Here is a 72,089-nt window from a genome sequence, read left to right as displayed (position 1 = left end):
CATATTCCAACAGGAACCTCACCACAACCGACACGAGGCGTCACACTACACTGTGAGTTGTTGTTGACATTTGAATCAACACCTAAGAAGATAAAAGGTTCACAAAGTCACATCTCACATTCACAAAACAAGGCTTAAGATTCACTGAATAAGGTCTGTGATTCACAAATAAAGTCTGAGGATATTATCTGAGCAAGGAAGAGAGCAGAATAGGTCATTCCTAAAGGGTTCACAAAAAGAGCTCTAGGATTCACAAACAGATTCACAAGTTCACTTTTTGGTTCAGATTATTAGTTCAGTTTTTAATCTTACCCAAGTTGTATATATTAGTTATTACACAAATTCTCATTATAGACGGACACTATCCGTCTATACGTATAGACGGATACCATTTTCCCTCACAAAATATCCATTTGCCATAAAGTGGGAAGCACATGGGGGGTGCCTCACCTTGTCCCCCCTACCCATTTTATTAGAGGTCTTTACCCGTCTGTTCGTCTCACCCATCTATAACAAGACCTATTGTAGTTATTAAGTTTCACAAAATAACCTTCTAGTTTCACAAACTAGGGTCTCTGCTTCACACAAAAAGAAATAAATAAATTGCATCAGTAACGTTTAACAACAGAGATTCACAAAATAAGGCCCAAGATTCACTAAATAAAGGCTGAGATTCACCAAATAAAGTCCAAGATTCACTAAATAAAGTATCAGATTATTAGTTCAAATAATTTTAAAAAAATTTGGTGAAGATTATGAGTTCACTTTTTGAATGTTGTTGTTTAGTTAATTCGAAAGCCATGAACCTGCGAAATTTTATGTGATGAAAAATTACAAGATTTTTAAGTTTTCTGAATATTACTTATGTTTTAATTAATTATCACACTATCATCATTTGCTAAGATTCACTGAGTAAGGTCTGAGATTCACAAAATAAGGTCTAAGATTCACAAAATAAGTAAAAGAGCAGAAAAGGTGATTCTAACCACTTATGATGACCAAGTTTCACAAAATAAGCTCTAAGATTCACTAAACTAGGTCTGAGATTCACAAAATAAGGTCTGAGATTCACCAAACAGCAAAATCCACTCAATTCATAAACTCTTACAGTAACAATTCAACCAACTCTTACAGTCACACAATTAGGTCCTAAGATTCACAAATTCAACTCAATTCATAAACTAAACCTTGCAAAAAAACTGAAATACAATATCGATCCATATATTCCATAATAATGAAGCAGAAATTTTGACAAATGCAAATTGAATTAGAAAACATGAGATTTTACAAAAATTACATAAAAACGATATACCTGATTCAATAATACTATTATCATCAGTCATTGTGATATCTACAATCTCCATAGCAATTAGAGCTGCAAAATCGTCAAAAACAATTTAGTAAGTAGTACGAAATCGCGAGAAAAAGGAAATCTCTCAAAATATTGGTCAAATTCGAACGTTCTATTTACAAAATCGTTCAATTTGATCAAATTCGAACCTGATATCATCAATTTATGAGTGAATTGACAAAATTGTATGAATATACTCAATTTTGATCAAAATTATGAAATTACCTGAAAATTAATCGATTTTGCTTATGAAATTACTTGAATCAACGTTGTTGAATGTTGTTTTGATGAAATCCACGAACAATTGATGAACAAATTGATGAGCTTGCTTGCTGAAGAATTTCCGTTGAACGACGAGTTTGCTTGATGAAGAATTTTCAGAAAACGATTTTGTTTGTTATATTTTAGAGAGATAGTGTGTAATTGGGCTATTGTATGATTTAATATTTGAGTGAGAGAAAGTATTTTGGACTAAATGAAAAGATTTTGAATGACCCCTCAATTTTCAGCCCAAAGATTTGTAATTAAATGATGGTGTAGCATTTTATTATACCCAATTAAATGTTCATAGTAATAAGAATTCTAATAAAGGTAAAACTAATCTTTTTGTTATTGTAGGTAAACCAATTGATGAGTAGGATTCTAAGAGTTATATGTCAAAGTACAACATCAATTGATAAAATAAGTATTTTTGTTTTATATATATATATATATATATATATATATATATATATATATATATATATATATATATATATATATATATATATATATATATATATATATATATATATATATATATATATATATATATATATATATATAGGGTCGGGATCCGGTGAGAACCACTAACATAATGAGAACCGTGAGAACCCTTACTAAATCTCCACCAAAACTTGTTTCGAAAGTTTTGATGGATCATTTAGCATTAGTTTAGTTTATTCAAACATATTCTTTAGTATAACTAAACAAAATTTATCGATTTTATTAACAAAATATAAACTTAATATACAAAAATACAATTAGGTATATTAAAACGGCTATAAATGCACGAAAACGAATTCTAGGTGCATGAAAAATATTACATGCATGAAAATGATTACTAGGTGCATGAAAATAACGGGTTCTAGATGCACGAAAACGAGTTTAGGTGCATGAAAATTGTTAGATACTTGAAAATGAGTAATAAGTGCATGAAAATTAATAAAACGTATTTCGCCTCGATTTCCATCAAAATTTTAATACTTTTTGGATCAAGAAATATGTTTTCTAGCCATAAAATTCTATACCGAATCCAAATATGTCATTATTTTTCTTAAAAACATTCCGTAAGGTGAGTTCTCATAGTTCTCATTATATTGTTGGTTCTCATTGGATCCCAAATCTATATATATATATATATATATATATATATATATATATATATATATATATATATATATATATATATATATATATATATATATATATATATATATATATATATATATATATATATATATATATATATATATATATATATATATATATATATATATATATATATATAGATTTGGGATCCTATGAGAACCGCTAACATAATGAGAACCATGAGAACTATTTACAACCGTTGATGAATTCTGATCTAAGAGCTGAGATTAAGCCCGTGTTTTTGACTCAATTGTTAAAAACTCACCTCACAATTCCAGATTTTCAATTTACCTATTTCTCTCTCATCCACTCTCGTTTCACAAGTTTTTCCCCCTTTCTCAAAATTCATTCATCTTCGATTCCACCACGTTGACGATCGCGATTCTGGTGTCGCCACCACTGTTTCTTCTTTAGAAGGTGTGTTTTTAGTTATTTACTATTTGATTTACGAAAAATTAGGGTAGTATACAACAATCTATAAAAATTAAATTAAAAGTTTACCTCGAATCGAAAAAATTCTAAAATTTGATTGATTAATTAAATTTCTCGATTTCTCAAATTTAATTTAATTCGATATCATTGTATTTTTATACTTAAATTTTCTATTGAAACTTGTTATAATTTGTTATTAGAGCTCCATTCTTGAAAAATTAGAATCAATTTATAATTAATTAGGTATTCTTTGTGTAGTTGTGACTTGCAAATTTAAAGTAATGGTGTCGTTTCTTATGTTTTTGTTTTTTGATTTCTTATTTGGGAGTTTTGATGATGAATATTTCTTGCATTTTCATCAACTGAAGCATCATATTTGTCAATCATGCAAATACAGAGTTATTGTATTCTTTCTTAATTTCATCAATTTAGCTAAACAAACGTATATGCTTTTTCTCTACATGAATGCAGGTTGAGAAGCATGATAAAGAACATATACATAAAATTTTTTAATTAGCTACACATCATAATGATCTTGGATGTAAGATGGACGCTATATGCGAGACAACTACTTGAAAACCTCTCCTTATTTGTTGCATTAATCAATTATTGGAATTATTCAATTTTATAATAGTGGTTCTATTTGTGCTATATGAAACCATATTTGTATATGTTTACATATTTGATATACAATGTGTTCTGATCTTTTGAAATTGTTTGGGTGAGGTTATCGTCTAATATTAAATATGCATAGGATAGCCTTATTGATATTATGGTACTGGTATGGCTGAATGCAATTTATTTTACTTTTTTATGAACTTTTAGGGGTGTGATTAAATTGTTTTATGAAATTAAAGATCATATTATGATTTAGGTAATGATGTTTTGAAAGCCGGTTAGCTCAAATGGTAGAGCATTGTGCATTGCACAAGGTATGGGTTCGACTCCCATATCGGTTATGAAATACTAATACTCCCTGCATATAGATGCATAGAAATACACACTACCTGCACAATATTCACCACCAGATACACAAAATAACCAATTTGTACATTAGCCACAATGTCGGTGTCGGAACTTCAGTTGTTGTATTAGTACAATTCAAAATCTAAAATGTGTCTACAATAGGTATTGAAAAATAGTAATGACCCAACTTTATAAGGGTACAAAAAATGATTGCTAGGAATACAAAAGCGACACGTAAACAAAGTGAACAAATAGGTATAAAAAAGATAGTTAGTAGACCATTAGTAAACAATACTGAACCTTTACAGGTTATTCCCAGTCAATTCACTTGACAATCATTGCAAATTGAACCGTACTTGTAAAGCTCTAAATTACCATCAAAATCGTCATCATTTGTCGCCTGAATGCAATTAAGAGCGTTTGAAGTAATACAATTAGAGACTCGATTATCTTGATTGCCTCACGAATTAAGTTTCACATGTATCCAGTCTCAGTCTAACATTTATCGTCATTTATTTCTATTGGAGGCGACATTTCTTTTCGATGTTCTCTTTTGCTTCGGATTCATAAATGGTTTACCAATCCCATAACTTGAAGAAATGAGTTTTTGTCTTATTTACTACTTTTTGTCTGCTAAAACGTTTCAGTCCTCCACACTATAACTATTGAACTGGATTCAACAACCATGAACAATAAAAATAAGTAAACAGACAGAGAAGTGGTGTAAATTGAAACTTGTGCGGCAAAATATACATAAAAAGCAGGAATTGGGTAAGACCACCATATGGTTCAGATACCCTAATACACTTCACAGATGCACTAAATTATAAAGTAGCTCATATACATAATTTCACCTCACTATAACAAAAAAAATATAGCTTAGATACATCAACTCTCGTCACTCGTTCACCTCGCACATGCAACAAAATATGACCATATATGCATCATGCATGCCTTACTTGAAATATGATTAGAATTTACAAGGCCCGGTCTCTGGAAATCTAAAATGTAAAAGAAACACTAGTATTTCATAGTAGCCAATATGGGAGTTGAACCCACATCTTGTGCATTGCACGATGCTCTACCATTTGAGCTAATTGGCTTTCGAAATAAGTAAAATATAAATATTCGTAATATAGAAACGGTAATGACTATCAAAGATATTATAAACTGAAAAATTTTAGGATACCCGTCCTCTAATATTAAACAACTTTCTTTATGCATGAAAAAACAATATATGTGCATTAAACAACCTTGTACATGCATGAAAAATCAATATATGTGCATTAAACAACCTTGTACATGCATGAAATAACAATATGTGTGCATTAAACAACCTTTTACATGCATGAAATAGCAATATATGTGCATTAAAGAACCTTGTACATACATGAAAAAGCAATATATGTGCATTCACTAGTTTTATACCCGTCCTCCTAAAAAAGGGTTCACTCTGCCCCTATCGGTTGTCTTTTGGTCTTGTGGCCGTTCGAATGATAATAAGGGTAAGGGCTAAGGGTTGGATTAGGCGGATCCGCGTCCAACCCTAAATGCTTTTCGGTCCTAAATTTCAGGACACTATTATTACATATAATTAGACTCTTAATATCATGATGTTAAATATTGGTAGACCTCGAAGTTTAGGAGACCCAAATATATACATTTGACACCAATACTAAAGACACAAATATAAAGAAACATCCACATGTATATCCCTTATGATTAATATTGTATAATATTGGAGTCAAAAATTGTAAATTGGACAAATGTACAATCTGATATTCTGATTCACTTGTGACCTAACCAAATATCTAGCATTCTCCATCTAGTTATGAAAATCAGTAGTTATACTGCTCAAAAGTACAAGGCAATCACATATCTGACTCACGAGAACATATTTAGAGTCTACCAACTTTGCCAAAAAAAAACTCTGAACGATCCAAACATAAAACAACACATATCAATCAATATGTTTCCAAGAGCCAGCTGAAGAAGAGTCGGCATCACAAAATCAAAAGATGAGCGCAAAATAAACTGTTTTATTAGACATTTACAAATTAAGAGTCATCATAAGCAAAAGCGCACAACACGACTCAATAAGTAATCGCACCCTGCAAGATTACCACTTCAAATATAGTATGGTGTACTCAATAATACACCTTTTCTTAAATGTCAGAATCATACAAGTTGCAAAAAATTAGTTAACTAAGCATAATATTAGTCTCAGACATCCAAATAAGAACAAAATCAGAATCATTTCTATCCTATGGCAGAAGCGAAAACTTATTTTTCAAAGAATTGTTTTTTTCAGATATACAACTCTTGTTATCTGGGGAGCAAAAGATCTTACAAATCACCCAACGCCTACAAAAAGATATGTTCACAAAACACGTCCAAGCCGTTACAGATACATCTCTTCGTAAGGTAGTCATAGCAGCCCATTTACGAAATACCACACTCATCCACTCTATGAGGGATCATCCATCCGAAATCCAATTAGCAAAAAAAATGCATCAAAGGCGCATTAGCTTCATAACCAATAATATAGCAGACTAGCAGTGCATAGTGAAGCAGCTTCAGAATATTATAAATAGACAAATGTAGCAAGTAGGCGCAATTCATAGTTGCACGCAAAATGAGGGACGCACAACACGTGTTCCATATAACCAGGATAAATGTTTCGACCCACGTATTAAAAACTAAATGTTGACAAGAACAAGCATTTCATAGTCTATTTTGCCATTTACCAAATCAACCATCATTGGAAGCACATTCTGAAAGCAATTTTTGTGATGTGTAAATGAATTATACTATGATAAAATCACCTTGATGAAACAACATAGGGTTGTCTTTGTGTTAGCAAATGCGTTACTTTCACTTATTTTCAACTGATTTGTACAAAGCAATATATGTGCATTATATTAAACAACTTAGTACATTCATGAAAAAGCAATATATGTGCATTCCCTAGTTTTATACCCGTCCCCCTAAAAAGGGTTCACTCTACCCCTCTAGGGTGTCTTTGGATCTTGCGGTCGTTCTAATGATAATAAGGGAAGGGTAAAAGGTTGGATTAGGCGACCTAAACCCTTTTCCGCCATAAAATTTTAGGATACTATTCCCCTAGTTTTAGTCCATCCCCAAAACAATTATATTACTATGTCAATTAATCACATTTCTCAAGTTCCTTAATACTTTCTTTATACGTGCACGAAAATGCGTTATATGTGTATGAAATAACGTTGTATGTGCATGAAATATGTAAACTTCAGGTCCTGTGTCAAAACAATTAAATTGCTAAATTAAGCATAAGAAATATTAAATTATTATTTTTCCTCCTATATATGACTATCCCAACTCGATAAGCGCAACCCCTTCAATAATACTTCATCCTATACACCTTCAACAATAAATTGGGTGCTTTTGCGACATCTTATTTTTCCTCCTGAGCAGCCTTCTTAAGGTTCTCAAGAACGGCGTTCTCAACCGCCTGATAACTAGCACCATTGCCGACAGGTGACTCATCCTTAGTTACTACGGCTCCTATGCTCGAACACACATTTTTTCAATCCAAACTTCTGTAACTCTCAGGCATTTGAATGCAATTGCTCGGTAAAGCGCTTTATACAAGGGTGGATTTACGCCACAATCAGAATTTAACATGTGTATCAAAAGCTATAGTGTAATACTCCATATCTTAAACTTCCCAATCCAAAAGAACTATAATTAGAAAAATAATCATAAGGATGAATGAATATTACCAGTGTATGAAAAAGCTCTTCCAGACCATTGTTGTAGCCTACTTGTGGTTACCGCCTTCTTTGGTTGTACCCTATAAATCGTTTATGACAGCTGCGCTTACCGTCATCAAATTCAACCCAACAAATGGAACATATGGAACCGGTATAATCACATGCTAATATCATTCAACGAAATGACACACTTTTAATCTGTAGAATGATAAATGTTATCAACCAAAGAAATCCATTCCCAATAGAGCCAACCTAATTCACGAAATTAACTTCCCAATTTCATGATTGTAACCAATTGAGGTAATTTCTCAACTTCCCCCAACCCTAATTTACCAACTTCATGATGTAAATTTGCCAATTTCATCAACAAAAAACCCTAATATTACAAGCATAAGTCAATAATTTTAATTATGTACGCCAATTATATGTATATAAACTCGAATAAACAATTCAAATGTAATTTGTTGACAATTTAACAAATTCCCAACAAATAAAGTCGAATTTCTGAAAAATTAATGGAAAAGTTAAACAAACCTCGATTTAATTTACATCATAGATGAAAGATGGTGTGATTTGCGTCTCCATTAATGAACTAAGCAACATAATATTGAAGCTTGTCTTCAATTCGAGGAAGAAGATTGTCGATCGGGGAGGGAAGATAAACTTGGAGAAATAAAGTAATTTGGTTAAATGAGAGTGAGTGTGGGAGTGTGGGATTTGGACGACAAATATTGTCTGATCTCATCCCTTTATTTGTCTAAAATCTAAGGGCTGTGAGAGGTTCTCACAGTTCTCATTATACTAGTGGTTCTCACTGGATCCCGACCCTATATATATATATATATATATATATATATATATATATATATATATATATATATATAGAGAGAGAGATTGGATTTGGTGTTTTTGGTTCTTATGGTGAGTTGTGAGTTGGGTGAATCTCAGCCATTAGTTTAAATTAGAGATGAGTGGCCAAGATTAATCTTAGTTGTCATATAAAAGCATTGTTATTTAGTTTATTTTCTCTTTTTTTCCTTTTTCTCTCTCTCTCTTCTTTCCCTCATTTACTCTCTAACGGTTTCTCTATCTAATTAATTATCCTCATTTACTGCAAACCGTTTATATAATTATAACCACTGCAAAGCGTTCCTCTCTCTTCTATTATTCCTGTGTTATTCTTCTTCAACTGTTCGTCTCCTTCTCTTTTTTCTCCCGTTTTCTCTTCGCCGTTCATCGTCTTCCTTCCTATTGTATGTAATTTCATGTCATTTTCCTCTTTTATTTTGTAATTTTGTTTAATTTCATGCTTTTGTATGCTTTTTTATTCGTTTTTCAGTGTAATTATCGCTAGGTTCACTTAATCGAGTACTTTAATGTCGTTATTATGCTGCATTTTTGAGTTTTTTATAGTTTTGAAGTGATTCGCATGTTCTATGTGTCGCGTTGTGTTGAAAACTTTACTATTAATTGTTTAATGTGTTTTTCTAGGGTTTTTGTGTTTGTTCGTGTTGTCTTCAGTTTTCAGTACTTCTGTTATTCCGATGTTATACTGGTCGTATGGTGTCATTGCAGCGCTACTCTTGCGGTCATTGTAGTGTTTTTGCTGTGTTGAATTTTCTGTTATTCTTTTCCGTTATTCTCTTTGTTATTCTAGTGGTTTTGTTTGTTTGGCTTTGTTTGTTTGTAGGTTTCAAAGCATTACTAATGGACTTAGTTTGTGAGGGATGGGCAATAAATATAGTGAATGAAGATAAATTGTTATTTGCTAGCGAGTTCGCTCTTTGAAAAGAAAAAAATTGGGATGGTTATTGGACGATAAGACTGAAAAGTGCTTTGAAGTTAATGTACGAGTTCGTCGTCGTAATCAATCAATGTCGGCAGTTTTAAATAGCCAGGACCTAATGGAAAGAGTTTTCGATTATGTAGAGACTACTTTGGACAAGAGCAATATGTCTCTTGTTTGTAAGAAATGGTCACAAATGTTCCTATTTCATAAAAGTGCGCCCGGTGTTCACGCCGAATATATGAAAGTTCTAACAACAAGTCACAGTCAAGGTTTTAAGATTTTGTCAAGGGGCTCGACAGTAGTTTCCAAACGATGCAAGTGCTATATGCTTGCAAGTGAGCCATCAAAGGCGGTGTTGCATGCTTGCCAGTATATATACGATCATGACAAGATCCTTGATGCACCTGTATCTGAACAGATCAGTCTAATTCACGAGTACTTTGACGCACTCAGGGACTTTCCTTCTGCTTATGATCTTGCTCACCAATTGTATTATAAGTCAGTCGATGTTGTTGACGTTGATTGACTTTTTATGTTATGCCCCGTATTTTCGGAAGTACATTTTGGTTCTTGTGGGAAAGAATGTATTTTGGGTTTTATGTAATTCAAACCTTCCCCTGGCTGTAATTTAGTACGTTATTTTGTTTTTATGAAGGCTTATGTAGGCGGTATGTAATTTTGAAACTGTCTTTGACTCTTTATTCAAAGAGGCTTTTGTTTTGATTCTCTTTCGTGTTTTTGTTTACACATCCATCATGTTCTTTTTGTGTTTTTTTCTTGTTATTTGTTATACTAATTGTTAGTGTTCTGTTATTCTGTTGTTACGGTACTCTCATTTCGGCGTCATTATTAAAAAAGTCTAGTTTGAATACCTATTTATCATTGAAAGTGATCCTTATCTTTATTTTTCGGATAGTAAAGCGAGAAAATGAAGTTAAGAATCAAATCCACCGCTTCATCAAAGTCTACTCAACCGTCATCATCAAATTCTCCGGGTCCGTCTCCATCCAAATCCCGTGTCACATCTCCATCAAAGAGCACTGCTTCTCAGAGAAGGAGTACTCGTAGTCAAGAAATATGTACAACCGAACCAACCACGAAAAAAATCAAACGAAAGGCCGAGACCCAACTTGTGAAAGTGTCGTCTAGTCCACCCAAGACTAGTAGTAAGTTGGGTGGCAAAGTTAAGCATGAGAAGGGAATTGTGGTAAGTAGCAAGCAACCTCAGTGGCTGGAGTTGCAGGAAATATCCCACTTCGTATGTACCACTTTCGTTATTCTAGTTTTATTTTTTTTGTTATTTAGCTATTAATATGTTACTTTTCGTGTTATTTTTTGATGCTCTCTTGTTATTTTGCTATTATTCTGCTGCTTTGCTTTTGTTTATGTCATCTTAAATGTTTTAATGCATTGTATATTTTTTCCCCCTTTTGTGTGGACAGTGCCGATCCATTTATTAGTCTTTGTCCGCTTTTCTTTTCAAAGTTATTGAAGCCCTCACCAAGGAGCAGAAGGAGGCTGTTAGGGAGATGGGATTCGGGGGTTTACTTGAGTTGAAGCTTTCTTCCCTCCCCCATGTCATGTTCCGGGAGTTTGTATATGCTTTTAGGAGTGGGAAGTATTTTGAAATATCTGAAACGGAGAAGTTCGAGTTGAGTGCAGATGATGTGCACGATGTGTTTGGTTTACCAAATTAAGTGCGAAAGTGGATTTGGTTATTACTGGATTTCCTGGTTCTGCCGATCTTTGAAGGAGAAGCTTTGAAGCGTGCTTGGCGGGAGAAGTATGGTATCGCTAATAACAAAAGTGGGATACCACTTAACAAAGTTCGGAGACCCGCTAGAGTCTCCGGTTGCGGATGATGAGTTTAAGAAGACTTTTGTTCGCTTGCCATGTCGTGTTTCCTTGCTCTGTGTTGGGTTATGTGCTTGATCTTAGACTTCTAAGCGCTGTGGAAGATGTTTCTAGGATCAAGGAACTTAATTGGTGTCGATTTGTCTTCTCGGACTTGGTGACTTCTCAGACGTGAAGCCCTTATCGGGAGGAGAAATATTCGTTGTAGTGTAGTGTTGTTGGCTATCACCTATTTTCACCGTTATTTCTTTAGCGGTGATCGGGTGAATAATGAGCTACCGCTCATTAAACATTGGGATTTTAAGTCTTTCAATGAGAGGTTGCGCGTGAGGCAGGTGCTGGTGCTCTGGGCACTGGGGAGCGTTCAGACGTTGCTTTCCCATTGTCTCGCCCAAACATCGTTGGCTCTAGTAAACGTACTCAACGTCGATGTCTTGTTCTGGATCTACCTGATGATATTCTTACGGATGAGCAAGTACAGTCCGCAGCGGTCGACGTAAGCACTTGTTTGATTGTTTTTAAACGAATCATTCTAAAATGTTATTCTCATTATTGTCCTCAAGCATTAGTTTTCATCTGCTATTATTTTACTATTATTCCACTTTGTTATTCCTCGTTTTCCTCTGTCATTCCACTTTGTTATTCTAATTTTCATTCCAAGTGTTCTTGCACTTCGTTATTCTCTTTGTTATTCTACTACTACTCCTTCGTTATTTATTCTCATTGTTAGTGTCTTTGTTATTCCTTTGTTATTTTATTACTTCACTTTGTCATTCTACTATTAATCCACATGTTATCTATTTTTGTTAGTGTACTATTATTCCTCTGTTATTCTACTATTATTGTATCTTTGTTTTAAGTAAAATTTTGGGATTTTAACTTGACGGGATGTTCATCAACTTATACTTCTTAATGAGAGGGACTCTCAGATTTTATGTCGCCGATACTTGGAACGGGCGGAACTTATAAAGTCGAAGATGATGCGAGAAGACCCAGAGGCTATGGGTCAAGCACTGCCGCTAAGTTGCCCACCAAGTAACCCGACGAGTCTGCTAAAGAAAGCACAAACAAACAGAAAAAGTTGGTTGTGAAGGGTCGAGAATTTGGTTGCCACCCCATCTTTCTTCACGGATCAAGTTATCCGTGAGCTGGACGAACGGGTAAAGCATGTATTGGCTATGCAAGCGGCCAATAAATCGCGATCAACTGTTCCTGAAGAACCAGCTTCCAAAAAAGCTAGACATGAAGATGTCATCATTGAACCCCCATCATTTAACCTGTTTTCTCAATTCTATGAGGAGTGTGTCGGGTGTTTCGGATGTGCGGCCGACTATATCCGAAAAGAAGGGTGTAGCTGAAAAGAAGGGTGTTGAACATAGTCCCGTCATTCAACAAAGTGGAAAGTTGGGGACTCCACAATTGTCACCACTCGGTTTAGATTCTATTACGACGGATATCTGTGCTGACATTCAGTTTCGTTATGGAGAGCCAGCTGATGTCGGTGAGAAAGTAGTTGATGTTGGGGATATTACCATTGACGTGGAGGATGTTAACAATGATGTGGAGGACGTTAACATTCAAGTTGAAGACTATCTTGTTGATAATCCGCCAGAGGAGGTGGCTAATACTGTTGAGTGTCCACCGGTAGAGGTTCAAGCAACTGAAACTCCAAAGGCTGATGCTTGTTTGCCTGAGACGGAGGTGACGGATACCCGTGCTGACATTCCATTGCGTAATGACACTCAGCATTCCACTCAAATTGGCAGTGAAGCATTCGTGACTGCAGAAGAGGAGGTAGCGGATGTGGTGATGTCTTGTCATGCAGACTTGTTGCTTGGGGCTGCGTCTGAGATAGATAAATCTGATAAACAGGATTCCGAGGTTGTGTCGGGAGGCCGGTACTATTGTTGGTGAGGCTGTCCCGGAGGACAATGGCGTTCTTTGGGTTGAATGCTCCTACTATGTGTACAAGTTATTTCCGCACTCTGCGCCGCACATGAGGAGCTACTTTGTTGTCTGTTGTGCCTCGAATTTCGGATGCGGCTATGATTGTGGTCCCTGTGGCTCTGAGCTAGTTGTCTGTCAAAATCAATGATAACGATGGGACATGTTTTCAACCCAATGCTATCCAAGCGGAAAGAGGTTGCAGACTACTGCTTCTTGAATGATCATAACCTTTCGCAAGGGTAAGAGCTTGTTTTTATTGTAAAAATTTTCGGCTTTCTGTTTAATATATTATACTGCTTTTTGTTCTTCAAAAATATATTCATGTGACTCTTATTTTGCCTGTTTATTCGGTTTTGAAGGGATAATCTTGTCACTTGGGGTGTGGACAGATTACGAATCGTGAGGATATGGAATCGATGGTTCCGGAGACAATGATAATGCTTGGTGTTGTGCACGGTGGTCCCTCTTTCTTAATGATACTTGTATAAGAGGAAGCCCAAGTCGACTTTTCTTTGGGATGGGTGCAACGGTTAGTTATTCTATCTTATCTTTTCTTTTACTTTATTTTTCATGTTTGGATCACGTTTCAACTCTTTTCTCCACTTGTTGTTTAGTATCCATTGCGGCAACTTTGTGTGCCGTCGAAAGATGATAAGCCTTCCAGGAGTGATTTATGTGCGGAAGTCAAATTGTCATTCTTGTCTTTGTCAATAACAACAAAAGAGAGTGTGATCTTACTTCTGATATGGTATGTTTTCTGTACTTTGTGTGTTTTCTACTACTATTCTCTCTTTGTTAGCCTACTATTACTCGTCGTTATTCGATGTGTTTCTCGCTTTTTTAAAAAGAACCATATAATTAGTAACAATTTTTTTTTGGCCAAATATTTTCCCGCATTTTCATCCCAATTCTTTTGCATGAGCACTTTAGTTGTTTGTGCATCAATTTCATTTCGAAGAGGGTTGAATATCTTGATAATGTATTTCAAGAGGCGATGTTTGCCGATGATCAACAAGCGTGTGTACGTTTGGTGTATTGTCAAACTGTTGTAAGTCATTTATTGTGTTTTAATTTTCTCTTGGTGTTTAGCCTAGTTTTGTTTAAGTATTGTTAGTAATTATGTTTTCTTTTTCCTTTTTTAAAAAAAAAGGTGAACTTGATGTCTGATTTCCTGGTCCACAAAGGAGTTGCCCGAGGTGGGGAGGTTAAAGATTATAAAATTGTCAACGTCCCTTTTACCCGGCAAACGGCCGAGATTGAAAATTTGGACTGCGGTGTATATACGATGTTGCACATGCTCTTTTACCGTGGAACTGTTTTTGATTGTGACTTGGGTAATTCTGATTCAAGAGCCCCTCTACCGCGCCGAGATCGTTGCCTTGTTGGCGCCCGTCGATATGAACGAGTCCGGGGAGATGTGTTGAAAAGTTTGGAGGAGTTGAACAAGACAAGAAAGGAAACCCTGAGCGTGCTTGAAGAGAGACGGCGTATTGAGGATGCGAAAAAGAGGGCTTCTCAAAGCGGTAAGAAACGTCGTGGTTCGGCAGGGTGAAAAACGTTGGTAAGAAGGTTAAGACGTCGCGACTGTTGTCGAGCCCGTCGCTTCTCCTCTGTCATTGACGACCCTAAATTCTCTAGAAAGACCCCTACCGCCGGCCGTCAAATGGGAAGGGGGTGTGGATAGCCCCGTGAGTCCACAATCGGCTTTGGGTAGTCGTAAAAGGGGTAAGGCGGGACGACGGGGGTCAAGGTTGCTCTATGGATTGCGGGCCGGAGGATAGTAGGTTTGTTGCGGTGTCGGATTTGTTTCGGAAGAACAAAAACAGTTCTCTAAGATGCTGAAGGTGCGGAAGCAAGTGGTGGACTTTGTTCTTCGTGAAGACGCTCGGTTTGATGACGAGTATGTGTCGATTTTCATTTCTTTGATTGTGGTGTTTTGTTCGTTAGTCTTTTCTGTTTCCCACGTTTGTTAGTCCGCGTTAATCTCTTTGTTATTATGCTGTTATTTTTGTCAACCTAGCGAGCCGTCTAATTTCACTGTTAGGGCCCTTTGTTATTCTCGCGTTATTGACTGTTATTATTTATCATCGTTATACCACTAATATTCATTTGTTAGTCCACCGTAATCCCTTTGTCAATCCCGTTTTGTTATTCTCATTGTTATACCGCTATTATTTATTTGTTATTGTTCTGTTATTGAACGTTATTCTCGCTATTATACCTCCGTAATCCCACTTTGTTCTCATCATATGTTATTTTTGTGAATGCGAGTGGAGTCATTAGTGTTGTACAAATGATGACGTCGGCGTGTTTTTGGACAAGGGGGATATTGTTTCCCTTGTAGATGCAGCTGCTATGATGACACCAAGAGTAGTTGATGTTTGGTCGGTTCTTTTGAATTCGTTGGAGTTTGAGGAACGCTCAGAACCAAGCTCAATGTTTTTCGGAGTTCGTCATATGGTATTTTGTTTTTTCCTTTGCTATTTTTGCGTTATTACCTCTGATTGACTCACAAGTATTCATATAAAGTTAACACTTGTGCACTATTTTTGGTTGTTTATGCTTTCTCTTTTTGTAGGATCCTCTTCATTCACTCTTAGAGAACTTTGATTCCTCAAGTCCTCTTGACGGTCCGGGTAAGAAGCTGTTGGCATTCTGGAATGTGTTTTACGATTCCTGCAATGGAAGATGTCGTCTGAACTCCGACCTTGTGTTTGTGCCGATTCTGTACAATGATCACTACTCTTGTTTCTGCATCAACTTTTTGAATGAATCGATTGATATTTTGGACAACATGACTCACGATTCCAAGCAAATAGCCGATTACAGAAGATTGGCCGAGATTGTGGCAAACTATATGCGTGTTTTTATGGAGGGTCATAATGTTCTGAAGGGTGAAGATTGCCGCAATTTCGAAATTGTTGATGTGCCTTTTAAATGGAAAAAGAAGGGCTGCTGAATTCGGAGTCGGGGTGTTTCTTCTTTGTACACGATGGCGGAATATGGTGGAAGCGTGTTTGAGTGCAATCTTTAGAGCAAGATTGCTCGTCGAAGCTTCTGTGTTGAAATGTCGGCTTCCCGATCTTGGCGGATATTAATCTTCATAGGCGAGCGAGTTCTTGACAAAGTGAAGGCTTGTGATCTTGGAAGGTCGAAGACGTTGGGTTTGGCGGCAGCAAGGAACAAGTTGCCGAAGTGCCCCCGAAGTGCAACCCCAATCATCTCTTTGGTAGTGAAGAGTCAGGCATCGTCATGAATGCAGTACCTTTGGATGTTATGTATCCAGGGAAGTGAGACTAAGTTGGTGTAAACTGTGTTGTTAGACTATTAGTGTGCTGTTATTGCACCAATATTATGTATAATTACTAGTTTATTGTGCTGTTATTCCCGTATTACTCTAGTGTTATTCCAGTGTGTACTCTAATTTTAATTGAGTTTTCATATTCCTTGTACTTTTTTCAAACACAATCCATTTTTACTCTAATCCCACTGTTATTCTGCTGTTATTCGGGATAATGAGCGAGTTTGTTGTCTTTGTTATTGCACAATTAGTCTCTGCTTTTTTTAGTCTAATTAAGCTTTCTTATTACCTTTGTTTTCTAGAAACACTATTCATTTCTATTCAAGTGTAAATTTAGTCAAGTGTAAAAGCGTGGTTTAGATCTGCGTTTTTGCAGTGTTATTCTACCATTATTCTCATTGTTATTGCGGTATTACTCCGCATATTAAGCGGCTACTCTGCTTTGTTATTGTACTATTAGTCTACACTTATTCTCATTTGTTATTCCATTAGTTTAATTAAGTTTTATAAATACTATCCAATTTCTACGAAGAATATGCATTTTCTATTCAACTGCCAATGGCTGTTTTTTCTCAGCTACGATTCTATTGTTATTGCACCGTTATTCTTCTGTTATTACACTATTATTCCGCATAACTAGTTTATTAACATTGTTATTACAATCGTTAGTCCAGCATTATTTTGTTAAAACTATTCATTTTTATTCAAGTGTAAATTTAGTCAAGTGTAAAAGCAGTGGTTTAGACTGCTTTTATTACACTGTTATTCTACCATTATTCTGCTGTTATTGCAGTATTACTCCGCGAAATTAGCAGTTATTATGCTGTTACTGCACTATTACTCTGGCAAAGACTTCTGTTATTCCAACATTACTTAGAAATAGTTTTAAATAGCACTTAAAGATAGTACTTACATAATAAACATTAACGTTCTAAAATATTAAAGCCATTATTTTTAAAGCAATAAATATTTTAAACATATTTAAAAGCAGCAGCCCTGGACCATCATCGTTAGGTTTTTATATCTTTATTCTATTCTCGACGCTGCTGCGCCGGTCCTTGGACAAAGTGCTCTCAACTTCCACCGACTCATCCTCAAAAGGGTTTTTGTAGGCTTCCATAAGTTCCATGGCTTTGAATGGTGTCCAATGGCCAGAGATTGAAATATCGGCTTCAGTGTAATACTTCTTCAGAGCATTCACACCAGCAATGAATTGATTGTCCATGTCGGCTTCCGTGTAGTTCCTATTTTTCTTTTCCTTCAACTGTCTACGCATACGTTCATTTTGAAGTTCAGCAACCTTCAATTGTGCCTTTACACTGTCGACCTCTCTTATTAAGGCCTCTTCACGGGTTTCTGTTGCCTCTAAATTTGTCCTTGTGTCGATCAACTCTATGGTGAGGGACTCTATCGTCCGTTTGGCTTCATCGATTTCCTGCCTTGTCGGGGACCTTCGGCTATCGTCAGTTACGTCACTCATCCTGCCGCATTGGAAGTATGAAACTTTTTGCATTATAAAAAGATGTTTAAAATTTTTGAACCAAATTAAAAGCAAACCAAAGCATAAGAAAGAGAATTACCTTTTTTGCAAAGATAGAGAAGAGTGTTGTGAGATATGAAAAATAAACATGAAAGAAAAATAAAGAATAGAAAGATAAGAAATTACCTTTTTGCAGAGGAGATAAAGTTTTTTTTTGGAATGGACTTTTTCAGTGTGTGTGTGTATGTTTTTTTTACTCGAAGTAGCAGTAATTTATAGGGGCTTGGGGAATAGAATCAGTTTTTCTGTAATAAAGTATAGAAAGATAAGTAATTAACTGTCTGCCAACAAAAAAAAAAGATAAGAAATTACCTTTTTGCGAGAGGAGATGCGAGTTTTTCTTGAATACAAGCGGTTTTTCGTACTTATTCGGTGTGTGTGTGTTTTTTTTTCAAAAAACCACGCAATAGCGATATGTATAGGGGTTGGGGAATACAAACAGTTTTCCCGTAATTATATTAGATTAGGTTAGGTAACTGTTTTTAATAAAAACGAAAAGTGGGCGCTTTTTATAAATATTACTAATGTTATTATTCAATTTGTTATTGTAGTGTCTAATTTGCGTTTTATTTTTGTGGGTGGTTTGTGAAAAAACAGTCAGATAATATTAACAAAAAAATTAAAGTAAGTAGTATTAATTCTCATATAATGTAGGTCTCACTTTATTATCTAGAAGATACATTTTAGGTTAAAATGTAATTCGAACAATGACAAATAGTAAAAGTCTTTGACATTTTTAGGCGAGGTCTTCATCGTAGCATTTTGTCTTTTGCGTCTCTTTTGTCTTTGTTAGTTCATGCATCTGATTCATATTCCTGCCATTTTTGCTTAGTATTTAGCAGCTACATTAATAGCAGAATAGCAGTAGAATAACATTAATAGCAGTAGAATAACAACACATTAATAGCAGAATAGCAGTAATCTAAATTTAGCAGCTACTCTGCTGTTATTGCAGACACTATCCAAAAATAACAACACATTAATAGGACAATAGCAGTAGAATAACAAAACAGCAGCAGAATAGCAGAGTAACACAGGAATAATAGGGGAATAACAGTAGAATAAAAGGATAACATATTCCTGCAATTTTTGTTAGTTCATGCATCTGATTTATATTGCTGCAATTTTTGCTTAGTATTTTAGAAGCTATATTAATAGCAGAATAGCAGTGGAATAACATTAATAGCAGTAGAATAACAACACATTAATAGCAGAATAGCAGTAGACTAAATTTAGCAGCTACTCTGCTGTTATTGCAGACACTATCCATTTCCACAAAGAATATCCGTTTTCTATTCAAAAATAACAACACATTAATAGAAGAATAGGAGTAGAATAACACAACATGTGAGAATAGCGAGAGTAACACGGGAATAATAGGGGGATAACAGTAGAATAAGAGGATAACATTAGAATAATAGGAGAGTATTAGTCCAGATTCATACCTCTTCGATTTCGATTCTTCTTCATCTTCGTCATCGAAGGGGACTTTCAAAGCAAATGGAAGAGTACAAGTTCTCTTGTTGTGGTTCACCCACTTCTTGCAGTTACCGCATCTTCGCTTCCTCTTTTGTTGCTTGGTTTTGGCCTTTTCTTTGCAGGACCTTAATCTTTTGCCACTGCCCTTATTCTTGGCCTTGTTTGGCGGTCGAAGGTCAATGTCATTTGAAGCTGTGATGCCTAGAAGAGCCTCGATTTCCTGGTTTTTAGTCTTGATTCAGATTGGTCCTGTGATGTTCTCCCGAATCGTGTCGGGATTTTCTGCAGTTGCTTCATGTGTTTAACAAAGTAGCATAACCGTCCATCACCCCGACAGTTGCATAAATCTCAGACCAAACCTTTGACATCTCAGCTTTCTTGATGTCAGCCTCATCAATCTCTTCTATCACCTTTCCATTTTCATCTCGGACAACTGGCCTGTATGATTTCTTTGTCCATCGAGCAAGGACATAAGGGTCAGGTATCCTGTGGACCTGCCTACCATTCCACACCCATAGTATATGGCGACAAACAATGCCATGCCTCTCAAACAGCTTACATGCACATTTGCTCTCGTTAGTTTTGGTGTTAAATTCAACTCGGAAGCTCCTGTGCTTCAGTCCATCACGAACGTCATGATACTCCACCGCCCCTTCTGTTGTCAAACCCCACACCCCCATGCTGCATATGGCATGTTTGACTTCATTCTGAAAGTCCCCAAAGATAGGATGGGTGTAGACAAGTGAGGCATGCATCTCCACCTTAATAGCAGAATAGCAGTGGAATTACATTAGTAGCAGTAGAATAACAACACATTAATAGCAGAATAGCAGTAGACTAAATTTAGCAGCTACTTTCTTTGTTATTAGAACACTATCCATTTCCACAAAGAATATCCGTTTTTTATTCAAAAATAACAACACATTAATAGAAGAATAGCAGTAGAATAACACAACAGCAGTAGAATAACAACACATTAATAGCAGAATAGTAGTAGAATAACAACACATTAATAGCAGAATAGCAGTAGACTAAATTTAGCAGTTACTTTGCTGTTATTGCAGACACTATCCATTTCCACAAAGAATATCCGTTTTTTATTCAAAAATAACAACACATTAATAGAAGAATAGCAGTGGAATAACATTAATAGCAGAGAATAACACAACAAGTTGTTGAGAATAGCAAGTAGAATAACACAAAACAGCAGAATAGCGAGTAACACGGGAATAATAGGGGAATAAGCGTAGAATAGCGGTGGAATAACATTAATAGCAGAATAGCAGTGGAATACCTTCATCGGCCCTACTTTCTCGAGCATACTATGCTCATTGGCATTATCCATCCTCCTTTGTGTATGCCTTTGCTGCTCTATTGCGGAATTGTACCTCATCCAAAACTCGACGAGGGTTCCAAAATGGCTTTCAAACCGCTTGAAATAGTTGTTTGAACTTTCGGATCTCTGGGTTGTTCGCAACAAACAACCTAGAGGCAGATCCCGAAAGTATGCCGGTATCCACTTTTGTCTGATTGCAAAGACATACTTCAACCACCGGTTGCTTTCCATACCATGGGCTTCAATAATGATCTTCGATTCTGTTCAAATTCGTGTGGCTCGAGGTCGACATCCCACACAACGGCATTTATGTCGGTCATAAATTCCGTATCATTGCAGATTGCCCTTCCCACTTTCTCGGGCATTTTTCGCATGATATGCCACATGCAATACTTGTGGACAGAATGGTTGAAGACATTTGGGCGAGGCTTTTTAATTCCGGGCATCGGTCCGTAATTACACATTGAGGTTCTTTCTTTGCCCCATTGCTTCGAGGAATTTTTTAAAAATCCACTCAAATGAATGCTGACTCTCAAAGTCAAGTAACCCAGCTGCAAAAGTCACCGTCTTCTTGTTGTGGTCTACTCCGGTGAAGGGAGTAAACACCATGAAATATTTGTTTGTCCCATAAGTAGGGTCAAACGAGATCGTGTCTCCATATAACTTGTAGTTGTTTATCCCTTCCTTATCAGCCCAAATAACCTTCGTCAAGCATTTGTTCTCATCCTGATCATAAGCAAAGTAGAACCCCTTTGTTTGACCATTGACATTTTGAAATGCCCAATGAACATTTTAGCATCGTTATCCCCAATGTAACACTTGATATTTCGCTTGAAGTTTTTGAAGTCTAGCAAAGAGGCACCGATATTCTGATAACCATTTGAGTATTCCTTGAGAATTCTGAAGCTCAATGTTGGACCTATGTTGAGCTTAGTATGATCAATAATGGTCCTCTTAATGTAGTCATGGACGTCCCTTGAGAGCTTCTGGAACTCCCTGTTTTTGACAGAGTAAAGAGAGTGATTGTGAACGTCTACAAAGACATCCACAATATACCCAGCCGGCCTGTCGTCTGTTTTTTCGCAGGTTCTCAACCTCATGTTCGCCTTGCAGCCACACCTTGTCAGAGCATGCTTCTTTGGCTGTCTAATTCGCCGGTCTTTGTTCTCTACTGTACTCAAATTACCAGCTTCATGATTTGTTGCTTCAAGTCGCATTTTTCTTTTCATATCCCTATACCCCTGTCTGTTACAGACCAGTGATTTGACGGTGAGGCCCCCCTTATATTGCGCATTTGTGTACCTTCTCACATCAAATCCGCAAGCCAGTGCATAGATGTTGTAGAACTGTACTGCATCCTCCAAGGTAAGAAAGAACATGCCACGTTTAGGCGTAAAATCACTCTCAACAGTCCTCACCCACTGCTCAGTCCCCGGGTGTCTCTTTGTAATGAAGAGTTGAGACAAACTCATCGTTTTCTTAAATCCGAACAGGTTGGGCTGGTGTATATACTGTTATTAGAAGAATCCCCATTAGGTAAGATCGCATTGTCTTCAACAAGAGACACGAGTAGAAAGATCTGCGACAATAAATTAATATAATGAGTACAGTCATTGGACAACAAAATCACAATAACATCACAATAACAAAGAGCACGGGGGAGAGATCAACATTGCGAGTAATGTGACAATAACAAGTATGATAACGGTGTGAAACAGACGACAATCAATAACATCACAATAACACTAAATGTGTTTATCTCATGCTACTCTCTTATCGGTAGTATATTTTCACGCTCTTCGCACAATAATATCACAACAATAGTAGCATAATATCATAATAAGAGTACAATAATATCAACATGTTTCTCTACTTTTTTACAATAATAGTACAAAGAATATCGAATAACAAGACTCTGGTTCTACTTTATTACATACGAGATAATCTTTCGTATTTATTATGTAACTCTTTTGCAAGGCATATATTTTCATGTTCTTTGCACAATAATAGCACAATAATGTTACAATAATACCACAATAATAAAGACAATAATATAATCATGTTATTGCATACGGTTACAATAATAGTACATTAATATCGAGTAATGAGTTCTCTTTTTCTCTTTTGAATTGCAAGCCAGATAAAGTACAATAGTATCGAATAACAATTTGAGAAACACATAGAAATCAATAATTGATTTATAAACACTCGGGCTAATAATAGTACATTAATATTAGAATAACAGTTCTCTTTTTGTACTCTAATACAAGCCAGACAGTACAATAATATCAGAATAACAGCTGAGAAACACATAGAAATCAATAATTGATTTATACACACTGAGGCTAATAATAGTACATTAATATCGAATAAGTTTTCTTTTTCTACTCTAATACAAAGACAGATAAGATAATAATATCGAATAACAATTTGAGAAACATGTAGAAATCAATAATTTATTTATAAACAACGGCGGATGAAGAGATAAGAATGAATAGCAAAGATTACTGTTTCCATATTCTTTGTCGAGTTGATTTCTTCGCTAACATTGTTCTTGATCTCGCTGTCCATCTTTTATACCTGAAAACAGTAAAATCAAGTATTGAATTCAATTAAAATCAACGAATTTACACTAAAAATCAACGATTTTTACATTAATTAGGTTTTTTACATTAATTTCGAAAATACGATTGAATATACTAAAAATCAACGAATTTACATTACCTGTAATTCGATTGCAGCTAAAAATCAACGATTTTGTGTAATTTTATTAGGTTTTTTATGAATTTTCTATAGTCGGCGTTCTGATTTTTGAGTTTTCTGTGTTTTGATTTGTAGAGAGATGTAGAGAGAGAGAGAGAGAAAATATCGTTAGAATGAGGTTTCTGTTTTCATGTTTCAGCGCTTTTGTATTTTTCGATTTTTCCTTTTTTTTTTCTAATTTATCTTTTAATCTCAGCCCTTGATTTCCCCAACTCACAACTCACCATAAGACCCCAACTCACGAGATCCCGCCTATATATATATATATATATATATATATATATATATATATATATATATATATATATAGAAGTAGGATCATATGAGTTTGATTTTTTTGGTGAGTTACCCCTCTGAATCTAGACCATTGATCTAATCTAAGATGGATGGCTAAGATTAAATCTTACTCAACCTATAAAAACCCACTTTTCTCTCAATCTCCCTCATTATTAGAAAAAATCACTCTCTCTCCTCTTTCTCCCCTAAAAAGCCGAAATAAAAAAAAAAAAAAAAAAATGAACGACGACATGTTCAACTGTGTCAAATTCAATCTTCATCAAATTTCTTCAAATTGCAGGCTACAAACTCAATCTTCATCCTCAATCTTCATGATCCTCGTTCAAATTTGTCATCAATTAAGGAGATTCGTTGTCGCTTTCGCTTCATCTTAGTATTTCTCTTCAATTTTACTATATGTAAGTACTAATTTTGTTTTCTAGATCTGATTGGTGCGTTTTCATTATCGTTCTTATCTAATATCCTTTTCATTTTTGTTGATTCGTTGTATGTCCGTCTGCACTTATGTTTTGTTGTTAAATTGCTTGTTTTCTCATTATTTTCCCAATAATATATAAGGTTTTGAGTTTAATATGAGAATTCTAAACGATCTTGTGCATTTTCATGTTGTTTGTAAGCTGTTTCATAAGTTTTTTCTTATTCAGTTGTGTTATTTTGTATCTTTGATAATTTTTAGGGTTTTTGATTTAGATGTGTTACCACCACGAACTTTGTCTGCTTGTGTTAGTTATTGTATTGCTTTAACCGAGTTATTGTATTATTCAAATTCAGTTATTGTATTTTGGGTACATTATTATTTCTCCGAAATAACCAGTTATTGTATCGTGTTGTTTGATTATTTCAATGCATTAGTTGGATTATTGTATTTCATTTTGCTTAGTTACTTCATTCTGACAAAATATGATTTTATTTCTCTAAAAGATCCAATTATTTTAGAGTGTTTTTATGGTTATTTCAATACTTATGGGTCGTTATTGTATTTCAGTTGCATAGTAATTTTCAACTTACGCCCTTCTTTGTTTTTATTTCTTTCAAATGAGCTTTCACTTTTTGCTAGTTCAACCCTCATCAGCTAGACATGGTTCTCATTGGGATGAATGGGAAAAAGACACCATCAAGACAACTTCTTGTTAATGTTTAACTTCTGGGATGAAGTATGAGACAAAGTACACAAGTTCAACACGTAAGTTGAGTTTTTTTGGTACATTATTATTTCTCTGAAATAACCAGTTATTGTATTGTGTTGTTTTGATTATTTCAATGCATTAGTTGGATTATTGTATTTCATTTTGCTTAGTTACTTCATTCTGACAAAATATGCTTTTATTTCTCTAAAAGATCCAATTATTTTAGATTTGTTTTTATGGTTATTTCAATACTTATGGGTCGTTATTGTATTTCGATTTGCATAGTAATTTTCAACTCACGCCCTTCTTTGTTTTTATTTCTTTCAAATGAGCTTTCACTTTTTGCTAGTTCAACCCTCATCACTAGACATGGTTCTCATTGGGATGAATGGGGAAAAGACACCATCAAGACAACTTCTTGTTAATGTTTAACTTCAGGGATGAAGTATGAGACAAAGTACACAAGTTCAATCATGGCCGATTATTGTAAAGTTCAATCACAGTTATTGTAAAGTTGATCACGGTTATTGTAATAATTTACGGAAATTATTATACGACGCTGATGTAATTACTCTATTTTTATGTTGTAAAAAAGTGTTGCTTATGTCAAATTCAGATTGCAATTCATCTTCTTCCGCTTTTTATCATCCAGCTTCTTATTCATCTTCCTCGCCTTCTTCTTCTAAAGCACGCTCAACAAATCGGGAATGGCTATATTAACTCGACGATACAATAACGGTGTTTTAATAATACAATAACTGGGTTAAAGTAATACAATAATTGAGATGTAATGTTACAACAACTGCATATGAATGTTTGAATATTTTTGAGTTTTACAATAACACAATTTATTCATTATAATAATTGAGTTTCTACATTACAATAACTATAATTACCTGATTTATACAGTACAATATCTGAGTTTCTACATTACAATAATAATTACATATATCGAGTTTTACGTTACAATAATTGAGTTTGTACATTACAATAACCGAGTTTGTACATTACAATAACTGAGGTTCTGAATTTGAATAACTATTAAATAACCACGTTTCTTCATTACAATAACGGAGTTTCTAAACAACTGGGTTAACTATTAAATGACCAAATATATACATCGATTATTCCTTTGAACGTATGTCCGTGTTCAACGTGATTAAACCGTAAATCACCAAAAATAATGAATTATTTCATTGAATATATTATATACATCCAAGAAGTAACTCGACGATACAATAAGCGTGTTTTAATAATACAATAATCTGGGTTGAAGTAATACAATAATTGAGATGTAATGTTACAACAATCGCATATGAATGTTTGAATATTTTTGAGTTTTACAATAACACAATTTATTCATTACAATAATTGAGTTTCTACATTACAATAACTATAATTACCAGATTTATACAGTACAATATCTGAGTTTCTACATTACAATAATTACATATATCAGAGTTTTACATTACAATAACTGACTTTATTCATTACAATAACCGAGTTTCTACATTACAATAACTACAAATACCAGAGTTTCTTCATTACCATAATTGAGTTTATACGTTACAATAAGCGAGTTTCTACATTACAATAATCGAAGTTTCTACATTACAATAATCGAGTTTCGCATTTGAATAACTATTAAATAACCACGTTTCTTCATTACAATAACCGAGTTTCTACATTCAACTAGACATTTTAACATACAGTTGGTGTGCTAAGCTAGATTACCAACAATTTTTCAAGATTATGATAATAATCACCAATCAAATGTCATCGGTCTGATAGACAAGCATACTAACGGAATAGCAATTGAAATAACTCGGAAAATAACATATATTGACTTATATAATCTACGCTTACCTTCGTTTTGTCGATTCGCGCAAAGGTTTCTGCAAGTTTTGGGCGAAAATTGACGATTGAAGAGTGTATCAATCAAATTGAACGAATATGATGAATTAATTTTGTGTTTTTGACTTGAATTACTCAAGTTTTTATGAAGATTTGATTGAATAACGTCTTGAAATTGAAGAAAATAGGAAAAAGGAGAGAAAGAATGAAGAAATTAGGGAAACAAGATAGAATATGAAGAAGATGAAGAATACAGGAGACCTAATTTTGTGATGCGTCAGTTATTTTCGTAGATTAGGATTTTTTTTGGGTTTAATCTCAGCCCTTGATCTTGTTAGATCCAATGGTATATAAATGCGGGGTAACTCACGAAAAATGGCAAACTCACGGATCTTGCCTCTATATATATATATATATATATATATATATATATATATATATATATATATATATATATATATATATAGAGTCAAGATCCGGTGCAAACGAACACTCGGTGCAAACGGTGAGAACGGACAATAACCATAGGATTAAACAAATCCACGGTCCAAACTAAACCTCCCACAAACTCAATCATAAATTACTCAAACAAAAACTCTTCGTCATTCATCTCCCTTTAAAACTAGCACCACTAACCACCGCAACATCCACCACCGCGACTTCTTGATCGACAGGCACTGCCGCTCATCGACGCGCCTCCTGATCCGTCGCTGTAAGTGGCGTTTTTATTTCTATACGATATCTCCGCTGCTGCATCGTCAGACGAAATGAAGGCGGCATATCGATGATTCTATGATATATATCTCAAACTACATGAATTCTATTCCATAATTAACTAATTATACATCAAAGCTTGCATTTTGATCAATGGTAATTAACTAATTACACAAAAAGCTTGCATTTTCTATCAATGGTGGACGTCATTGCTAGTGCGCCACTAATTTCGCCATCTCCGATTATCAAACCTAATCTCATCAACCTTGAAGCTTCTTCTTCGCATCATATTCAATGTCGTATTAATCTCGATTCACAGGCTCTTGCTCCATTGAATCTTATATTCGCTCTATTCACGTTGTCCTTGAAGCTTCTATTGATTTGTTGTAAAATCAAGCTTCTGTTGTTATTTATCCTGATTTACTAAAGGTGTGCCTCCATTTTATAAATTTCCAAATAATTTAATTTGGGATGTTTGATCACATGATACTGAATCTTATCTTGCTTTTGGAATGATTCAGATCGAACTCAAAGGGATTAATTATGTAACTAGGGGTGTATTTGTATTTAGGTAAATTAAAAATATTATTAGATACATTAATTGTATTATTAGATACATTAATTGTAAGTGAAAAAAGTGTATATAGAATTTTTGTAAAAAAGTGTACCTACGATAGTCAAAAATGTATCTGAGACTTGCTAAAAAAAAAGTGTATCTACATTATTAAAAAGTGTATATAGAATTCTGGTAAAAAGTGTACCTACGATAGCCAAAAGTGTATCTGAGAATTGCTAAAAAAAAAAAAGGTGTATCTACGTTATTAAAAAGTGTATATAGAATTCTGGTAAAAAGTGTACCTACGATAGTCAAAAGTGTATCTGAGATTTGATAAAAAAAAAAAAAAGTGTAGCTTGTATATATATATATATATATATATATATATATATATATATATATATATATATATATATATATATATATATATATATATATATATATATATATATATATATAGATTTAGGATCCGGTGAGAACGATCACTCGGTGAGAACGGTGAGAACGCACTATATATATTAGAATATATATACATATATATATATATATATATATATATATATATATATATATATATATATATAGAAGGGTTCTTATAAGGTCCTCCTATCATATAAGGCCCTAAGTCCTTATAAGGGCCTTTGGATGGAAGGGATGGAGGGATGAGATTACATCTCAATGGAGGGCTACAAATCTCCCTCCCTAATCTCCTTCCCTAATTGTGTATAACTCTACCTAATTGTGTACAACTCTACCACCATTCTAATCTCCCAACTCACTTCCTCATTCACTCATCCTCTCTCATTTCTCACATTCACTCTTTCTCTCTCATTTTCTTCCCACCCTCTCTAAAAAAAAAAAAACCAAGCTCATACAAAAAAAAACCCAAACTAAAAAAAAAAAAAAAAAAATTGCGAGCTCCTCACCCACGGCTCAACCGGGTACCACCATCCCGTCACCGGCCGACCCTCCACCAACCACACACTCCCTCATCCTCACGGTTCACCAACCCAACCCAGCCCTACCCACCAAATCCGGCAACCTTCACCGCGCCACCGCCTTCCTCCTCCCCTTCTCCTTCCTCTCCTTTCTCCGGCTTCCCCACAACCACAAAAGCACCCCTCATCTTCTCCGCTCTTCTACGTCCTCTCGTTGACACCACCACGGCCACCACCACCGTCCTCTCACAAACACACCACCTCAGCCCTCTCATTCTCCGTCGACAAGCCCACCATCCGACCTCCCTTCTCGCACCACCACACCGAAATCACCCCACACCTACCCCACCCCGGATCCGCCACCTCCCCCACCACCATTTACGACCCACCGACCCACCACCATTCACGACCCACGTCCCCACCACACCGAAATCACCCCACACCTACCCCCTCCTCCAGATCCCGCCACGCCGCCTCTCTCTTTCTGCCACCTTCGTCCTCCGTCCTCCTCTCCTCTACCGCGGCTGCCACTTCTTATTTTTGCTTTATTTTGATTTTTTTATTTTTGATATGATGGTGGAGCTTTAATATGGTTTTGGTTTTTTTTGATTTTTTCATTTTTGAAATTAATATGGGGTGTGTTTGGCAGCATTCTCAGATTTTTTGGTTTTCATTTTGTGTGTCAGTCATATGTTAGTCGTATTAGTTTTCATTTTTTTTTTGTTTTGTTTTTTTTTATTATTATTTGAGATTTGGTATTAATTTTGTGTGTTGTTGGTTTTTTTAGATCTATTGGTTTTTTTGTATTTTTGTCCGATTTACTTTATTTTGTTATTGTTATTTGGTTTTTAAATTTTTGTTGGTTATTAATTTTTTGTTGGTTATTGATGGTTGTTATTTAATTTTTTTACAGATTTAATATTTGTTGATTAATTACGATTTTTCATATTTATTTGGTTTTTATAAAAGTTATACTTTTTACGACTAAAGTTATACACTTCAAACATTAGAGTTATACATTTTATGGCTAAAGTTATACAATAATCAAAATAGAGTTATACATTGTATAAATTGAAGTTACACAAATTTTGGACTAAAGTTATACATCTTGTCTATTAAAGTTATACACTGCGTGCATTAGAGTTATACACACGATATTTAAATTTGGTTTTGTTATTTGGTTTTTTTTTTAGATTTTAGATTTGGTTTTTTGTGATTGTTATTTGGTTTTTTGTTTTATTATTGTTATTATTGTTATTTGGTTTTTATTATTGTTATTCAACTTTTTTTATTTCTTTGATTTTATGATTTGTGTTATGTTTTGATTTTATTTTTTTTATTGTTTGATTTTTTTTACTATTTACGACTAAAGTTATACATTTTATGACTAAAGTTATACATTTTATGACCAAAGTTATACAAAAAAAGACTAAAGTTATACAAAAATTGGACTAAAGTTATACAAAAAATTGGACTAAAATTATACAAAAATGAACCAAAGTTATACAAAAATGGACCAGAGTTATACAAAAATGGACCCAGAGTTATACAAAAATGCACAGAGTTATACAAAAAATTGGACTAAAGTTATACAAAAAATGAACCAAAGTTATACAAAAATGAACCAAAGTTATTCAAAAATCGACCAGAGTTATACAAAAATGCCCCAAAGTTATACAAAAATTGGACTAAAGTCATACAACAATGGACTAAAGTTATACAAAAAATTGGACTAAAGTTATACAAAAATGGACCAAAGTTATACAAAAATGAACCAAAGTTATACAAAAATGGACCAGAGTTATACAAAAATGCACCAGAGTTATACAAAAAATTGAACTAAAGTTATACAAAAAATGAACCAAAGTTATACAAAAATGAACCAAAGTTATACAAAAATGGGACTGAGTTATACAAAAATGCACTGAGAGTTATACAAAAGTTAGTCCATTTTTGTATAACTTTAGTCCATTTTTTGTATAACTTTGGTGCATTTTTGTATAACTCTAGTGCATTTTTGTATAACTCAGTGCATTTTTGTATAACTCGGTTCATTTTTTGTATAACTTTAGTCCATTTTTTGTATAACTTTGGTGCATTTTTGTATAACTCTGATGCATTTTTGTATAACTTTGGTTCATTTTTGTATAACTCTGGTTCATTTTTGTATAACTTTGGTCCATTTTTGTATAACTTTAGTCCTTATTTGTATAACTTTAGCCCATATTTGTATAACTTTAATCCATATTTGTATAACTTTAGTCCATTTTTGTATAACTTTGGTTCATTTTTGTATAACTTTGGTTCATTTTTGTATAACTTTGGTCCAATTTTTTGTATAACTTTAGTCCAATTTTTGTATAACTTTAGTCTTTTTTTGTATAACTTTGGTCTATTTTTGTATAACTTTGGTTCATTTTTGTATAACTTTACTCCATTTTTGTCTTAGATGAAAAAAAAAAGTATCTCACAAAAAAAAAACGAGATTTAAAACACGAAATCTTAAAAAAAAAACGTATAACAAGAAAAGATTTAAGAAAATGAATAAAAAATGATAACTAACAAAATAAAAGACAACTAAAATAAAATAAAAGACAAAAAAAATAATGAATGGAAAAAACAACTCAAAACATACAAATTAACACAAAACGAAAAAAAAAAAAAAAAAAAAAAAACGAGTTGAAAAAAAAAAAAAAAAAAAAAAAAAAAAGGCGTGCGGCGGTGAGGGCGGCGGTGGGGTGGCGGCGGGGGTGGTGGGTGGTTAGTTGGTGTCGGTGGGGTGGTGGTGGGTGGTGGTGAATGAAGATGAGAGGAGTGGGTGATTTATTTGGGTTTTTTGATTTATTTGGATTTTTTGGGTTTTTTTATTTATTTGGATTTTTTGGGTTTTTTTTATTTATTTGGATTTTTGGGTTTTTTTTTTTTTGAGGTTTTGAGAGAAGAGAAGAATGAAATGTGTGAGATGAGAGAGAAATGAGTGGGTAGAAAACAAATATATAGTAAATTAGTGGTTAATTAGGGTGGATTAGTAAAGTGTGTTAATTAGCTTCTATAATGACTTTAGGTGGGTTCATCTCATCCCTCCATCTCCCTCCATCCAATGGCTCACAATAGGACTTATGGACTCAAATATATAGAGGACCTTAGTTGATCCTTCCTCTATATATATATATATATATATATATATATATATATATGTATATTGATTATTATAGCTTAGGAAATTGTTCTGGTAACTTTTTAGGTAAAATGGTTACATTTTCATCTTAAATGGGTCACATTTTACCCCGTCTTCAGCTTGTGACGAAATGTACCCGTCACAAGCAAGACGCTTTGTTTTTTTTTTTTTTAGACAACTGTCCCATGTATTTATGTAATACAGCTTAGGAAATTCTGATGAAAGATCACCTCTCAATGTAATCTATACGGTACAATCTAATTAAAAGGTTAATTAAAATATCAAATTCTTATGACATGACAACAATTTTATGCGACATGGCACCTAAAACATCAAAGTAATGTGATATGCAATAATTTATGGTGGTATGGTCTTGATTTATTTAATTCACTCATTTTTTAGTATAAAAGTTCATCCATCTTCCATTAATTTTAAATTTAATTAACTCAAATTAATTTCAACAAAGAACTCTTCACATAGAAGAGTTGTTAAAACAGCTATGGACAAATGACTTTAACTTCCTATATTATCATCAATCATTAATAATTTTGTATAGAGTTGTCAATTCCCTACAACTTTTTTACTCTATAAGTCTACTATTTTATCTTGTTAAAGTTATTTATCTTAAACCTATTAATCTTCAACCGAAAAATGACAATTTTATCAATTATCCGTAACAAATTTCTATTACTATTTTACATTCTAATTATGTTTATCTTCAATCTATTACTAACAGTTTTATTAGTGACAAATTTCCATTATTGTTTCTAATTCTAATGTTCAACTTCATTAAACTCAAAATCATCAAAACGATTAGACTTGTATCTTTTATTTGACATATGTTTCGCTCAGGTTTGCATTCCTTATTATCTTGGGATTTTTATTTATTATTTTTTTTTTACCCAATAGTTATTTTTAAAAGAAACTTTATATAGAATTTCATTACATGAAATTCATTTTCGACACTATAGAAGCAGATTCGGTATAAATTAGCAAATACATGTCGCATATGATTTCCACAGGTGATAAAACTAGTTATTTATGTAATATAGCTTAGGAAATTCTGATATGTAAATTATTTATGTAGTATAGCTTATTATAGCTAATCAGAACTCGGTCTTTGAAACAAAAACATTTAGTCCTTCGGTTACATTTGATGCAACTATCTATGCAACACAGCTAACAGATCGGTCGACCATCCAAAAGCAGTGTCACTGAAACAAGAAATTGTTGTGTTGGTATTTCCATCACTCCCTCAGTAGTCTGATGTCAGGTGATTTTCAACAAGAACATAAGAAAGCTCAGCAGGGAAAACATACAAATGTCAGAAGGGATGAAATAGATGTACAATACAATGGAACCTTCCATCAGTAATGTATCTGAAAACGTGTACAAGTTATCAGCTGTAAAGCTACTATTCAAGAAAGCACGGGTAGTAAACAGATACTATCAAACAAGGAAAAAGTCGAAGCAAAGGCAAGGTTCCAGTTACAACGTACAAGTCAAAACCTGTAGCTGCTATAGCCTCCTAAGCTTGAGGAACTGTATCCTTCACCCAGACTTCGGCTTGCGTACGATGAGTATGTGTTGTCTGATAGCTGTGAATAACCCGAACTCAAGCCTAGCACACTTTTCCCATAAATGCTAGAACCAACCAGTGATCTGGAACCGTTGATGGATTCCTGCAATGAAAGGCTGATAAATGCAACTATTCTCGAAATGAATATTAGAAACCAGTAGTCTTTCGAAAGATGGTCTCCTTTTACAATAATGGGAGACCCTCCCATTGGCCAGCGAATCCTTTAAACAGTCAAAGCTTCAACCAAATCATATAGGAAATGAGACTCATAAGGCCAACTCTATACAAGGATTACGCAACAGAAAGCAATATTCTTGTGAGCTAGAAATTACAGATTATGATTTCACCTTATATAATGGTGCAGCTTTGGAGACCATTGAATAAGAACTAAGATAAGTTACAAACCTGGATAAGCTGTTGCGCTGTCTGAACTTGCATTGCGGTGCCCTTTATTTCTACAGTGATCTCATCACCTCCACCCTGACATTCTTGGACAGTTAGAGCTGCACCGCTAGAAAGGCGAATATGAGCAATATTTGTTCCAGCAACTCCAATGATATCTTCCGCATACGAAAGTGGAACTTGCATCGTTTGTGTGACCTGAGTCAATCAGACATATAAATCACTCAAGAATTATAATTGCAGGAACTTGATATATGGCTGGACAAAAAGACCTTGTATCAGACTTCTCAACAAAAGTTTATGGCCAGACCTGTAACGTTTGTACATTTAGAGGGTAAAGTTTTATAGCGAAGGTTCGGTATTTTAAAATAATTTGTGTTAAAAGTCTACAACTTTACCCATTCATATTAAAAACCTCCAACATTTGAGCATAACCTTGTTGTAAGAAGTCTCATATCAGATTAAATAGTAACTAGCAGTAAAAGAGAAGACAGTCAAGTGGGAGAATTACTCAGTAAACCTTCTAATGTTTTAATTATAAGGGCTTGCTTGGGATTGGAGTAATTATTAAGGGAGTAATGAGAGCTAAAATAAGAAGAAATGAGAGGAGATTGGTGTTTTGTGGTGGTTGTGGATGGTGGAAAGAGGAGATGAGGGAGGAATTATTACTTTTACAACAACAACAACATTACCCCAGTGCCTTAATGGCTCCCGCAAATTGCGGGGTAACGGGGGGTCGGATGTATGCAACCTTACCCTTGTGTTAGCAACACAAAGAGGTTGTTTCCGAATGACCCAAGATGAAAATTGCGTCGAGAACTGCATTGAAGAACCGCTACTTCACAAAAGAAAGAAGCGCAGCCACTTTAGTGAGCCATTTTGATTTATTCCATTATAATCCATAACCAAAGAGTAATGAGTCTTTGGCTCCATTGGAAATATGGAGGAATTATTACCTCTATATGGAGGTAATTATTACTTGGAGGGGGAGGTGGGTAACAATTACTCCCTTAATGGAGGGACTATTACACTATATTTCCCCATTTCTATCCATTTCTATCTCCAACCCCCATCCCTTCCCTCCATTTTTTAGTTCATTTTAGCTCTATTACTCCCTTAATCATTACTCCCATCCCAAGCAAGTCCTAAATCGCAGAGTAGTCAGTAGTAATGTAGCAATGTAGCATACCATTTAGTCATCTACAAAATCTAATCACCAGAAAAGAATCGAGTTAACACTAAAATAAGGACCTGAACTATTAACTTTTTTCAAGTTAAGGACCTCAACTATAAAAGTTTACAGTTAAGGGACTCTACTCAAACAGTGTTAATTTTTCCGTTAACTTTTTTACTTTTCTGAAAAACTAAAATGTATTTCTTATTTGTTTTTTTTTTAAACCCAAATGCTGAAGACTTCCGCTAATTTCTTTACTCTTGCTTCATCTCTTACTCATAATCTGAAATAACTTCATTTATTAGTGATATAACATATTCTTACAATATCAATGATTCTCATGCTTCACACCAATACTCTTCATTAGTCAAAAGTAGGAATTAGCAATTGATTTGAGATCCAAATTTATGGTTGTCGGAAGTAATTGAACTAGTTTTTTAAGCTTAAGTTTTTAGGAATACCCATATCTGCATATGGTATTCCAAAAATAAAGGATTCAAATGATTATTGACGGTATTTGAGTCAAAAGTAGGAATTAGCAATTGATTTGAGACTCAAATTTTATGGTTGTCGGAAGTCGGAACCGTTGAGATAGTTTTTTTAAGCTTAATTTTTTTTCTGCTCTATGCTTCTAATCTTCATGGGAATGGGATGGAGCTTCTTGTTTGGTTTGTTTATAATCTATTCTTAGTTGCGGGAGTAGAATGAGAACTCGTGACAAATTTAATGTCTGCTAGAAAATAAATTGAAGCATGGAAGAATTTGAAGATGAAGAACAGAGGAGAGGTAAAAGAAAATAGAGTGCTTGACTAATTAAATGGAAAATAATAAAAGGAGAACCCAGAAAAATGACGGAAAGCGTGAATCAGCTTTTCAATTTTTGGCAAATATTTGCATTTAACGGAAAACATAATGGTGTGAAGGTTGAGGTCCTTAACTGGATAATTTTAAAGTTGAATCCCTTAACTGAAAAAATTTCTATAGTATAGGTCCTTATCTTGGTGTTAACTCGAAAAGAATCCCAAACAGAAAAAATGTAAATTACTCCCTCTGTCCCGGTCATTTGTTGTCCTATTCCATTTTGGGGTGTCTCAGTCATTTGTTATCCTTTCTATTTTAAGCAATTTGACCATTCACACTCAATTTGGTCCACTTGTCATTTAGTAATTGGCCCCCTCCTCTTTCCTTGGTCTTTGTGCCAAAACCAAAGGACAACAATTGACTGGGACGGAGGGAGTAGTTTATTGTAGTGCATCAAAAGCTCAATACGATAATATTCTAACAGATAGTATCTTACAAAAAAACAAATACCTGAGTGACAATAGGCGCGGCAGCACGTGTAAGTCCTGTAGAATGAAGACCACTAATGGCAGGATCTGATCCATACAGTGACATTGCAGACCGAGTGAGTTTTGTTTCTACGTCTGGCTCACGGTCGAAGTAAAACTCTCGCTTATATGACAGTAAAGGATCACCGGTCGTTATTGTTTGAGGCAGAGTAGTGGAAGCCAAATTCTGGGTTTTGTCCGCCCATGCATCTGGGGTTGGTTCCTGCGAGATTGTTGCATTGTACTGCAAAAATAAGGTACATTAGCCCAAAAAATAAGAAAATACTCCCTTAATCCCGTTTGTGTTGTCCCCATTAGACTTCAGCGATCAACCAATGTGAGCTTTGACCATCACTCTCTCCAAATATATGTACAAAAATTTGGTGTGTTTGATTCATTAAAACACATATTCATATTATCATATCCAAAAAGCTGTGGCAACTTATGTACTTTATATTATACAAAAATTATGGTAGACAACCAAAGTCAAATAGGGACAATATAAAATCGATGGTGAGAGTAGTAAATATAGGGTGGCCATAATGCCACTCAAATATATACTGTGCAACTCGTTTTTATACTTGATTTAGATAAACTGAATAATTTATGCTCACGGAATGAGTGGCACAAGCATTTTAACCTTAGACGTTGTCATTACCCTAAATATAATGGCACAACTACGATTACAAAGGAGCACAGTTTCTTACAGTTTTCTCAAACACAGCTACAACACTGTGATCATGCAAGAACTTCCTCAGGTAACCAAGAACTAATTCCAATGCCTTTTGAACCTTAAACGCCTCACCATGTATCTCAACAATCCTCTCATCAGAGGTTGCATAAGAAGGAAGGTCACCTACATGGAACATTTTTTCTCTTCACGTTATCTACTGGAAATAAAAATGGTACTTCAAAGTAATTTCATAAGATCGGATAGATCTATAATAACATAGTGATCATGATGTCCATGAGAAGGTGAATACATTCCAAAAGGAAATTTCATTTTTTTCACGAAGGTGGGTACTTTATTTCCACAGAAGTATGAAATTAGGTAATTGAATCAAACACCAAATGGTGGAGCTATTTTGATGAATGCTCGTTGCAGTCCTTTCTGTACCAAATAGCGCAACAGTAACATATATCACAAAGTAGAATACAATAACTAACACTGAGTGCTACCACATCAAAGTCTATTATAAACATTGCTAGCATTTCTCACATGTTTGGCGCATATGAAAGTCATCAAACATAAGACCAAATATATAACACTTGTCTATTATTTTAATAGATAAAGTGAATCAGAGTAACAAAGTGAATGTCTAACAAGAGATGGCTTGAACAACAGATATGGGAATATTCTGAAAAACAAGTGTATCTAAACCACGTCTTCCGAGTAGAATAACTTAGAATGTACAAGTGGGCCACCCATATGCTTTTTCTCTAATGAAGAAACAGCAATTGCAACAAATCCTTGGTCTGAAGTACTAGGTTGGCCATTTATATAAAGAAAGATCAATCTAAGTCATAGAGCTTAAAACCTCAACAGGGAACAAACAAACGAGATTCTTGCGTCTTTACATGTCGACTCTAATCATTCATTTCTGTGAATACAAATGTGTGTCTCCATACCACATTCAGTATTATGATACTCTTGCCTTTGAACCAAATTATAAATATTTCTAACTGTAGAAATTGTAGAAAAACAATTGTACTCACTTACAATTACTATAAATTTTACTCTTCCACTACGTATCCAACATGGGTGAGTCCAAACAAGGCCTCAGACGAATTATGAAAAATCTTTGAGGTTTTGGCTTAAAATGAATGGTCCAAATGTCTCCTAGTCGAGCAACAAGTGTTGGACAAGGGCGGGCAAGGTAATATAAACACACGAGTAACAAGTGTCGAACGACATCTGTAGTAACATAGACATCTTGCGCCACATAAAAGCACAATGTAACATCAACAAAGACTAATAATGAATTCTTCACAACATTAGAGACAGAGGTAGCACACGTGTTCGGTAGATCGATGTTCAATCATACGCTTCACATGCTAAAATTATCTAATTGATATGAAAACGAATATAACAATCACTTGGTGGAAATGTCTGACACACTGCTGAGGTTCTGCTACTGGACATCCGCATATTGGTTTATATTTGTTGAATTGTAATAACAGAATAAACATTAGCAAGAAGCATAAATTTCATGCAAGTTTGTACTTTTATTCCTCCTCGTCCCAAAAAAGTTCCTTCCCTTCCCCTTCTTCCATTGTCTCTATTTTCTTCCCTGTAATCTTTACAAGTCATCTCTTCCATACAACATTTACGTAAGAGTCTATTTGTCTATGACCTTGAACATCCAAATGTTGCTCCATGTCATGTTGAAAATGAGTTGAAAATTGCATCAATTGAGGCAACTTCACAAATTAATTACCAATTACTCACATTTTAGTGAGTCATTTGAGTATTCAATCATATTCAAAAGTCATAAAATAGTTACTCTCAAGGTCAACTAGGAATCCCCCCCCCCCCCCCCCCCCCAAACACACACACCAAAAAAAAAGAAAAAAAAAACCCCAAAAAACTTGCTAGACAGATAAAAACTCTAACAACATGAAACAATGTTTCATCTACAAGAACGAAAATTAAATTAAGTGGATTACATAAAATAAGACCCCTTGAATGCAACAACAACAACGGCACTGTGAGGGTGCGAGAAAAGAAAGCAATGAAAAAGTTAAGAGAGGTGAAATACATGGTCATAAAATGAAGCAAGATAGGAAGAAAAAGTGAGAAGGGAAAAAAATGAGGCTACCCTTCTGAATGAGGTCTGAGAAGAGATTAAGTAACAAAAAAAAGTTTGAAGAGAAACAAGGGAAAATATCAGGAAAGATAACAACTGAAAGGCAACAGCTAAGCAAAACATGTTATATCGTCAATAAAAGAGTTTATAGCAAAAAGGATGCATAGAAATAAACGTTAACCTTCAGATAAAATCCTTACAACAGCACCACTAGCCTCCTGTATTGATTTAATTGTGGATCCCTGCTTCCCAATCAGATGAATAGCTTGTGTGGATGCCGCCAAAAGCCTTAATGAACAGAATGCAGCTGCATCAGGTGTTGAAGAAGTGTCATCACCATCACTTAGACCAGTGACGCGCTTAAACAACTTTATAACTGCATCCATTGCTGGAGACAATGACGAATCTGGTTCTTCCTTCCCAGATATTAAGACCTAAAAATAATAGAGGGTGATGATGAGTAGGTGTCTTGACATTTGACTACCAGGTCAGGAACAACAGTATGATCAGAACTTCCAAGAAGGGAAAAACAATAATATAAAATACTCCCTCCAATTCACTGTTTTCTTCCCTATTTCCTTAAACGGATTATTCAGGTTTTCTTCCCCTTTCTTATTTTGGAAACTTTTTACTCTTATTTTATTCATTCATTTCTCCATTATCAAACCCCACCTAACTTTTACTCTTATTTTATTCATCCCTCTCTCCTCTCACCATACCCCACATAACTCACAATTCCTTATTTAATTCACAATTATTCATTCCTCTCTCCAATCTACAAACCCCACCATCTTTCTTTATTCATTTGTTAACTCCCTCCTTAATTCTTGTGCCCCAAAACAAAGGGAAGAAAACACTGAATTGGAGGGAGTATATATTAGAAAAAAGAGAGAGAGAGAGAGATGCTAATACTAAGCACAAAGTTCTCACTTCTCCTTCCATATTCACCTTTTTTAGGGATGGAATGAGGTTTTATTAACAAGCAACGAGTTTTCCTTTCACCTTATTTTATTTTATTTCCTTTTATCATCAAGAGGAGTTGGTATTTTCTGCTGGAAAAAAGATCTTTTAGTTTAAGAGTTGTGCAAGGAGAAGAGAGAATACATTGAAATGGCTCACTAAATGGGTTATGTTTCATTTATGGTGAAGTAGCAATTATTCAATGCAATTCTGAACACAGTTTTCAGTACGGGTCACCCGGAAACAACCTCTCTGTATTGTTAAAATAGGGCCACAAGAGTAAAGCTGCATAAATCCCCCTCTACCCCCGCCATTGAGAGCCATTCTAGCACTCAAACAATGAGTGTTATGTAAGGGGAATATGAGTATCTACATTAGATAAGCTTAACTAAAGGAGTAGTTTGTCAAGGTAATGAAAATGGCCACCTAGAAAGGTAAAAGAGTGCTATGAAAGAACACATCCCGCTTTATCAGGTAAATTAGACCACTTGTATAGTCACAACTCACAACAAGCATGGTATTAAATTTCGGATGGCGACTTGATCTGCAAAGCACTCATTTCAGTATAAATGAGGTTGATGCCACCTCAAAATTCGGTAGCGCTAACTGTCACAACCTTGATAACTCAGTTGCACTTGGGAGTTGTGGCGGACATCTTAAATCATGACAACGAGGGTTCAGCACTACATGATCAATTTCACTGCATATTGACGCGCTCATAATCTCATATACTGAGAATGTTGTCAGCATTCACCACGTTGCCAAAACCCTAATAAATTTCTCCTCTACAAATAAATATTCCATAATTACCATTAAACAAAGCAACACCCATCACCAAAACCCTACAAGATTCCATCTTTTTCCCTAAAAGAAGCCTACAACAAACAAAAGCCATATAATTAATTAAAAAAAAAGTGACAAGGGAAACTAACCACACGATCAGGGGTACCAAGCGGGGCATCGAGAACCCGAATCCGGGCACGGGTTTCATCACACAACTTTTTGATGAGCTCCCCTTTGCGACCAATGATACCACCTACTTTAACAACTGGAACAATTAGCCTAAATACGTTGTCGCCGGGCCAACCGGGCCACTTTGAAGAGGCTGCCGTTGCGGTTGTGGCTATGTCTGAGTCCTCTACCGCTGGTGTTTCTTCTGATACTGGTGTGGGCTCTGCCGTGGGCTCTGCTGCATCCGCCATTCTTGTTCGAGTGAATTGAATAATACGGAGTAATAATTGAATTAAAGGGGGAAAAGAGACGGTATGAAGGTGTCAAACTCCAAATGGGTCAAGTGACTCAAGTCTCCGCGGAGATGTGGGATTGAGGGTGTATAATGGTGCAAGTCGCTTGTATTGGTATGAGTCGGCTCACGTGATTTGGGTAGATGCTAAGCCTTGTTTGGATCTAGCCACGACCTTTCGATTTGAGAGTATCCTTAGGGAGAGATACTAACGGGTTTTTGCTCTTATTTTTTTTTTTTTGAGAAAAAATTATTATCATTAATAAAAAGTCATACGACATCTACAACATATGTCAAGCTCAATCGGACACAAATCGATTACAACCATAGGAAATAAATTATTGTTCAAAGAATGAAACACTGCAACAGAGTCTCTATCATCGATTCGCCGCAAAAGGCTTTCATCCATAAGAGGGTCTCCGAATCTTCCTTGACGAGTATCCATTTCTTCTGCCGTGATTGATTGTAGCCATGAATCGGGCAAAATATGTAAAACCATATAACGATCTATAACAACGCTGATCTTCTGCTGACTTATTAGAAAACTGCAAACGAACCAGAAAACGAAAGCTCTCAAACTGAAAGAAGGACACCACCGATAGATAGACGGGGACAGAGCCCTCGTAAAAGAGAGACGAAACAAAAACGAAAGCGGAAATTAAACAAAAACATAAAGGAAAAAAAGCGGAACACAGGAAAAAAACGGAAGCCACCGCCTCCCTACCAACCCACAACACCGCAGATCAAGCACCACCCCGCCACACCACCTCAACAAACTCGTCCGATAAGACCCGAACAGCCCACATACACCACGCAGACCGAGAGGAACGGGCAGACCCGTACGATCCAGAACCGGGTGTGGGTAAGAAAGGGGAGGAGGGTTAATCGGAAGAGAGGAGACGGGTCGCCGGAGAAAGGTCTTGAGAGACCTCATCCCCGGCGACATGGTAGGGGGTTGATGGGTGGCGGTGGGAGGAAGGAGGAGAACGGTGGCAGCAAAGGGGGAGGATTTAGGGTTTTGTTTTTCTCTTTGTTTTTAGTTAGTTTCTATTGTTTTATTGGTTATATCACGGACAAATGTAAAGTAAGACGGGTTTTTGCTCTTATTAAATTAACTCTGTTAATATTAACTACTTTTGTTACCCGTGCAATGTACGAGATATTTCTATGTTTTTTTAGGATTTTGATGTTTATTTTTAACCATAAAATTGAACGCCAATATTTGAGGGTAAATGTATAACAAATTCTTGCCCAAATTACGATATATAGTACACGACAATCTATATATCTATATATAAAAGAGAGTTTTTTCGAGCGATCTGAGAGCGTCCACATCATCAAAAATCAATTTAGGAAAGTATAATTTTTGATGTAAAAAATAAAGTGGAAAATTTTTTAATTATTATAATATGTATATTTCCTAAATTATATTCAAGTGATATTTCCGATTTTTATATCACACTTTTACATTTCATTTGGCAAAAAAATATCGTTAAAAAAATTATGAAAATAATATAATTAGCTTTGTGTTAAAAAATGTTATCATTAGAGTATAAATTTCATATTATTTGCACATGTTAAAGATGATGTACTTCTTAATACGTAAAATTGTATAATTTTTAGTATGTTTTGTCCCACATTGGAAAATAAGTAGGTGTGGTGAATATACTACATATAAATAGTAGAATTGTCCCACATCGAAAGATTAGTATAAGGTGATGTGATCCTATGATTATAAATAGGATGCATATTTGGAACTTATGTATCCACCAAAATTTGTTGAATCTCATAAATATTGTTTTAAAGAGCTCTTAAGATTTTCTATCGTTATCTACGATATGATATAAAAATAAAGTGGAAATCGTTGGGAATTACTCGGGAAAGAGTTAAGAATATGAACAAGAAAATCAAAAAATAACTAAAGGTTGAACAAGAAAATCAAAAAATAAAAGGTTTTACTAATGGTAGTCTCCTGAGACAATACAAAACTAATGATTTTACTAATGGTTGTCTTCTGAATGAAGCAATAGAGCTTTAATGAGTCGTTATATGTACGATGTAGAGATCCATATCTAATGATCGAGACTAAATGGTTTTTACCTTCAAAGAAAAATAATATGTATACAATAGTGGTTTTTTAAGAAGAGACATGTATTTCTTGGTATGTTATATCTTTCACATTGAAAAATAATGTAGGCATTATGAACATACTACGTCTAAATAATTAAATTATGTATCTCACATTGAAATAATAGTATACGGTAGGGTGATTCTATAAATATAAATAGGAGGCATCCTTGAAACTTAGGTATTAATCCAAAAATTTTTTGATATAAAAGATATAGACTTTTTAGTATGTTATATGTCTCACATTGAAAAATAATGTAGGTGTTGTGAATATATTATGTATAAATAATAGAAATGTCCCATATATATACATTTTCTATATTATATTAAAGTGATGTTTATTATTTTGATATAAAAACTTTATATTTCATTTGAAAAAAAATATCGTATGAAAATTATATAATTAGATTGTGACAAAAAAATGCTATCATTAGAATGTATATTGTATTGTATTGTATTTTCTCATTATTAAATCGGGTTGATCTCAAAGTAGGTACAAAAAAAATGGTGTACTTAGTAGTTAGTATGTTATTTGTCCTACATTGAAAAGTAACGTAAGTGTGGTGAATATACTATGTATAAATATTAAAATTGTCCCACATCGGAAGATTACCGTAAGGCATGGTGATCTTATGATTATAAATAGAAGTCATAACCCAAAATCTTTTGATTCCCTTAAGTATTGTCAGAGATAACTCTTAAAAGAGTTTATATTACTGTTTCTACAATAATGATTTCTAACCTAAGTTAATGTTTGGAAAATCTTTTAGTTATTATAATATATACTATGTATTTCTTATTTTATATTCAAGTGATGTTTCTAATTTTCATATAAAAACTTTTAAATTTCATTTGATAAAATAATGTCGGTAAAAAAATTATGAAAATAATATTATTAGATTCATGGTAAGAAATGCTATCATTAGAGTATATATAGATTTCATATAATTTGCACATATTAAAGATGATGTATTTCATAGTATGTTATATCTCCCACATTGAAAAATAATATAGGTGTGATAAATATACTACATATAAAAAATAGAATTTTCCCACATCAAAATATAGCATAAGGTGGGTGATTCTATGAGCATCCTTGGAACTTAGGCATCAACCCAAAATCTTTTGAGTCGCTTAAGTATTGTCTTGGAGAGCTCTTAAAAGTTTATATCATTATATTTTCTACCTATAGAATTTATATGTCCCATATTGAAAAATAATGTAGGTGTGGTAAATCCGTAAATATACAATGTTTAAATAATATAATTAGAATTGTGTTAAAAAGTATTCTATCATTAGAGTATAGGTTCTTATCATTTGCACATATTTTAATTATGATAAAAAAATAGAAAACAAACGTCAATGGTAGCATGTGTAATCTATCAAAGTTCAAGGTTACCATGAGAAATTTCCAATATTATAATGATATAGTTAATTAAATTTGCATTTAAAAGAGAGATATCCGTACCAATAAAACAATAAAGGGGGTATTATTTTTTAATTGTTATTTTATTGCCACGCCATCAAACTTAACGTCCATTTAACAGCCTTTACATTAGAGGGTACCATGGGCAAAAAAATGGAACCTCAAGGGTACCATGGGCAGATTTTTAAAAGTAAGGGTAACATGGAAAATCTAACAAAACTAAGGAGTACTACGGGAAATTTCCGTATCTCAATTATTTTTTTTTTTTTTTTTGAAGAAAAACAACGTACAAATATTAATGGAGAGTACTTGATCATATTATTAAATTTAAATATAACTATTAGATATAATGAGTAGCAATTGTCTGTATTCGGTATTCGAGATCTGGTTGGATGTCGAACTAAGTGCAAAAAAGATGGTGTAATTCTGAGTATGTTATTTGTCCCACATTGAAAAATAATGCAGGTTTGATAATTATATATTACATATAAATATTAGAATTGTCCCACATCAGAAAAAAAAATCCAATTTTTGTGAATATATTACTTATAAATAGTAGAATTGTCCCACATCGAAAGATTAATATAAGGTAGGGTGATTATATAATTATAAATAAGAGTTAACCCACGTATATATTAATCTTTTTTTTTTTGAAAGAGATATTTTAATAATATGTAAACAAATCATTAGACATATAATGTAAACATTAAACGCTTATAACGTTTTTTTTTTGCATTATAAATAAGTTAATTACCCCGTTGCAACGCACGGGCATTCAAACTAGTTACATATATTTTTAAAAATATAAATAGTTTGAATTACGAAGGCAATTTTTTTTTTGTCAATTAAGAAAACAAATATATATGAACAAAATATTTATCCAAAATTTGCACCGGAAACTTTCCAACCCATTGACATAAAATATGTGCTCTTTTATTTGAGTCTATCTTACGTTTTTTACCTTCAATTTTACCTTAGTTTCGTACCTTTTGTATTTATTCCCTCTTCAAATTACTCACGTGATACTTTGCCTTATCTGCATTCACATACGTTTCATGATGTTTTAAAGTTTATATAAAAAATATATTGACCAAAAGGAAAAACATTAACATGGCAAAAACTTGACAAACGAATCAAAACATTGTCAATGTAAATCATTTAAATTAAACCAAATGGAAAACGTGAATTCAAATATAAAGCAAATGATTCATAAAAACCAACAACGTAACAAATTAAAATACTTTATTGGACACAACAACAATAACAACAATATACTCATTATAATCAAATAAATAAATTAAACCATAAAATATAATCCACAACTTAGAAACTCGTGGACAAATGGGCAATAAATTTTAAATAAATAAAGTGAATAGAAGAAACTATTATAGGTATCTTCTAGTCTATATCTATATATCTATATATAATAATAATAAAAAGACAAACTAACCACCTATCCTAATGACACATCAACATCTATATCTATATATAATAATAAAAAGACAAACTAATCATCTATCCTAATGACACATCAATATTTTTAATTATTTACACAACTCACCTCCACATCACCAAGTTATTTATTAGCAAAAGAAAAAAAACAATAAAAGAAAAAAAGCACTAAATAACACCATTACCTCACAAACATTAAAATTTGTCTTATTAACTTCATAGTAAACTAAACGACTTAAACAACAATTAAACATCAAAGTAAATTTTAAATTTTAATTTTAAGACTTTATTGTAAAATAAGTTATCTCAGAAAAAAAATGAACATATAAATAAGCTTTTACTATTTTATTGTTACACCATCATATTAATTTAATTGTGCAATATTATGTTGTATAATTGTACCCCGTTAATTTCAATGAATTAGTTAAATATAAAAAGAGCTTAAAAATAAAATAACATAGTTTTTTCATATAACGTACTTTAAATACTTCATATAGCGTAGTAATTAAATATTATAGTACAAGAATAGCATAGAGAGCACCAATGATACTCTTCTAAGGCTATGTTATCCTGCTATGAAACAACAAAACTTATATTGCAATGAAAAAAACAAATTAATGAAAAAAAAAAAACAATAATCACAGCCTACGATAAGTGGTGTTCATGTGAAATTGACACGGTTACGGATGAAAATAATGAGCAACGGAGATATCGACTATTCAATTAACACGATTAATTTTATATCAGAGTTCTCAATGTCCAATTAAGTAGTTTTATATTACATTCATCTGGTATTAAGTCTACTTACCTATATAATAAAGAAAAAGGATTGTACATCAGATATACTACCTCATATTTAATGAGTTTTTGAGTTTTTATGTATTTTTTTTAGTTCTATAGAGTTTATAAATTACATTCTATAGAGACAAGCTTCGTATTCTGCAGCGTTGTTTGTCACCTCGAAGTCGAGTTTGATAGCAATTGGTGTATGCTCGCCTTCAGGAGAAATGAGCAACACTCCTATTCCAAATCCTCTCAAGTTTGATGCTCCATCAAAGTAAAGGTCCCAGGAATCTACATCAGTTTGGAGTATATCCTCGTCTGGAAATGACCAAGTGTCTATCGTTTGTGCGTCATTGATGGGATTTTCTGCGAAGAATTCGGCGACGGCGCGACCTTTAATAACTTTCAGCGGCACGTATTTGAGGTCGGGTCGAGAGCATCGGGGTCCATCTTGCTAGGCGTCCGTTGAGGACGGGTTTCTCGAAGAGGTATTTGACTGGATCCATTTTGGAGTATATTTTGACGGAGTAGCTAAGCATGTAATGGCGTAGCTTCTTCGTTGCCCACACAAGAGCGAGGCATGTCTTTTCGAGTTGTGAGTATTTGCACTCGTACTCCAGGAACTTCTTACTAAGGTAGTAGATAACTCTTTCTTCACTTCCTACAGTTTGAGCCAACATGGCACCCATGGTCATTTGATTCTTGTGAGATATAAACCAAGAGGTTGATCTCGTTGTGGTGGCATGAGCACTGGTGGTTTAGCCAATATGTCTTTGATTCGGTCAAACGCCTTCTGACAATCGTCGTCCCACATGGCGTGGTCTGTTTTCTTGAGTTTCTTGAAGATAGGCTCGCAAATCATTGTAAGTTTCGATATGAATCGACTTATATACTGCACTTTTCCCAGGAATCCTCGACTTTTTTTTGTTTGAGGTTGTGGCATTTCGATCAGAGCTTTGATTTTGGAAGGATCTTTTTCTATACCTCTTTGACTAACGACGTATCCCAGGAATTTGCCAGATGTTACCCCGAATGTGCATTTCTGAGGATTGAGCCTCATGTTGTACTTTCGTAGCCTTGCAAAGAACTTGCGAAGGTTCGTAATATGCCCCTCTCTTTCCTTGGATTTGACAATCATGTCATCTACGTATACCTCAACTTCTTTGTGCATCATGTCATGTAAGAGTGTAGTCGCGATGCGTTGATATGTAGCTCCGGCGTTGATTAATCCAAACGGCATGACCGTATAACAATAGGTTCCCCATTGGGTGACAAAGGCGGTCTTATACATATCTTCCATGGCCATTTTGATTTGATTATAACCCACATATCCATCCATGAAGGATAGTAACGCGTGGTCAGCAGTATTGTCCACCAATATGTCGATGTGAGGTAGAGGGAAGTCATCTTTAGGACTTGCTTTGTTCAAGTCCCTAAAGTCAACACAAACACGGATTCTTCCATCCTTTTTGGGCACAGGTACTATGTTAGCTACCCAGTCAGAATACTCAGAAACTTTGATGAACCCGGCTTTGAATTGTTTGTCAACTTCTTCTTTAATCTTGAGAGCCCATTCTGTTCTCATTCGTCGAAGCTTCTGTTTCACAGGTTTGAAACCTGGCTTAATCGGAATTCTATGTTCTGCGATATCCCTGTCGATCCCTGGCATGTCTTTGTAGGACCAAGCGAAAACGTCTTTGAATTCGTTTAGGAGGTTTATGAAATCGGCCCTTTCGGTAGAGCTCAAGGTAGTCCCTATCCTAAGTTCTTGGGGTTCTAGTTCGGTTCCTACATTGATGGGTTCGGTGTCTTCTATTACTGGTCCCCCTTCCCCTTCCTGTAGTATTTCTTTGGCTATGTAGGGAGGTATTTCGATCGAGTCTGGGTCTTGGTCATCCTCAGTATCATCGTAAACAAAATTGCACTCAAGATAACACAAAGAGTAAGCAGAACCTGATTTATTCATATTAATATTTGAGTAAAGTTGAAACAAAGAAGCCAGCTGATCCATGGTCAGTGGCGGCAACGGGACAGTGGTTGGGGCATTTCCCGAACTACTGTGACTACTCGAGGCTAAGCTAGGAGAAACAAAGGGAGTAGGGATGACGATAGGAGGAGACTCTCTAATGACTTCTCTAGACTCCGACTCTGACTCCGACTCCGACTCGAACTCATCGTCTTCTGGTTCTCCTTTGAACATCTCTCCTTCTCCAGTGGTGAGCTTGAAGAGCCTTCCTTGATTGTTGGTCCACTTGATTGATTTTCTCCATCCTTTCTGCTGTCTTGCATTGGTTTCTGTGCCTAGTGTGGTAATGATCTCATCTATGATGCTTTCGGCGCTCTTGATTAAGGGAAGGTCTTGGAGATAGACATCTTCCTCACTATCCGTCCATATCCCATTAATGACCTCTTCTTTCGGGGAGATAAGATGCGAGCAATCTAAGGTAGATTCATCACTTGTAATCACTAGAACTCCAAGAGGATTCTGAGTGTTGTTGGGTTTACCTCCCGGCGGCATTGGCAATCGTCCATCTTCAATCATGTCTTGAAGCACGTTTTTCAACTTGTATCACTTTTCTGTGTCATGCCCCTTGCCCCTATGGTATTCACAGTACGAGTTCTCGTCCCAGAATTTGGATTTCCTTTCGGGTTCGGGAGTAGGTCCAATGGGTTGGAGTTTACCTTGCTTCATTAACCTTTTTAGAGCGTTGGAGTAAGTGTCCCCAAGATTTGTGAATTTCCTTGGTGGGGTACTTTTCTTGGATGGCTCAAGAAGGTTAACTTCATCGGTCTTGCTAGTAGAGCCGTATGAACGACTTGTTGAACCTTGATATCCTCGACCTACCGTTTTGGACAAGAGTCCTTTACGGATGTCATCTTCAATCCTTGTCCCTAGTACGGTTAAGTCCTTGAAAGTTTTGATGTTTTGGTATCTCAAATGATTGGCATAGATGGGTTTGAGATTGTCCACAAACTTCTCCACAAGGGTAGCCTCATCCGGGCGTTCAACTAGTTGGGTACTAGTCTTTCTCCACCTACTTAGGAAGTCGGTGAATCCTTCTTTGTCATTTTGGGTAAGAACCTCTAGAGTGCGCATGTTAACTTGGATCTCGGCATTATCTACATATTGTTTAGAAAACTCGATTGCAGCATCTTCCCAAGTAGCGACCTTCTTATGATCTAAGGAGTAGAACCATTGTTTTGGGATAGTGTCAAGAGATGAAGGAAAGATCCTTAAGAACATCTCGGGTTTGATGCCTTTGATAGACATGTAATCCTTGAAGGCAAACTCTTGCTTGTGGTAGAGATAGAGAGAGAAAAAGAGAGAAAAAAGAGAAAAAAGCGGATTTCTAGGGTTATTACATCATGACGGCTGCAAAAACCAGATCTTCATCGCTTTCACAAAAACAAACGACAAAAAATACTAAAAATAGTAATAAATTCGATCTCTTAGCCTCTACAAGTGCAGAAGAATTCCCTGCTCTCTCCAAAAATCATGGTCCTTCTAGTGAGGATGTTCAAAAAGAGAAGAGCTTGGGTGAAATAACTGGTATTCCTCCGCTAAATTTGGAGACTTTGGTAGAAGATGTTACGGAGGAGGAGGAGGCGATGCTTAGTGTGCCTTCTCCTGCTGTTCTGCCAGTTATTGAGGAAGAACCGTCTGGGATGCTACAATTCACAGAGGAGGAAGTCAAGCAGGAGTTGGCGTTTTGGCGATACTCTGTTTGCTGCTTCATTTTAAGGGCCAATCCTCCCTGGGAGATTGTGGATGGATTCATCAGACGTCTGTGGCAGAATTATCAGGTAGATAAGATCTCGTTCCTTCTTAATGGTGTTTTTCTAGTTCGCTTTAAGACCAGGCAAGCATATGAAGCAGTGTTGAAACAGGGTCACTTTCTGTTTGACAATAAACCGTTAATAGTTAAGCCTTGGACTCCTGAAGTTGAATTGGAGAAACATGACGTTAAGACTGTGCCTATTTGGGTTAAATTCCATAGGTTGCCCTTGAAGTTTTGGGGGAAAGGGATTGCACGCATATCTTCTCTTTTAGGGGATTTTATCAAGTGTGACCCTGCAACTGAGGATAAAACGAGAATAGGGTATGCCCGTGCTATGATTGAAGTTAGTTTTGGAACAGATTTGCCTGAAAAAGTGAGGTTTTTGGATGAACATGGAGAAATTGTTGAAATAGAAGTGAAATTTGAGTGGAAGCCTGTTGTGTGTTCTGGGTGTAAAGGTATTGGGCATAAGGTTGATGAGTGTAGGAGATCTAAAAAGAAACCTGTTAATCAAGGAGCAGCTCAGAAACCACAATCCAAAGTTTGGAGGCCTAAGCCTAAGCAACCTGAACCTCCACAGAAGCAGCATAAGCTGTCTCAGTCAAGTCAAAAAGGAAAAGGAGATTGTTCAAAACCCTGCTGTGCCTACTCAGCCTGGAACTCAGGTTGAAATTCAGTTGAAGACTCCTGTAGTGTGGTTAAATTCTGGCAAATACACTATGGGGCCTACTCCTATAAGGCCTGTCATGAGATTGAGTAGACAGGAATGTACTGAAGGAGCATACAGTGTTCATACATTTGGGCAACATACATTTCTGGAAGCTCTAAATACTTCAGCTACACCCAAGGAAGGTATTGGGATAAGTGGTAGTGTCTCTCACCCTGGGGTGGGAGATGTATAACCTTGGGTTCTGGAACATTAGGGGGCTTAATAATCCTGCAAAACAAAGGCACATCAAATGGTTTATGTTTAAACATAAGGTAGGGTTATTTGGCCTCCTTGAGACTAAGGTTAAATCCTTGGCTCTAAATAGTGTTAAAGGTATTCTCATGGATGGATGGAGTTTGTCTACTAATAATAGTATGCATAAAGGAGGTAGGGTTTGGGTACTATGGGATCCTATCATTTTTAATGTTGACTTTTGTGATTATTCTGCGCAGTGTATTAACATGAGAGTTACTGAGAATTCTACTAAAACTGTTTTTAAGTTGTCTATGGTGTATGCCTATAATGACATTAATGGTAGACATGAGTTATGGAACCAACTGGAGAAGTTTGCTGATAATGGTAATGAACCCTGACTAGTTTGTGGGGATTTTAATTGTGTTCTTGCTCATTCTGAGCGTCTGGGTGGAAGTAGCAGTGACACTGAGATTGCTGAGTTCCAGCAGTGCCTGACTAAGTGTGAGTTAGTGGATAGTCCTGCAATGGGCTCTCTATTTACCTGGAACAATAAACAGGAGCCTGCTACTCGTGTCTATAGCAGATTAGATAGGGTTTTAATTAATGAAGAATGGAGTACCCATATGGCAGACATGTGTGCACACTTCCTCCCTGAGGGAGTTTTTGATCATACCCCATGTGTTATCAAAAGTAGGAGACAGTTGACTACTCATAACAAACCTTTCATGTACTATAATATGTGGGGTAAAGCTGCCAATTATACTAATGCTCTGACTACTTGGTGGGATGTACAGTAGCAGGGTACCAAAATGTTCTGTCTGGTTAAAAAACTTAAGCACCTGAAACTGCATCTTAGGAATTTCAATAAAGAGTTCTTCTGTGACATTGAAAATACTTCTGCCATGGCTCTGAAGAACTTGGAATATATTCAGGCTCAAATTGTGAGAAATCCTGGGAATGCAGATTGGATTGCAAAAAGAGATAGCAGCTCAAAAAGAGTATAAGGAGTTACAGGCTGCCTGTACTCAATTTTTAAGCCAGAAAGCAAAAGCAGCCTGGATAAAAGATGGTGACAGTAATTCAAAATATTTTCATGGAGTGATAAAAAGCAAGTTTTTGAGGAATCAAGTTTTGATGATTAAGGATATTCATGGTATTGAGTTTGATGATCCTCATGGAATTCAGGAAGCCTTTCTTAATTATTATAAGGATCTCCTTGGCACTACCAAAGAAACAGTCCCTGTGAATGTGGCTATTGTTAGGAAAGGGAAAGTTTGTGAGCCCAGGCATTGGGAGATCCTGCAACAACCAGTAACAGCTCAAGAAGTTAAGGATGCTATCTTTTCTATCCCTGACCACAAAGCACCTGGCCATGATGGGTATTCCAGTGCATTCTTCAAGGATTCGTAGAGTGTGATAGGTGAGGAGGTTTGTGCTGCTGTTATGGATGTTTTCAGGTCTGGTAAACTCTTGAAGCAATTAAATGCCACTACACTTACTTTAATTCCTAAGTGTAAGACGCCAACATGTGTGACTCAATATAGGCCAATAGCTTGCTGCAATGTTATTTACAAGTGTGTGTCTAAACTCATTTGTAATAGATTGGCTAGAGTATTACCAGATCTGATCAGTCTAAATCAGGGAGGGTTCATTCATGGTAGGAGCATTTGTGAAAACATCATGGTGTGCCAAGATTTAGTAAGATTGTATAACAGACAATCTTGCTCTCCCAGATGTATGTTTAAAATGGATCTTATGAAAGCGTATGATTCTGTAAGCTGGAGGTTTGTGCAGGAGCTACTAGCAGCTTATAAGTTTCCTCCTCCTTTTAGCAAGCTTTTAATGGAATGTATCACTAGTGCTTCATTCTCTCTGTCTCTTAATGGTGAGATCTTTGGCTTTTTCCCTGGGAAAAGAGGGTTAAGACAAGGTGATCCTGTTTCACCATTGGTTTTTACATTGGGTATGGAGTATTTGAGTAGGATCCTGGCTTGTGCAACAGACAAATTGAAGTTTCATTACCACCCTCTTTGCAAACAAATGAAATTAACCCACTTAATGTTTGCTGATGATCTGTTGTTGTTTTGCAAAGGAGATGCACAGTCCATTATGGTCCTGTTGAGAGCATATTATGCTTTTTCAGCTGCTTCCGGACTTCAAATGAATGCACAGAAATCTTGTGCATACTTCAGTGGGATCAAGACTCAGCTGAAACAAGAAATCTTAACTATTTCAGGATTTAAGGAAGGAACATTGCCTTTTAAATATCTTGGAGTGGCTATTACTGCAGGAAGACTACAGAAGAAAGACTGTGCTGAACTGGTGGATAAAATTGTTGAGAGAATTAGAAGTTTGGGGGCTCAAAGATTGTCTTATACTGGGAGACTTGTTTTGGTTAATGCTGTATTAACTTCTATGTATACATATTGGGCCTCAATGTTTGTCCTACCTAAGGGGGTGTTGACTAAGGTGGATGCTATTTGTAGGTCCTTTTTATGGGAAGGTAAGTTAGAATACTCCAGAGTTCCTCTGCTGAGTTGGGCAAAGATCTGTATGCCAGTAAAAGAGGAAGGATTAGGCATAAAGCAGAGTTTTTTCTAGAACAAAGCCTCTATAGGGAAACTTGTTTGGTGGATAGCAGCACATCCTGATAAGCTTTGGGTTCATCATGTGTATTTAAAAGGAGTCAACTGGTTTGATTATAGCCCTCCTGCAGATTCTTGTTGGCACTGGCGGAAAGTGTGCCAGGTCAAGGATCTGATTAGAGAAGGTTTTGTTGATGGACAGTGGAGTATAGGATCAAGAGGGTATACTGTTAAGAGCTGCTATGATTGGTTAAGGGACAAGAATGTTCAGGTTGATTGGCACAAGGCTGTTTGGTGTAATATGGCTTTACCTAAGCACTCTTTTATTGCCTGGCTAATCTCAAATGGGGCACTTCAACTGAAGGATAAACTGGCTAGGCTGCAGATTTCACAAGATGATCTGTGTTGTCTATGTCAGTCTGCGTCTGAAACACACCAGCATCTATTTGAAGACTGTCAATTCAGCAAGAGTTTATTACATGGAGCTAGTTCCTGGCTGAGTTCTGATCTTACACAGAGGAATGTATTGCACTTTATCAATAGGAAAAGATGGAGCTCAGTCCGCAAGAAGCTGTGTAATGCTACTGTATTAGCTTGCTGGTACATGGCTTGGATGCAAAGAAATTGTGCTCGTCTGGAAGGGGTTGTTACCAGACCTGAACTGGTATGCCAACATATTAGGAGGATGATCATTTGTAGATTTAATGACTGTAAGCTTCGAGTACTTAGTTCAAAAGATAGACTATGGTTGTGTAAGGTGCATTTTATTTGATATTAGCACAAAATGATGTAAGGTCTTGAAAAACATATTGTAATTGCCGTTTCTAATGGAAAGCTTACATTTTAGCAAAAAAAAAAAATCCTTGAAGGCACGGATGTGGTTTAAAGGGTTCTCGTGCCCCTTGAATTTAGGGATATCCATCATATTGAAGTTGGTTGGCAATTTGGAATTGACGGCCTCATACTTGCGATTGTTCTCCCTATAAATGTCACCCCCCTTAAGGTACATCAATTGCTCCTCTAAGTATTGGAGTCTTTTCTCAGCTACAGTCATCCCCATAAGAGGATTTTCATCCTTGGATTCATTATCGGAGTCACCTAGTACTTCACTTTCATGAGGAGGCAACCTTCCCTCTACGGCATAGATACGGCCCTCGATGAGCTGAAGGCGGTCATAGACTTGGTCTTGGGTAACTTGCATTTGGGCTAGCGCGGCTAGGATTCGATCATTACCATCTTGAAGTTGGTGGAGGTTTGTTTCGCTGGATCCAGGCATCTTGAAAACTGGATAAGAGATCGGCGACGAATCAAAACACGATCGACCATTCTAACACACTTGCTAAAAGAAGAAATGTTTTGACTCGTGAAGTGGGTGTGTGCCACTTGTGTTGAGTGAGCTTTGAAGAAAGACAAAGTTTTTGAAAATGTGTATCCTAGTCAACTATAGTATAGTTGTAGGAGTGGACTTAAAGTGAGGTTTTGAAATGGGCTTGTGGCCCGAATTTTGACACGACAAATGGACAAAGTTTTGACTGGATTTTTCGCTAATTGAAGGCCTATTTCGAAATTTTGATTAAGAAAAGGGTTTTGATTTTTGAAAAAATCGTCATGGTTTTGTTTAGAAATGGTGATCACGTAAGGTACAAACATTTATACAAGCATTATAACGGGATGCTGAGTGCATTTAAAAGGGTTTTGGTTTAAAGGGTGGGTTGCCATACCGAACCATCAAACCCGAAGTCTGTGGAGAGGCTCGTACCAAACAAGAGTAAGGCAGATTCCTAGTCCATTTCCTCAAGTAGTGAAGGCCCTTGATACAAACAAGAGTAAGCATCATGGTATGGATGACGTCAATCGCTATCCATCCTTAGGCCCAAATAAGAATTAGGACCGTTTAGACGGGACGATTGGTCGAATGGGTTGGGTTGGGCCTAGGAAGGCCGAATAAAACGATCTAGGAAGACCGAGTTATGAAAACCGACAATTATCTTGTACAAACTATTCCCTAACCTTGTTCAAGTTTCACCCTTGCTACACGTAAGTGTATTATCCCCAGTGAGTCGCCAACCGTGGACGGGGGTGCCCACGGGGGCGCTTGGGAGAGAAGAGAAACAAGCGTTTGCATTTTTGTATGGAGTCGCCACCAATTTTTATGGGAAATTGGAACCGTTCGAATACCTCGTGTCATGTCAAGACACAAAGTAGTGACATGAACACTAAGCAATCGTTACCCTTAGCATTCTATGTCTAGAATGACTCTCGTGGATGCCAATGAACACGGGTGTTCACAGATATCTGGAGTAAGGGGTGAGGGTACGTATTAGGAAGCTCTTTTGATCGAACACCTAATCCCGCCCGCCTCGATAGCGGCCTCTACTAATGATTAGGGAAGTTATTCGTACTCGATATATCGTCGGCTATATGCATGCAATGCAACATCCAAGTTTTAATCCTAACATGTGAGAAATTAACTAAGTCGGTGAACAATTAATTAGCATACAATTGGGTCGAAGTAGGATTTAATGCTCAATTACATGTGAAAACATACAAATGGTACAAGAAATATGATAAATAAAATAAAAGAAAATTACAATAATAAGAAATTACAATGATTACAACGGGATAGGCGATTTGTGTCGAAAATACCTTTAAAACGGATAATTTGAGAAAACGAAATAATAAAAGAATTAACGAACAGAACAGAAGGTGATAATACGAGTAATAGTTAATTATACGTAAGCTAATTAAACTAGGTCAAGGCAAAAACGAAGTTCAGGGACAGAATTCAACCCGGAACAGGCGCAGCAGAGTTGCGTCCTTTGGAATAGGCGCAGCAGACGTTGCGTCTGTTCCTGACCTGAATTCTGGATGTGAAGCCGGAATTGCAAATTGTTAATATCAATTGGTAAATTTAACGATTGATCAAATTATTTACTCGGATGAAAGTGATTAATATGTTATTTACATGTGATTAATGGGTCATAAAAACAATAAACATGGATGATACGGATGCAAATGAATTAATTACACGAAAGAATGATTGATTAGTGACATGAGTGAATGAAATAGATTAATTATAACGAATTAATGACAAATATACGATGGTGACAATAGACAGATGAAAATATGTCAAAGATGAATTCCAGAGACTCAATATGAACAAATCGAATTTCTACAACCCGGATTGAATTTAATGACGAAAACCCGCAAATACTGATTATAAGGGATTTAAGTCGAATTTATGATAAATTAAAACATGTTAATGATGATGATTAATGATGTACATGTGAAATTATTAGACTATTGCATCGAAGAATTAACAAACAAACGAAAACAAATAAACACGACGAATTACAGAGGACGAACGAAGAAGAAAGGAAGCAGGAACTGCGGCAGCCTCACGAAGAGGCGCAGCAGGTACTGCGCTCCTTCGAAGAGGCGCAGCAGTTGCTGCGTCCTTTCTCGACGGTTATCTACTGGAAATCCGTAAAAAGAGGTTTTAAAAAACGGTTTTAGAAATCGGTTTTAAGAAGTATTTTCGACATAAACCTTACAATAATGATACAATAATTAAAATACAATAAATAAAAAAGAGATTATACACCCTCAGACTTACATGTTGACGAAACGAGAAGGACTAAGATATCGATTAGTGATGCTCGACGCGAATGCAAAAAAAGTGCCCTCGTATCATTATTGTATACGAGGCTGGTTGATTAATTAAGATTAATTAAGTTGATTGATTGTGGAGTTGGTTAAATTGGTCGGTCATGCAAACGAGGCTGGTACTCAGAAGGATCCGAGCTTACGTGGTCGAATGTTCAAGCACGTAGACGCCAAAAAGTAATAACAAAGGTCTAGAATGCAAAGGGAGAAGAGAAGGGCGGACACTCGCGTGAGAAATATGAGGAGCGAAGACTCCTATTTATACTAATCACGTGAAAGAATTAGGGTTTCAGAGACTCTTTGGAAGTGAATCTCGGAAAGATATGAAAAAGATACGAAAAATACGCAGAAAAGGACCTGGGAAGAGGCGCGGCGCCCTGCGTCTCTTGGAAGAGCGCGGCAGACTCTTTGTCGTTTCCCAAGTGGTTTCCTCCGGCGGAAGAAAGATTTACGTGTTTAAGTTATGGTAGGATGGGAATAATTCGGTTTTCCTTAATATCTTATGTGAATATTACGGGAAATTGTTTACCAAAAGATAAAGATTGTGAAATATGGAATAGAAATATTAGGAACATTCCAGAACATTCTGACTCGGGATTTAACGGTTATCAGAAAATGGAGACGGTTTTAGGCCCGGACTCCAAATGTACTCTAATTACTGTCAAAACGACCGTATCGGCACGTAGATGACAACTAAGAGGTAGACATTAATATTTGAGCAATCACTTGACGGTAATCTTACGAATTGTCACAAATCGTTCCGCGTACCAAACATGCGGCCCAATCATCACCGGGTGGCTTGCGAGAGGTGCAGAAATGAGGTATCTACAGAGGATTTTGTGAACTAGAACGTAATGAAAAATTGTGTCCAAATGACGGAATGCAACACCCTTTATATAGGAGTAGGTTGTGAAACATAAACGGCCAAGATTGAGGAAACCCCGATCGGGGACAGGCCACCCCGATCGGGGCCGAGTGAATCCGGCTATTTCCTCTTCAATTCCTGATTAAATGCCAAATGGGATCCAAAGTATGTGATTAATGTCCCTTAATGCACCCGGGTAAATGCTTAATATCACAACTTAAGAGCATCCAAAGAGCATCCTAAGCTTGATATTTTCCACATGAATTTGGACTTCTCATTGGGCTTGTCTTTCATTTCTCTTGTTTTGGGCTCCAATCTTCTACTTGTCATCACACTTCCTTCCACTTAGCTTTGTGAACTTCGGTGTTTGCTAAAATAACGGGAATAAGCTACCGAATGCTCATAATCCTACAAAATACAACAAATACAAGCAACACACCTAGAACACAAGATTAGCTCATAAAACACTAACAAAAGTGCAATATTCAATCAAAACCGAGCTAAAATGAGGGGTAAAATCCTATATGAAATGGACACATCAAACTCCCCCAAGCTAAACTCTTGCTTGTCCCTAAGCAAGAAACCATATCCCATCAATTGCAATATCCTAAAACAAGCTAAGTATAATGATTCAAAACCCGAAACAACATGGGCATAAGGAATAATACAAAAACATGGATGAGATTTACATGACGCTGTAGCATGAATGACTATGTTTGAACTTTTTGGCTCTTGCATGATCTTTTTGACTTTGGACTCTCACGATTCACTCATCACTCAATTATATGTTCAAGGATTTTTATGTGAGTAGTGTTAGAAATATCGGTATATTTCATTAAGAAAATTCGAATTATAACGAAATTATGAAATATGAAATTACGAATCATAAACGAAATGCATAAACAAAAGAATAGAGATTAGAATTAACCTCCGGTCCTAGCAATTTGGCCTAAGAATAAATATCGAGATCGATATTCTCCTAATCGTTGCACCCAAAATGCTCCGAGAAATGCCTTTTTCTTGCTAGAAAGAGAACCCTAATTCCTAATAATTTTTAGGGTTTTGTGATGAGAGTATAGGAAAAATCAAGAGAGAAAATGATCCTACCCTCTCTCCTATTTAACCGTCCAAAAGGACAAAAGAGGGGAAGATCTTTTTCTTATTTTTCTCCACTTTAAACGTGTAACAACCAAACAAATAAGGAGAAAATCTTCTTATTTTAGGTTGTTATCATATTGTATAAAATGTGTATCATTATCAATTGTCATTTATGTCGTCACGTATTAATAAGTCCACACACAACAGTTTCTAGTCCATTTATTAATACCGGTCTGTCATAATTTATTATGACAATTTCGTATAATATATATATTAACTATAAATATCGCATATTTATAATTTGCTAATTAAATATAACCGTTTATGTTTAATTACGAATTAACATCTTAATTTGTTTAAGCTAACATTATATACATTAATTAAATATAACAGTTTATATTCAATTTACGAATTAACAATTAATTCGTCTCAATTTGATATTATTTAATTGTATTAAATAATCGACTCATCATCACATTGACTAACCTTTTAGTCAAATACATGGACTAACCTTTTAGTCATATAAGGCATAAATGTGATTATATTTTCATATAATCACATCTCTCAAACACATCCTTTAGGTGTGACTTTTAGGGACCAGTTGATCACCGCCATCAGTATGGTAATAACGTCAAACTTCTAGCAAGCCAACCGTTATTAGTAAACGTTAATCAACTGATAAAATACTAAGTATACCCTGTGAACCTATAAGAGATTTATACACATTATCACACTAACTGTGGAGGACACTAGCTCCAACAATATCCCACTTGTCCTCACAAGTGTATGTGCGATAACCGATTCTCATATCCTTAATTTCTCCCACTCAATGTAAAACAATTTGCAAAATCCGTATTCACAAAGGTCGTATTTTACAAGTGATCAATATCAAGAGTGGTTTTCCGACTAGAGAGTAACTTAACCGATAAACGAATCATCATTCGAGCATGGCCATGCATTTCAATTACAACTCCTCGAGTGGCCCCGAGAAATAACTAAACCTGATAAAGGTTGGATATTTTCTTCAACTCGAATCCTGAGATACAAGCACGAGTATGAAGTGACCCAAAGTAAAAAATCGCTTAGCCTCCTGTTACGGTCGACCATGAGAAAGAAACCAAAGTCACCCAAAAACTGCCTTAATCTCAAGAGACAGTCGATAGTCAAAAGAATCGACTCTAGGAACACAATGGACGTCCAATCCACGACCTGGCACCGAATGTTTTTAAACATTTAGGACTCCATTACGTTGTTACAATGTCCTACGAGGTATCGTTATAACTCGCATCTGTGATCGATCAGCCAACCGTTTGACTTATGGCTCGTTGAACCCACCATCAATCAACTTCACAATATAATAGCCAGAGTTATCAGCTCATGTAGGCGATTACGGACCAAAATAAATATAATGTAATTCAGTTCACTTTGTGGCGTTCAATGTTGTCGTACAATCCACATAAAAAACAAAATATGAAATAATACGATGAAGTTATAAATAGCATATGAAAAAGAAAATGTATCGAATCCATAAGCAACTACTACAACTCAGGAACACCTTTAATTCCCATGGAAATAACGTGCCCTTCATGATTATCATATTTCAATGGTTTAGTGAGAGGATCCGCGATGTTGTCATCCGAAGCAATCTTGTCAATCACTATGTCCTCTTGCTCCACGTAATCACGGATCAGGTGAGCCTTCCGATGTACATGTCTAGACTTGTTGCTAGACTTAGGCTCCTTGGTCTGGAAGATGGCACCTCTATTGTCACAATAGATGGTGATTGGGTCATTTGAACTAGGAACTATGGTTAGTCCTTGTAAGAATTGACGCATCCATATAGCTTCCTTTGCTGCTTCTGAAGCGGCATAGTACTCGGATTCAGTAGTAGAATCTGCTACAACTTCCTATTTGGAACTTTTTCAGCTGACCGCAGCACCATTAAGAGTAAAGACGAATCCAGACTGAGATTTCGAATCATCTCGATCCGTTTGGAAGCTAGCATCTGCGTAACCGATTGCACATAGCTTAGTATCTCCTCCATAAGTCAATGCCCAATCCTTAGTTCTCCGTAGGTACTTAAGGATGTTTTTAACAGCCATCCAGTGTGTTTCACCTGGATTGCTTTGGTACCGACTCGTCATACTCAATGCATATGCCATGTCTGGACGTGTGCATATCATGGCATACATGATTGATCCTATGGCTGATGCATAAGGAACGCGACTCATGCGTTCGACCCCTTCCGGTGTCTTGGGTGATTGAGACTTGCTCAAATGCATCCCAGAAGTCGTTGGAAGGTTCCCCTTCTTGGAGTTGGTCATGCTGAACCTTTCAAGAATCTTATCTAAATAAGACTCCTGACTTAGTGATAACATCCGTCGTGATCTATCTCGATAGATACGGATTCCCAATATGCGTTGTGCCTCACCCAGATCTTTCATCTGGAAATGGTTCTTCAACCATCCTTTTACCGAAGATAAGAGAGGAATATCATTCCCAATCAAGAGTATGTCATCGACATACAATATCAAGAAAACAATCTTGCTCCCACTTGACTTGACATATAAGCATGGTTCCTCGACCGATCGTGTGAAACCATACTCTTTTATCACCTGGTCGAAACGATGGTTCCAACTCCGAGAAGCTTGCTTAAGTCCATAAATGGAACGTTTAAGCTTGTACACTTTCTTAGGATTTTCAGGATCTATGAAACCTTCGGGTTGTACCATGTACAATTCCTCCTCCAAATAACCGTTTAAGAAGGCGGTTTTCACATCCATCTGCCAAATTTCATAGTCATGAAAAGCGGCAATCGCTAAGATTATCCGAATGGAACGCAGCATAACTACGAGTGCAAAGATTTCATCACAATGCAATCCGTGCACTTGAGTGAAACCTTTTGCCACTAGTCATGCCTTATAGGTATCTGGTTGCCCTTCTACAGAATGCTTTATTTTGTAAAGCCATTTGCACTGAAGAGGTCGTACCTTGTTAGGTAAATCAACAAGATCCCATACGTCATTCTCATACATGGAGTCCATCTCGGATTCCATGGATTCAAGCCATAGCTTAGAGTCGGAACAGGTCATGACACCTTTATAGGTAGCGGGTTCATTACTCTCTAGGAGCAAAACGTCATTTTCCTCGACCTCCTAGGTTCCTGAGGAATATTAACCGTATCATAAGTTGAAGGAACATCTTCCTCCATCTGTTCCTCGGTTGTTGGTTCTTGAATCTCCGACAGCTCGAAGGTTCTATTACTTGACTTGTTCTCGAGAAACTCTTTCTCTAAGAACTTTGCACTAGCCGCAACAAAAACTCGATGTTCGGTAGGCGAATAGAAGTAATGACCAAATATTCCTTTTGGATAACCAATAAAGTATGTCTTGACCGATCGCGCGCCGAGCTTATCCTCGTGTCTCCACTTGACATAAGCCTCGCAGCCCCAAACCCGAATAAAGGACAAGTTAGGGACCGTTCCCTTCCATATCTCATACGGAGTCTTGTCGACAGCTCTAGACGGACTTCGGTTAAGTATAAGAGCGGTGACAAAGAGCAAAACCCCATAATGAATCGGTACTACCGTGTGACTCATCATGGATCGAACCATATCAAGTAGTGTTCGATTTCTCCGTTCGGACACACCATTTAATTGAGGTGTTCCAGGTGGAGTTAACTGTAAAACTATTCCACAGTCTTTAAGGTGTTGATCAAACTCATTTGAAAGATATTCACCACCACGATCTGAACGGAGTGCTTTAACCTTTCTTCCCAGTTGGTTCTCAACCTTATTCTGGTATTCCTTGAATTTTTCAAAAGACTCACTTTTATGCTTCATTAAGTAGACATATCCGTATCTACTCAAATCATCCGTGAAAGTGATAAAATATCTATAGCCGTCTCTTGCGGTGATTGACATAGGTCCACATACATCAGTATGTATGAGTCCTAATAGGTCATTAGCGCGCATTCCAACACCTTTGAAGGAAATTCGAGTCATTTTGCCGATAAGACATGATTCACACGTGCCAAATGATGAGAAATCAAATGTGGAGATAGTCCCAATCTCAATGAGTTTCTTTACACGTTTTTCATTTATGTGTCCCATTCGACAATGCCATAGATAAGTTTGATCTTTGTCACCAACCTTTAATTTCTTATTATTCACATGTAATATATCCGTGGTTTGATCTAAGATATAAATTCCATTCATGGAAAGTGCTTTGCCATAAACCATTTCATTAAAAGAGAAAATACAGCTATTGTCCTTTATTGAAAATAAAAAACCGTCTTTATCGAGTACGGAAACAGAAATAATATTCTTAGATAACGGGTACATAGTGTGATTATATAAATATAACTCAAAACCACTCGGGAGAATTTGGATTACGTATGTTCCCATTGAGACTGCAGCAACTCTTGCTCCATTCCCGACTCGTAGGTCCACATCATCCTTTGCGAGGGGTGTGGTGTTTTTTAGGCCCTGCAAATGATTACACAGATGAGAACCACAACCAGTATCAAGTACCCAAGTTCCGAAACTTGCATGGTTAATCTCAATCATATGAATATAAGATGACATACCAACAGGAGTGACGCGGCCTGCTTTTATGTCCTCACGATACACGGGACAGTTCCTCCTCCAATGCCCAGTCTTGTGATAATGGTGGCACTCAACGTTACCGCCCTTGCTCTTTGCCTTGTCTTGTGAGCCACTAGTCTCACCAGGCTCACTCTTACCGTTTCCTGACTTCTTAAACTTTGGCTTTCCTACAGTTAGGTCGCCGTGAGCTTTGCCCTTACCCTTATTCTTGTTGGAAATCATGAGAACATCTTGCTTCATGCTCCCACTTAATTTCATATCCTTCTCAGTCTGTACGAGAAGTGAGTGTAGCTCATGAGGACTTTTCTTCATGTCATTCATGTAGTAATTTGCCCTGAAAAGGGCAAAACCATCATGAAGTGAATGAAGCATACGGTCAATGACTATGCTCTCACTGATTTTGCAATCAAGTGCCTCCAGTTTCTCAACATTCTCAATCATGTCAAGAATGTGTGGGCTAACCGGTTGGCCCTTCTGGAGTTTCGCCTCAAAGAAGCGACATGTATGCTCATAAGTAACAATTCTCGGTGCTTTTAAGAACTCATTAGTGAGCGTGGTGAAAATCTTGTTTGCACCTTGGGCAATGAAGCGTCTTTGCAAATTGGTTTCCATTGCAAAAATGAGTACGTTCTTTATCGCACCCGCTTCCATGACGAAGTCACTATAAGCAAGTGACTCGTTAGCTCTTGCATTGGGGCCTGGGTTTAGCGGTATTGGCTCAGTCAAGTACTTGAGCTTACCGTCAGCAATGGCAGCATTCCGTAATGATGCCTCCCAGTCCGCAAAGTTGGACCCGTCATTCTTCAGTTGTGTGGACTGATTCATGTGGTCCATAGTTTTGAGCCAGGACTCGCGTGCAAGTGTGGCACTTGGGATAGGGATATCAGTATTTCCAGCCATTTGTTGTAAGCAGTATTATCAATATAAAACGAATTCTACACTGTGAAACGAAGAAGAAGAACATAATAAGCATACTCATCGTTATGATTTAAGTCTAATGCAAAACTGTTATAATGCGAAGACTCAAGCATTTATACAATTGACCTCCCTCAAGAATTATATAAATGATCCCAAGACTCAATTATCTGTAAATTGATAAGCCAACCTCTTGGCTAATTCTACTTTTAGAATTCTTGGTTGATAAATTTCTGTAAATTCTATCTATAGTCCATCATAATCTCGAGAAACTCTTCGGATTATAATGTTGAGGTAAAATAAGTCAACACAAATTACTTACCCAACGTAGAAGGGGTCATATGGAGAGTAAGGTCCTATATACCTACCGACGAAGAAGGGATTCACAGTTGTTTGGCCTATAAAGACTAGTCTCAATTTTAGTTTTAGAGGAAGATCCCATCAACTTTATTTTAATACATTTTAAGTGAACTAATATCTAGCATGCGAGAATGAATAAACTAAGATGATGGCTTAAAATAGTGTGACATCTTTATATCCATGATAACTAACATCCAAACTATATGAGTCAATTTTCATGCATATAAGTAGGTGGTTTGGTTTAGGAGGAATATGCTGCACTAGCTATCATGCGAAGAAAAGCAACAAGAATGGAAAAACGTAAAACAAAAACAAAGTCCTAGTGTGGCCTATCTACCAAAATGAACATAAATACAACTTTGGAATCCTCCCTAGGACCCGAGAAGCTTGTCTTGATGTTCCATCTTGGTCCATGTAGCGGGAGTGAGCAATCCAATCTCCATCTTTAGTCTTCTCAAAATTACAATTAATAAATTACAAAATAAACCTATTTACATTCTAATTTCAAAAACATAATACTAAAGAAAACCAAAGGAGATTCGAGATCTCAAAATTACATCAAGATTATGTTTCCATCATTACGAAAACATAATCAACTAAGGCCACACTAGGTAATACCAAATTACAACCGATTGCAAAAATACGTAAATAAACCATTCAACAATTCATACAACTAAATAAAATGCATCAACAATAAATTAATCATTCAAGACATAATTCCTTAATTATGTAGAGTAATTTATCCAAACCACCTATTTTAAAATGATCAAAATTATGTGGCAATTCCTCAATTACTCACAATAATTTCAATCTTAATACACATTAACTTGTAATATGAATTAATCTAACATCATTTTAAACCACTTTAAAATAATTGGGTATCTAAAATTTGTGAACTTTTTCACAACAAACAATCATACATTATAGATATAATGTATAATAATTATTGGCCAAAACACAAAAAAAAAAAACGATTTTTTTTTATTGCTCTCGGCATTCTGCCCTAAAATTTCGAAAAACAGTTTTTTTTTCTCGAAAACAACCCCTTTTATGTGAACAAATTTGTTTAATGTTGCTACTATAACAAGATTGGCATAATCATCAACGTTTAATTTAAACATAGATCCAAACTAGATGATTCAATTTAACCTCTTAAAATGAATATCTAAATTATGATTAAATCGATTATCTGAATATTTGATTCATCACAATTAATTTGTACATTATTAAATTAATGAATCATGATTCTTAAACAACAATTTAACACCATGTATGCCAAAACTTTATAGCAAAAACAAATGAACATCATTTATCAAAACAATTTCCATTTACATTTCAATTTAATTCTTATTAAATCAAAACATCTACAAATTTATCATATTATCATCTTAACATATTAAAACAACAATATCAATAAATCAAAATGGAAACAAGGCATCAAAAACAAAAACAAAAACATCTCGGCAAAAAAAAATTGATACTGCCGAAAATATTTTTAATTTTTTTTCTAATCCATTTATGAAAATCATATAAAATAATTTCGTGGCCTATGCTCTGATACCACTTGTTAGAAATATCGGTATATTTCATTAAGAAAATTCGGATTATAACGAAATTATGAAATATGAAATTACGAGTCATAAACGAAATGCATAAACAAAAGAATAGAGATTAGAATTAACCTCCGGTCCTAGCAATTTGGCCTAAGAATAAATATCGAGATCGATATTCTCCTAATCGTTGCACCCAAAATGCTCCGAGAAATGCCTTTTTCTTGCTAGAAAGAGAACCCTAATTCCTAATAATTTGTAGGGTTTTGTGATGAGAGTATAGGAAAAATCAAAAGAGAAAATGATCCTACCCTCTCTCCTATTTAACCGTCCAAAAGGAGAAAAGAGGGGAAGATCTTTTTCTTATTTTTCTCCCCTTTAAACGTGTAACAACCAAACAAATAAGGAGAAAATCTTCTTATTTTAGGTTGTTATTATATTGTATAAAATGTGTATCATTATCAATTGTTATTTATGTCGTCACGTATTAATAAGTCCACACACAACAGTTTGTAGTCGATTTATTAATACCGGTGCATCATCATTTATTATGACAATTTCGTATAATATATACATTAACTATAAATATCGCATATTTATAATTTGCTAATTAAATATAACCGTTTATGTTTAATTACGAATTAACATCTTAATTCGTTTAAGCTAACATTATATACATTAATTAAATATAACATTTTATATTCAATTTACGAATTAACAATTAATTCGTCTCAGCTGATATTATTTAATTGTATTAAATAATCGACTCATCATCACATTGACTAACCTTTTAGTCAAATACATGGACTAACCTTTTAGTCATATAAGGCATCAATGTGATTATATTTTCATATAATCACATCTCTCAAACACATCCTTTAGGTGTGACTTTTAGGGACCAGTTGATCACCGCCATCAGTATGATAATAACGTCAAACCTCTAGCAAGCCAACCGTTATTAGTAAACGTTAATCAACTAATAAAATACTAAGTATACCCTGTGAACCTATAAGAGATTTATACACGTTATCACACTAACTGTGGAGGACACTAGCTCCAACAAGTAGCACTTACCTATCCTCGACTCATGAAAGTGTGCCCGCAATCTAATATGGTAGTCATTTCAAAACAACAAGCCAAAAATATTCAAATGCAAGCATGTAAAGGAAGCCAAGGGTATGAAGAAGACAAATAAGTAATGGGTAAGAAAGGGGAACAAATGATTTATGGTATGTGAAGCTAAGTCAAGCTAGCAACAACCATATGTAAGGATGCTCAATCCCGAAACTACTCCCAAAAATTTCGATACAAATCATAAGAATTACTCTCCAAAATATATGAATAAAACATGAGAGCTTCTTACATCAAATTCTTCTTCTTTTCATAATACAAACCATGCTTCTCTTTTTTCTCATTTCATGTTTTTGTTTCTTTCTTTCTCATCTTTTCTTTTCTTTCTTTTCAATTCATTTTCATCAATTTTTTCCATCACCACTTTCATTTTTCTTTTCTTTTTTCAAGTCTTTCTCTTTTTCACTTCTTTTCTCCAAGAGCATTAAGACCAAGCTCACAATGATACTTAAAGATAGAACAAATCACAATTGAGCATCCAAACACAACTAATCAAAGCCACGAGCTCAACAAGGTAGACAATTTTTATATGTAGCTAAGGATAAATTTTGTGAAGGGGTTAAAAAAGGCAATTATAATCATGTGAATGGCTCCAAAATGCTAACAACGAATGAATGTAATGCTTATAAAGAGATTAAATCAAGACCATATTTGTGCGTTATTGATAAAACACACCATAAGGAGACCGACACTCACCTAAGTGAGACTGGAAATGGAATGCACCGGCCTAGGAGGCTCTACCTTACCATATTGTGGCTTGCCAAAAGTCAAGATCAAGCCTAATGGTTCAATTTTCATCATCCACCTACTATGTCAAGACATCCCCATATAGCAATTATCCATCAAATAAGAATAAATCATTAGCTATTAAGCTATAATTGAGAAATGCATAGGGATAGTATAAAACCATGACAAAAGGTAGGAAAGCAAAGCATAAGAAGCAAAAACTAGCACAAATTTTTTCAAATTTCAGATTTTTATTGAATTGAAAATGCAAACTAACTAAGATGCAAATACAATCTCTCCCCCAAGCTAAACACAACATTGTCCTCAATGTGCCTACATGTAAATCATCCAAGCTAACCGCGAAAACGGTTCAAAGCACATAAGACAAGGGGTTATATTCAATGGGGAAAGGGAAGAAATATGAGAATGCAAATGAAAACAAACGCACTAAACTAGCTAGCCTCCCCCAAGCTAGCATAAATGAGGGATTCATCTAACAACAGGAGGATTTCAGTGTGATTTTTAGTGAGAAAAATGGAGAAACAGAGAAGAAGGAGAGTGCATACCGTCGGGAGGATATGAGGATGCGAGGGACTAGGCAAAGAAGATGAAAGCTCATGACCCCAATCGGGGACACCCCACCCCGATCGGGGTTGACTGGTTATCTGAATTTTGACTTTGCTCTTACTCCGTGATAATTTAGCGTCCCGTGTTTGAAAGTTACGTCCCCAAACGGGGTTATAGCATGGGGAACCGTGACATTCTTCATATGTCCCTCTTCTCATCTCCAATTTACTATAAAACACAACTCAAAAATACCAACTAGTCTAGAAATTATTGTTAATTCTATGAAAACAGGAAATTTGCAAAAATTAAAAAATAAAAGCAAAAATAAAAACACGGGTTGCTTTCTGAGAAGCGCAAATTTTAAGTCTTGCTAGACTCTATTTTTCTAACGTTGCGGCCTTCGTCATTCTTAAAAAATAAGTCAAAGCCCTTAGAAGCCGATCATATACCTGTGCATGGGTATCACAAAAGCATATATTTGCAATTTATAAGATTAACGCAAAAAAGATCAAAGGATAAGGATGAAAAATCTTAACAAAATGCGTAGGAGAGGCTTCAAAAACAACCCTTTGTATTACTCCACTCGTCGGCAAGGGATGGAGCGTCATGCTTAAGACCATAAAATAAATCATTAGTGCATAAATTATCATCATATATGGTCTCAAATTGGTGGCATGAAGAATCAAGGAGGTGGGTCTCATTGGAAATAGTCGGTTCCTCCCACTTATCCTCGATGGGCTCATCACGAAGTCTCGCATCAACCACAATTGGGTCAACTACGTCCCCCGTGAAAGGATTCTCAAAGGTTTCCAAAGGCTCGAGTGAAACCCCATCCGTGTCATTAAAATTGGGCCCAACAACATCCACGTCATGGGTGTCATCTACTAAAAGGTCAATGTCATTAACATGAGTCTCTAAGGGGTCAATTGGAGTGATGTTAAGGGGAATTTCAAAAGAAAAATTATGACCATCATCATCGTCTTCCAATAATTCTAAATTATTAGGTGCAAAAGACTCACATTGGGAAGGTGGAAGAGTAGAAGCTTCGATAAATCGCTCATTTCCTTCTCGCATTTTTGTGAGCATGTCTTCGAGCATTTTTAAGGTACGGGCCTCAGACGGTTGTTGCTCCAATGAGCTTGAAGAAGCATTCCGAGCTCCTCTTCAAGCACGCTTTAAATCTTCTTGGCGAGCTACTTCCCGACATTGGTCGGCCATGAACCTTAGGAAAACCCAAAGCTCCTCCGCACTCTTGTAGTAAAGACTCCCACAACTCATGTAAAGAGCTAAATCACGGTACTCGGAATCTATTCCTTCAAGCACAACCTGGCCCAATTCATATTCATTGTAAATGAATCCAAAAGAAGAAATACGACTAACGTATTCGTCAAATTGGGATAAATAGTTATGAAAGGGTTGGTTTTGTTGTTGCAGGAAAGGAAATACAGCCACTGGACGGATATGAGGATCCC

General features: G+C 35.6%; 2 protein-coding genes across 2 annotated transcripts; one reads left to right on the top strand and one right to left on the bottom strand.

Moving 5' to 3' along the window:
• Positions 1–33,906: 33,906 nt before the first annotated feature.
• On the bottom strand, positions 33,907–42,304 carry LOC141600114 (RNA-binding KH domain-containing protein PEPPER). The gene is made up of 6 exons (XM_074420296.1): positions 41,767–42,304; positions 40,056–40,308; positions 37,775–37,923; positions 37,051–37,311; positions 34,569–34,763; positions 33,907–34,266 (listed from the first exon to the last, which is right to left on the bottom strand). Exons 1-6 carry the CDS (start codon positions 42,034–42,036, stop codon positions 34,087–34,089), a joined length of 1,308 nt encoding a protein of 435 aa, XP_074276397.1. The 5' UTR covers positions 42,037–42,304; the 3' UTR covers positions 33,907–34,086.
• Positions 42,305–52,363: 10,059 nt separating this feature from the next.
• On the top strand, positions 52,364–53,958 carry LOC141601660 (uncharacterized). Its single transcript, XM_074421955.1, has 4 exons — positions 52,364–52,540; positions 52,806–52,887; positions 52,951–53,336; positions 53,512–53,958. The coding sequence occupies exons 1-4, from the start codon at positions 52,364–52,366 to the stop codon at positions 53,956–53,958; spliced, it is 1,092 nt and encodes a 363-aa protein (XP_074278056.1).
• Positions 53,959–72,089: the final 18,131 nt, after the last annotated feature.

This window comes from Silene latifolia, chromosome 9 (genome assembly GCF_048544455.1).
Source record: "Silene latifolia isolate original U9 population chromosome 9, ASM4854445v1, whole genome shotgun sequence".
Classification (NCBI taxonomy): domain Eukaryota; kingdom Viridiplantae; phylum Streptophyta; class Magnoliopsida; order Caryophyllales; family Caryophyllaceae; genus Silene; species Silene latifolia.
This window is presented reverse-complemented; position numbering and strand designations above follow the sequence as displayed.

What these genes read in the sequence shown, in the direction of transcription:
- LOC141600114 (XM_074420296.1), bottom strand. Translation starts at nt 42,036, where the DNA reads ATGGCGGATGCAGCAGAGCCCACGGCAGAGCCCACACCAGTATCAGAA. An exon ending in TAGCTGTGTTTGAGAAAACT is followed by an intron (nt 37,312 to 37,774) that starts GTAAGAAACTGT and finishes TTATTTTTGCAG; the next exon opens with TACAATGCAACAATCTCGCA. An exon ending in CCGCGCCTATTGTCACTCAG is followed by an intron (nt 34,764 to 37,050) that starts GTATTTGTTTTT and finishes TGATTGACTCAG; the next exon opens with GTCACACAAACGATGCAAGT.
- LOC141601660 (XM_074421955.1), top strand. Translation starts at nt 52,364, where the DNA reads ATGGGGCCTACTCCTATAAGGCCTGTCATGAGATTGAGTAGACAGGAA. An exon ending in TGCCTATAATGACATTAATG is followed by an intron (nt 52,888 to 52,950) that starts GTAGACATGAGT and finishes AACCCTGACTAG; the next exon opens with TTTGTGGGGATTTTAATTGT. An exon ending in CTCTGACTACTTGGTGGGAT is followed by an intron (nt 53,337 to 53,511) that starts GTACAGTAGCAG and finishes CTGGGAATGCAG; the next exon opens with ATTGGATTGCAAAAAGAGAT.